The sequence below is a fragment of the Melampsora larici-populina genome (genome assembly GCF_000204055.1).
Source record: "Melampsora larici-populina 98AG31 unplaced genomic scaffold MELLAscaffold_23, whole genome shotgun sequence".
NCBI lineage: Eukaryota > Fungi > Basidiomycota > Pucciniomycetes > Pucciniales > Melampsoraceae > Melampsora > Melampsora laricis-populina.
In genome coordinates, this window is record NW_006768787.1 from 575,262 (window position 1) to 646,403 (window position 71,142).

The window sequence follows — 71,142 nt, forward strand, 5'->3', positions numbered from 1 at the left end:
TTCTAACCTGCATGTATCCAAGACAAAGGCATCAAAAAATCCGAAAAAAACACCACACATCACAAAGGGGATTTCTGATCTCTTCTGATTTTTCCGGATTTTTTGGACTTCTTTGAGAGGGAAAAAGCTGGTAAAAACATTAAAAATTGCTTGCTGGGTTCATGCTGAGTATGAGGCTTTGAGCAACGTCAAAAATACGTTGCAGGACAAAGAGTGTTGTATTTCTCTCCAGATCTTTTTCCAAGCGTTTTGGGCCACAACTGGGCCCACAATTCCAGGTACAATTTTTTGTCAATCATTTTTCCAAAAATGCAATCATTTTTCACTAGGGAGAAACACATTCTTTTCACAGTGTCATCTTCATCAATGATTTCAATCTGATCAAGTTACTCAACTATTTAAGCACGTTCCATTACATCAATCTGAATCATTTTAACATGTTCCATCACATTCATCAAATCAAACTCAAACTCAATCATTGAATCCTTTTCATAACTCAACTCAGTTAACTGAACATCATTCACTCTCAACTCTTCCCTCACCTTAAATTCAACTTTATCTTCTTTACTGGATCCTCATCTTCAAATCCAACTTTATTACCACATATTATTTTTTCATGTAGATGAGAGAAGGTACAGAAAAGGTTTTTTGTGATGGTATTCCATTTTCATTCATCCTACACACACTCCATCTTTATTCAATCCAAACATATCTCCTACCTTGTAACATCACGAGATATTTGGAACTTGTAACTCAAGTTTAAAGTGATACAAGATTTTGAAGACAAAAATATACATTATTCATCAACACATGCTAAATTTGAAAATGCCTTTCAAAGATACAAACAAACTCACCAAAACCACAATGATGAGATATAGAATTGATATCATAAACATTGGTATGATGATTATATCATTATACAAAATCTTGACTATGATGAAAACAAAAAAACCTTGGGACCAAAATAACCTTCATCCAAACATAAAACAATCCCTGTAAATGTACACACTTTGAGCTGTGGTGAGAGTTGATGTGTCTTTTGTTGATATATAGTGTTTCTTGGTCACAAATCACCTACATCACTCATACTACATTCATTACTCATGGGATTAAGTAGTCTCAAGCACCCTTTCCTTGAACATTCCCTTCTGGTTTATCAATTATGATGGATCTTATGCTACCATGACCTTACTTCACTCATTGGTTCATATGAGTTATTCTGAAACTTCTATACCTTATGCTGCACAAATGCTTAAAACTAATTTTGAAATCCCCTAATCTCCTTGTGAATTGAGTATATGGTCACAGTTGTATTGTATTGAGCTTTTGATGGAGGTTACACGGTTTGTATTTTGACACACAATAATGCAATAAGTCAAGCATGGAGCATATATCCCAATTGCTTATCCTATTTTATATCTTTGTTCTCCTTCCTGACTTAAGCCTCCAGCCATCTGGACCATAAGGATCAACTTGCTACTTATTGATTGTAGAGGCAGGCAAGCCTGCCTAAGCTCTAGTTGTATATGTATATTAAAAAAGATTGAAGATATCCAAGAGCCAAGTTTTGATTATAGTACCAAAATATTGTTTTTTATCCGTGATTTTGTCTCAAACCTCAATAACTCAGTCAATTGATATGGTAAAGGTTAATGAAATATATCCTCTTGATCTGTGAATACAGGAGCAGGTGGTCATATATCTATTTTGACATATGAGTGCATTGGAATCTTGGTGGTATGACAGGTGGATGACCCCCGCAGGGATATCATGTTAAAATCCGGTCAAAGTCCTTGTGAACTCAGTGGTAGTGGCTGGCATGCCAGTGACTGGTATCTGGGGGCTGTGATTGGAAACTAGGGCACCCAAAGGGATCAAAGATCATGTTAGCTGTATCTTTCTCAACATGTTTATGATGGGGATCCTTATAGTTGGAATCCTGCAAAGATATGAGGGATTGTAGAATTGAAATCACCCCCTTGTCACCCATTAGCCAAATTCCAATATCTGTTACAGGTTGTGATCTGGTGAGCCCAGAGGTTTTTTGTTAGTACAATCAACAAGTTTAACACTAAAAATACAAAAAAAAGACTCATGTTGAAGGTCTCAACCAGGGGAAAAATATGCATTTCTTTTTGTATTTTTCTCTCTCTTCCTAGCTGCTCAATATTTTTGTGTGTCAGTATTTATATTTTCTGCCCAGAAAATATTATGTTATGTGCAGTGACAATTACTCTAACTGATCATGTATCTCTGCCAAATAATCTTTCATCAGGAATTAAACTGCAGCTTTGAAGGTGATGCAAAGAGTATACAATGATACCAGTTGTTTGGAAAAAGAAACAAATCAGTTTTCATGATGAATCTTTACCTGTACAAACCAGATTGTTGAATTCACTTAAACTTTGGTCATTTTGAGTGGATTTAGAAGAATTGAATCTACACAAAAAATGTATGATTTGATTCTTGAATTAAAAATTGCTAATGCTAAGTAAGTCGACTGCTTTCAAATCTCTAGATCATGACGGAAATGGATTGATCAAGTATACTTTTGAATTTTTTTCTTGATAGATTGGTATTAATTATATGAACATTGGGAAGAATAATTTAAAGTATATGAAAGAGGAATTGAATTATCTTCATTTCCAATTGTATTTGAATTTTGGAATACATATTCATTATAAACAAGGTAACAAGATTGAAGGAGCAAGAGATTTATTTGAACAAGCCTTAGAGAATTGTCCAGAAAAGTTTATTAAACCAATCTTTTTACTTTGGGCTGAACTTCATGAGAATGCTAAAAGAGCTATGAGTGTACTTGAAAGAGCTACTACTAACTGAAAGATTTGATGTAAGCTTTTTCACAATCTTATTCTATCTTCTGACTGTGCCACCGGTCTTGCTATGGTAGAGATTGTTAATTGTATTGATATATATTCATCTCATATCATGAAAGATATGGATGTTTAGGATGATATATTTCCCTAGTTACCATAATTGTGTTCATCTAAAACTATGAGACAAAAAATACATATTGCAGTATTCAATAATTTTGTTATATAAAAATTTCTCTGTGATGATAGCAGCAATATCATGGTAGATAACAATAACATTATCAATCTCAAAAACAATACTACCACCATTTCCAATGATATCAACAAGATTCTTACAAACTAAAATGATTCTGGGGGTAGAAAGAATACTGCCATGGCCCATTTTTGTACACAAGTTGTGTCCATATATCATTATGAGGAAGCCAACTTTCTCTATCATTTCTCTGCAGTTGCTCGAGCGGCCATTGCACTGAAGTTGTTTTATTTTCTGGAGATCTCAGGAAGACTCTGCCAATTGTTAGAAGGTCAAATCTCATGGATCAAGCAGCAGCAAGTTTGAAAGTGTTGTTTCTTTTGGACACACTGAATTTAAAAAGTCTGTAGACAGCATATTGTCCAAATCGTTAGCAAAGAATATCTCTTCAATTGGCCTTCAAGTGCATGGCACCTTTTCCATCTAAAGGATTATCCTCACACAACAAAAGACGTGGTGAAGGTTATCTTGCAATCACCAGAACTTTCAGATGTGCTTTGAACTCGAAGACCCAAGAAACCAGCTGTCATGCTTCACCATCTTTTGGCATTATACCATGGTCTAGACAACTTGTCACCAAAGGAATTAGCAATTCTAGATTGTGTACTAGTTGCATTTGTGGGAATGGACATATTATCAGAGTTCAAGTATGACAAGCCAAGAGGCTCACCAGCATGGATTAATTTGGTGCTAGCTAGTAATGCTATCCGCCCTGCTCAAGGGTTGTCTCATAAATACATTAGTATGAGGAACAAAGACTGCAAAACCAGGCTTTCACCAACAAATTTTTCTCAACACACAATCTAATTGTCTATGCCCAGTTCAAGCTATTGTGAGGCAACTATCATCATGCAAAGACAACAACAATGCTTTATTTGGCTACCAAGACATCAACAGCAGTAGAATTAGAAGCAATCTAACAAGGTTTTCAGTTTTTTCAAGGTGCAAGCAGATATGACACTCTCATGGATGGGATAAGATATCAGGACACACTGCTTTAGGTGTTTCACATGATGCTTCTAGAATTAGGATCTGGTGATTTGCAGAAAGACTTTGCTGAGGAAGTATGTTTAGGCCGTTGCTATTTGACGCACCAACGCAAACAATGTATGTGTAGGTTTTTTGTACGCCTACATGGGTTTTCCCACAATTCTACACCTACATTGAGTATGTAGGTGCCGAAATCCTTGATGATACCCCTACATTCTCTGTAGGCGTACTGAAATGGCACCTACATTCAAAATTTCAAATATAGGTGTCATTTCCCTACGCCTACATGATGTGGACACTGTAAAAATGACGCCTACATGTAAAAATTTCAAAATTAGGTGTCCTTTCAGTACACCTACATTTTGAAATCCCAATGTAGGCGTCATTTTTGCACACCTACATTTTGATTCTGAGATGTAGGCGTATGAAAATGACGCCTGCATTTGAATTTTGACATGTAGGCATAAGAAAATGACACCTACATTTGAAATTTCAGATGTACGGATCAATTCCTTACGCCTACAAGGGATTTGGCACCCATACATAACACCATTTCACCTACCACAAGCACGTTTTTGACCTGCAAAGAGGATATCGGAAGACGGGAAACCCATTTCAAGATGCAAAGAGGATATCAGAGGACAGAAAACCCATTTCAAGATGTGAGGAGGTCTGAGGACAGAAAACCCATTTTGAGATGTGAAGCGGATATCAGAGGATGGGAAACACATTTCAATATGCAAACAGGATACTGGAGGACAGGAAACACATTTCAAGATGCAAAGGGGATATTGTAGGATGGGAAACACATTTCCAGATGCAAAGAGGGTATTGGAGGATGGGAAGCACATTTTGAGATGCAAAGAGGATATTGGAGGACAGAAAGCCCATTCATTGATGCAAATAAGATATTGGAGGACAGGAAACACATTTTGAGATATGAAATGGTTACCAGGGGATGGGAAAGGTGTGATTGATGATTTGATTTGGCCTGAGCTTTGGGTTTTCCATTTGTGAGATGTGTCATTTTTCTCCATTTAATGTGAGTGATGAGAGGTATTACAATGCAAAATATCTGCCGAAACCATTACAACAATTCTCCCGTCCTCCAATATCCCCTTTGCATCTTGAAATGGGTTTCCCATCCTCCAATATCCTCTTTGCATCTCAAAATGTGTTTCCTGTCCTCTGATATCCTCTTAACATCTCAGAATGGGTTTCCCATCCTTCAATATCTTCTTTGCATCTTGAAATGTGTTTCCCGTCCTCCAATATCCTCTTTGCCTCTTGAAATGGGTTTCCCGTCCTCCGATATCCTCTTCACAATCTTGAAATGGGTTTCCCGTCCTCCAATATCCTATTTGCAGGTCAAAAACACTCTTTTAGTAGGTGGATGGTGTTATGTGTGGGTGCCAAATCCTTTCAGGCGCGTATTTGACCAGGTTGACAATGTATGTGTACAAATTTTATGCCTACAAGAGGATATAGGTGTACAAGGATTACACCTACATCCTGTTTTTAGAATGTGGGTGCATTTTTGTACGCCTGCATGGAAACTCCAAATGTAGGCGTACAAAAACAAAGCCTACATTCAAGATTTCCAAATGTCGGTGTTGTTTCTGCACACCTACATTCTGAAACAAGGATGTAGGTGTATTTTTCGGTTCACCTACATGGTTTGGATGGGTGCATCAAATAGCAATGACCTATGTTCGATGTATTGCAATGTTACAATCTTCCAGCCTCCCCTGTTGATGCAAATATTAGCCAAGGTCAGCTTCCTTTGAATATTTCCAAGCTCCCCAATGGAATGAGACTTAGTTGCCTTTTTCTCTGCATAATACATCATTTTTCACTGGTCACCCCAACAGGAAGGCATATGGCTGGGGCATTAGAAAAGATATTGCAAAGCTCTTCCCTCAGGAGGGCCCTGAAAACAATCAATGTGTAAGAGTAAGAGTGATGATCATTGGTTGAAAGCGTAAAAGTTCCAATCTTACTTCTAGAAGATGAGGGGCAATTTGATTGATAGGCCAGGACATTGATGAAGACAAATCTGTCTTTCAAAGGCAACATCAGCTGAGAATTTCTATGGAGAAGAATGGCTACGCACAGGATGTTCTTGCAGATATGGCCATATTGAAAATCTTTGCATGTACACTCTGGAAATTTGCCAGCAGAAACCTTGTAGACCTATTGGATTGGAGCAAAAGAAGGTAAGCTAAAGATCAAAGCGCGTTGAAATGGAGGAGAAAGATGTACCTTGAAAGTATTGCCACATATCACAAATCTTTTTTCCAAAGTGCCAATGATGGTAGGAGAGCCTAGAAGAAAAATGCTTTCTTGCTTGACCCTTGCAAGCCGCTCTTGAACTGCCTGTGGATGGTCAAGGAGGTCATCAGAAAGCATATTTATTCAAGAATTGTGGAAATTGAGATATGACTAACAAAGGGACAAGAGGATCTTCATCTTTCTGCTCTTTTCTCATCTGCTGCCTTGGGAGATTTGAAGGTTTTGCCTTCAAGGTGGGGGTTGTATCTTTTGTTTGTGGAAGCATGATGAGACATGTGGTTTGAAAAATCAAGATGTGAGATGTGTTTATTTTTAATTTCTCTTTACTTTGCCTTTTACCTCTGCCTTTTACTCACAACATCATTGTTTTACTTCTTCCTGACTTTCTTGATCCCTGTTGACCGCAACTCACTCTAGCATTTTTCTGACCATTCTCTATTTCACCATAAATTTCAATACTTCAATATCCTCTTCACTGAACTCTAGCTGCTCATCAATCCATTCTTTTGAAATCTAGCTGCCAATTGGTCTATTCTTTTCTAGCAGCATAGCCTGATCCCTTCCTGAACTCTAGCTGCCAATTGATCTCATCTTTCCAATCCATCTCATCTCTTTCAATTGCTCTCTTCACTGCAACCTACCTCCTTTCATAACCTGAGTGAGTTAAGCAAGCCTTTACTGCCTTCTTTGCTCCAATGAACTGTGACTAACTTTCTTTAAACCACGCAGCCATCATGCCATACAGGCTTGCGGCAATAGTTGAGCGTGGCATAATCAGTGTTCCAGTGGAGTTAGTACCCACCTACAACAGCCCTACTGCTTCATCAACACAAAAAGCCCGAAAGGATGATTTTGATTACTTCAAAGCTATTCAAGCACAAACCTACAAAGACCTGGACAAAAAAGCTTTCTTGGCTAAAGTGCCCACTCTCTTAGAGCTTCAGACTTGTATTCACAGCCCCCAAGTACTTGGATCTGGCAGGCCAGAGCCTCCCACTGACTCCATACAAGATACATGAAAGATTCAGAAGGATTTCAAAATGACTTCAACATAATATCATGTGGGGCCATTTGCCTGTCCAACCATCAAAAGTCCAATGTCATCATATGACATCAAATCTGTACACACCTGCACCTTTATTCACAGAACAATGATATATAGTCTATTAAACTTTATCATGTAAATTGACTGAGTAATTGAGGTTTGAAAAAAAATCACAGATAAAAAATACTATCTTTGTACTATACATACAATTGGGATGTTGAATATCTTCAATCTTTGTCAACATACATAGATATTAAATTTGATAATATTTTCCGCACTATGTTTCTCCACATTTCTGTTCCCTACAGCGTTTGTCAATGGGTAGTATTTTTATATGTAATTGCAGAGTATATACAGAAGTTGGATTTTCTGAAGTTCTTTGACCTTGAGGGAAATTTTGATGGAATGTCGGGCAAAAGTTAGGCACAAATAGACTGATATGAATGTAGATAATGATTTCCAAAAGTTTTGGCCATCAATTTATTCATATCCTTCCTAGAATCAACAAATCAAGGAAAGATTGGACTGCTCATGTAGAATTCACAATTACATATAGAAATATGCCTTTTGGACAAAGGCTGCCAAAATAAGAAATGTAGAGAAGTGTATTGTACGGTGGAATATGAAATTGATTTTATATGTATATTGATAAAGATATAAGATATCCAAGATCTCAGTCTTATGTATAGTATAAAATAGTATTTTTTATCCATGACTCTGTTTCAAACCTCAATACCTCAGTCAATTTACATGATAAAGTTTAATAGACTAAATCTTCTTGATCTGTGAATACAGGAGCAGGTGTGTATGGATTTATGATGTCATATGATGACATTGGAATTTTGGTGGTCAGACAGGCAAATGGAAGTAATTTGAAATCTTTCCAAATCTTTCATGAAGGTGTGGTAGTCTCTGGCCTGCCAGAGCCTAGTAGCTGAGGGATGTGATTGCCAATATGGCTGGCATGACAATCTTTGCTGGATTTATGCAACCAAGGATTCAGAGAAAGGGCAAGATTTCTTTTGCTACCATTGTTGGTTACATGAAGTTGATTAGAGAATGGATCACTCTCAACTTTCACAATGTGAAACCCAATGCATGTGACAAGGCAAGCTACAGGACAACTTTAAGAATGACACTTTTCTTGGGTCTTTCCCTGCTGAAGTTATTTCTATGATTGTCAGGCCCTGGGCTATCAAACAGTCACTCACATCCACAACTTCCTTCTCTTCCACCTTCACCAAAGAGGGGCAACGAACTGGAATGTACCCATCTCTCAACTCTTGACCATCAACCTTGCAGTGGCAACCGGTTGCCACGTTGGGGGGGTCACCTTAAGCCACCAGTATTTCAAAAATGAATGTCTTTTACATGAAGACATCATAATTACAGTCCAACCAACTACGCTCTCTATGGCTTGTTGTCACCAATATTCCTCAAAAGATATTTTAGCTTGTGTTATTCATGTGAAGTATGACAAGGGGTATAAAGAAGTGAACAATCCTGAAAATAAAAACACTGTCATGTTGAAAACCCTGGCGTTTGTCCAATTGTTTGGTTGCTGACTCATACCCTGCGACATGGACTGGTGGTTGGGTGGAATACAAAACACAATGTCTTGAACCATGCAGCCCTTTTGCAGGATGGACACGTCAAGTGGAAGTCACCTTCTTATCCAGCCATATTTGTGATGGACCATACACCTTATGGGTTAAAAATTGGAACTGCTGCAAGGATCAATCAAGCCTTGGAATCAATTCAACTGCTTCACAATATCTCTGGCTTGCTTCACTGCCTCACGTTTCATGGACTTTGTTGTGGGTTTGCCAAGGACAACACAAATCTGCCAGAACATCTGAAACACAACTTCAATCCCGAAGCCGTGCGTCTTGGCCTAAATCATTCTTGACAGGCTTTCAATAAGGGCACAACTGACCTCTACACAGGATCTTCCAAATTTGACAACACTTTGGCTAGAAATATCTATGCAAAGGTCAATCCGCTGGAGCTTGGGATATTCCACCGTCAAGGGGAATCATTGGAATCCTGCTTCCCCAACCAGAAGCCAGATTTAGCCACCACACCCAGATTCTATGGAGATAATCCATATGGCACAAGCATTGGCTGCTCAAGTGGATGAGAATTGTGAGTGCCCAGTCAACTCTCCCTTTTTGAAATGACCTTGCTGACATCCTGCCCATTGCCAGACGTAATTGCACAGGCAGATCTTAATTATGAGAAGTAGATGGAAAATCTGAGGTAAATATGTTGGCAGTGAGGCAACTCAGAAGGATTGGTTTCAAAAAAGGCTACAAAGGCCCCAAAGCTTACAGAGGCATCATCTTATACAGCCAAGGGATGCCCAAAGGCAGAATGTAGATACCAAACCTTTATGTTTCTTTCCTTGCCCGCCATTTTCTAAGAGAACATCAACCCCCAGACTTGACCCCACAGCAGCAAGAGCAAGCAAGGACGGACAAGGCCCCACATTATCACTAATCTCACTTGAATTGATGTATCTCTCCTCATTCTTAATGCTTTCTACATTATCAGGTACTGAAGGCTTGATCTTTTATCATCATTCATCAGTTTATCCAATGGATTTTACTAATCCAAAATATTATCGGAGTCATATTGGCCCTTTTCCAGCAACTCATAAAATCCATTAATGATCCCATGTGTATGGCTTTGACACATTTGACCCCAAAAGCACTCAATCTTTTGATTGTTAACGAATTTAGTGTAATTGTGCCGTTTGAACTTCTTCTAGACTGCCAAATACACAAACAAGAGTAGCATGGCTGGCTGCCATCTTGCCAGTCTTAGTGCCACAATCAGTGTCAAGATGTTGTGGGATACCACCATGGCGTTTCACCACATCAAAATAATATATATTGTTGTGCCAAGGGTTGCTATTTGTGACATGTACATATAGACCAAGCATCAATGAATCCGTATATTTGAATTACCCAGCTTTCACTACGCCAAATTGCAAATTTGCCACTAAGTTTAGAAAATTGAAAAGACGTAGAAAATTATTGAGAAGCTGGTAAGGGTCAGAAAAAATATGAAAAAATAATGGTTAGGCCCTTTGGTGCATTCCAATTGTCCGGCCCAACTTTTCATATTTTTAAAACCACAATCCATCAAACACTACACAAAATATAATATTTTCTGTGCAGAATATATGAGGAAAATATAAAACCTGACACACATAGATATTGAGCAGTCAGGAAGAGAGAGATAAATACAAAGAAATATGCATGTTGTTCCTATGGATGAGACCTGAGATTTGAGTATATTTTTGTATTTTGAGTGTGAAAACCATTGATTGTACCAACAAAAAACCTCCAGGATCATCAGATTACAACCTGTAACAGAGATTGGAATTTGGCTAATGGGTGACAAGGGCACAATTTGAATTCAACAATCCCTTATATATTTATCAATTTTCAGTCAACCCACTCAATTTGTAGTTCATTGGAAAGCCAAACTCTGTGACTATATCTTTCATTGAGACAGAAAATCTGTATCCAACTCCAAAGAGTATCTATGTGGCTATATAGGAGATAGTCTCAAAGACAAATAACTGTTTTTGTAGCAGAGCTACAGAGTTGATGCATTATCATAACATTTAAATGAAGTCCATGGCTTTCTGATGAGATAATTATCAAGTTTTTTGACCCAGAAGTGCAAAAGATATCCATTAGCCAAATTCCATTTGGCATGATACATCCAACTGACCATATATTGACTGATGGAGTATAATGACAAGCCCTAAGTTACAGATCTGGTGATTGGTACCAAATCGTCACAACCACTTTTTTGAACAAGTAGTGTGGTTGGAGAGGTGAGTATAAGCTACTTGCAAGACCCACATCACCTGAGTATAACAGTTGAAATCACTCTTAGCCAGAAGTGCAAAGTGAGGAAATCCTACTGATTCCAGGAATTACATTGCCTTTTGCTGGTTTTTTTGGAACACTTTGGCAGACCTTGTCCAGCAGGGATGTCTGGCAGAGGAAACCCTGAAAAAGCATTGCCTGCTTCAAAGAGTGACCTGCTTTCACAAAAGTTGACAAGGTCCCTTTCAATGGTGACAGCCAGTTCTACTTTAGACAAATCTTGATGATGCCAGTCACCATCACAGTTGCCAGAATTAACCGCTTCCCTTGCTGCTTCAAAACCTTGAGGCAAAGACATGGCTTCAATTGTATCTAGAATCAGATTTTGGGTATTGTTCCAGACAGGTTCTTCAATGGGCTGTTGAGTGTGAATGTGGTCTACTAGGGCAAAGAAGTGAGCAAGCTTCACAATGCCAAATCTTTTCACGTCATTGGGGTAAACCAGCAGCCCCTTGATCCCGTACACCAGGGAAGCAACAAGTGGGCCAAGAATATTCAATGCAAGGGTGCCAGTACCTAAATTGCTTGTGAGCTTCTCAAATTGAGTAATCAGCTGATCCTGTGAGCTTGTAGGTGTTTGGGAGACATTCTGGGCATGTTAGAAGCGGGCTTGAAGACTGGCAATGGTGTCAAAAATTGCGTAGAGACAACTGTTCATACGGGACATCACCTCCGTACACATATCAAGTGTTGCAGTTTGATCATTGTCCTCTTGAAGTGTGTGAAAGTGATGGGCAGCTTTGAGGCTGTTTTGAATCAAGGGATTTGGGAAGGTAGCAGCAGGCATGGTGTACAATACAGGTATGTGCTGGTTATCCATCCTGGCGTAGGTGATGGCAGCAACAATGATACGTACATCCTGATCCACCCAGTAAGTGGTGGGAGCGTAGAAAATAGTGAGCACATTTTGTACACAGGTGGTGCAGTATACCTCTTTGGCTTTAGCATCAGGCAAAACATTATTCAGAAGGGTGATATTGAACACATCTGGCTGTTTCCAGGGGGCTTCCGTATCACTCTCAATGAGCATCTTATCTGAAAAGAGTGAAATGTGAAATCAGCATGATTATAGGTACTTCATGACACTTACTTGGCTGTGTCTGAAGCCATGAAACAACTTGCAGTTCTGGCGGAACAATGAAGGGGTCTTCTTGCACACGTTTGAATGCACAGTCATTGCACATGTACCCTGAGTGCACCACCTCAGTTATTTTGGCTATCCTTGGCCCCTTGATGGTTTTGATTAATGTGCCTAACTTCACAATTCACTGTACATGCCATCCCTTCCATGACACCTATAAAGACAACTGTCTTGTTGAACACCCCCACATACCACCATCAACATCATATCACTGCATGATGCCCCACCCCAAACCCCAACATTGACCTCCTTCCCCGGCCCTTCAAGTTCTTGCCTCATGTTTTTTGTTGTGAGCAATTTCACTGTTGTGCCACCCTATCATGACATTGAAATTTTGTCTTGCAGTCTCTACACAAAGTACACCATCACCTAGCCTTTTGTGTGTCAATGAACACATATAGCATTTTTAGTATTATATGTCTCTCTGCACGTACTACCCTCACTTATTGTGTAACTTCACGGACTCTATCTTTGCAGTTCCCATTATATCCAGTCTTGTTGCCAGGCTGATGCACATCCCTGGTTTCACTGTTGTGGTGATCAGGATCAATCTGTACACACCCCATTATATTTTTCATTTTTATTTTTTATTTTTATTTTTTATTTTTTATTTTTTATTTTTTATTTTTTATTTTTTATTTTTTATTTTTTATTTTTTACTTTTTATTTTTTATTTTGTATTATTATTTGATTGAATTTTTCTATTTATATTTATACTGTATTTACTAATTATTACATACATATGATTATTAAATAGGGGCTTTCAAGTTCATATGTTTTTTGTGTACCTTTTTGAAATTTGGGCAAGTCTTTTGTAAAAGAAATCTGTGCAAAATCGATGTATTGTTAACGCATAACACCTAAAAAGGTGAACGCAAATTTTACAACAATTTGTAGCGCAAAAATACATCAAACATTTCAACTTGAAACCCCCTATCATGATTATTAATATTCTTCTTTAATTTATGTAACTTTTTTCTATTTTCATTGTTTGCTGTACTTTTCATTTATTTATTTATTATTTTATTATTATTTTATTTATTTTTTATTTTTTATTTTGAAATTATTTTTATTTCTATTTGAGTTCTTTTTTATGTTTTATTAATTTTTTGTTTTTTGTTTATTTTTCATTTTTTCATTTTTTTATCTTTTAATTCTTTTATCTCTTGTTTCTTTTTTACTTTTATGGTGTAGGAGTTATGTGTAGCTTAGGGGGTGTATGGGATATGTGGAGTACAGGCGATAAGTTTAAATTTTGAAATCATATGTTATATATGGATTTATTAAGGTGTACAGGAAAACATATGGGTCTTACTTATGGGTTTAAAGGTCAAATTTCGAAAATCCAACAACTCTACAATTGGGGGTGGTGATAAACTGGGGTGGTCAACTAGGACAACCCATATTTTGGATTTTTTGTGCATTTTTCAATCACAATTTACACTACCAACCATCAAAGTTAGAGTTCAGCTTGAACAAGCAAAGTTGTATAGCATCAAATTCTCTTTGTTTCTATCTCTTCAGAATTTTTGTATGTTTCCTAAATCTCATTATGTTTCAGCTTGAAGGGTAAATTGGCATCAATTTGAGTTTTTAAGGTAAACAGCTGAGTTTTAGTGCTGATTTTGAGCTTTACATTCTGTACATTGTTCATCCGTGTGAGCTGACTCTGTCAATTTTCTTCTGGGGGTTGATTGGGAGCTACTGTGTGAAAGAACTGTTTGAAAGGGGTTTTTTGTCCCACTTTCTCCCCTTGTGTGCTTTTGAATTTTTTATATGCAAGTGTATCTTTCACTACCTTTGGTAGTGTTTGAGTTAGCAAAAATCATCATTTGAATCAAGAATAAAGCTTAGTATCTTTTGATCATTAATTCAGGTAAACAACTAATGAGAATTGGAATTTTATCATAATAGACCCTTCATTTACTTCCAGTTAATTTCTTGTTGAGTTAATAACTCATTTACTCGTCGGGCATGTGCATGTGTCCTCCTAGATAGTCTTTCTTTGAATTATTATCCTCTTTTAGCCTGGCTCTTATCAATCCAAAGACTTGTAGGTCTTAAACTTAATTCATTGATAGTCATAGTCCCCGTTTAAGAAGTTGATTTCTTCTTTTTGTTTTAAGTCCTTCCATTCACCATTTCAAGACTTATTCATCTTGTGTGTGTGTTCTTTTCATCTTTCTTCCTCCCCTTCTTGGCTCTTTCAGCTGTGTTCTGAGAGAGTTATAAAACACTATAATCCTTATGATCTGCTTGAAAAGTAATTTGTTGGTCATAATTCAAAGTGAATGATTGATTGCTGACAGAAAGATTTTAACCAGAGTAGTGTTCCGTGATATTGGAGTAGCTTTGATACAATCCTTCATGAATGAATACCAAGTTGAGAAGAACACCAAAAAAAACCAACACAACCGCAATTTAGCTCTCCCAACAAGCTGCTGTCCCAATGTATTGTATTATAATCCGGCTCAGTTGGACAGGGAGCAAGGGATGACCCAAATCCCTTCTGCTGATGTGGACAAAATAATCAAACACTGATTCCCAGATCTAGAGAAAATGCTGTGTATATCACAAACAATCATGGACAACCACATCCAAGAAGCTGCCAATCAAATGCAAATAAAGACCAAAAGAGCCAATCTGATCATCACCCGGTGGGGCTGCAATACACCTATTGTAGCAGAGTCGTGTTGTCTATACCCAGACCTCTATGTGTTTGTAAATCTTGACACACTATGAAATGTGTGAAAGGGGCTATGGTGGTTTTTTCCAAAAGTTGTCTCAGTCTCAAAACGAGAGTTGACGTGTGTGAAGATAAGTCCCCAAAAATTCAATGGGAAATTCTTGTTTGTATTGATCTTACTTTCTCTCTCTCTCATGGTGTTTACCAAAAAAAATACTCAAATATTGTTGTGAAGGATTGGAAATCCATCGAGGGGTCAAATACTCTTCTTGAGGCAATTCATTTATGTTCATTCTTGCTTTTTGATGTGTATTGAATCTGTGAATCCTTTGGTTTAAACGGGTTTGATGAGATCATTTTTGACAGGTCACTCAATGAAGTACCTGACATGGCCATTTGAGTACATAGCTTGACATCATGATTTGAAATAAGATTTCCCTCAGACATATTAACAGCCCTTTGGTGATCATAATGTATTTTGAAGAATACCCTTCAAAACATATTATGAACACTATCAAAACAAAGCCTTTTAAGAGGTTCCATAAGTGGATTCACTCAAGTCTTAAGGGTGCTGTGCTGAGGAGGCTGCGTAGGATTTCGACAACATTCCCCAAAAGTCTACAACCCCCAAAACCAAAGTCAAAGTGCATATTGAACACAGGACAATTCCAATAATGTTGTAAACTTTAAAAATAAAATGATTAAAGTCAGTCAACATAGATATAAACCTAGTTATCTGCAGCAAGTATCATGGATGGTATTAATGATGAACAATGTCAATAAACAACTTATACGTCTGTATAAGTGATCCCAATAAATGCATGTGCTTTCTCTTAAAAGCATAATCAGAACTGGATGATTTTCAGTAAAAAAAAGCTTGAAGCATCCAACACTTTCAAGCAAAAAGCATCATAAGCACTTCATGCTTTTAAGTCAAAATTATCAAAAGAACTTGATGCTTTTGATGGGAAGCATATGAAAGGCATATCAATCCAAAGAATATAAACAGGGGTGCCTGAGACTGCCCTTGCCAATTATCCTTGTCACACATCTTTGTTAGAACCGCAGTGTGCCCAATAATAATACTGAGGTGTTCACTTCAGCATGGTTGGAAGGTAGTGTACCAAAATCAATAAACTCTACGTCATATCTCCTTGTTTAATGGCAGTGTGCCAATGATAATAATGTATGTGTACTTGTGGGGCGGCAGATAAGGTGCTTGAGTACCTCTGTGTGTTAATTTCTAAAGACCTCATTTCTGTCTGGGGTTTACACAGGAAACAAGAACAGGGAAGCAGATATCTTATCCAAACAAAAGGACAAACAATCCTCAGGAACCCTCGGCATCAGGTAACAAGGCAACACATGTACAACAAAACTGTATTCCTTTTCATTTTTGGTAGAGGGACTGCTGATTTGTGTGGATCAGACATTTCCCCAATACAAACCATCACCATGAGGAGCGTGCAGCACATTAGCAGCTTACATAGGGCTGGCTTCCAAACTCCCCAACCATGTTGCTGTCCACTTGGGTCTGTATCCATCTTGTTTGACTGGCAAAAAACCCAAGTCCAAACATGATGACAAACATTCATGTAAGTTCAAAAAGGACAAAACACCTTTTCCCCTTGAATTTTCAGCTGACCACCAAGCCCTGAAAGGAAAACATGTAAAAAAAGTGAGCAACCATCTTTGATCCAATGGAAATCTGGGGATTAACATACTTGCAATCCACCATCTGGCAGTGAGACCGCATATGTCCTTCTGCAGAAGTTTCACCTGGGAACACTTCACCTTGGTACATAATGAATATCCAGTGAGACCAAGCTTGAAGGGTCTGGGAGAGTAAATCACTATCCTCCAAGCTGAATTTCAATTTCTAGCCAACATATTTCTTTGGTGAAACCTTTTGGAATTTCTTCACTGCCCATGGTAATCAGCATATGGGGATGTTCAAAACTTCTCAGATATCATGAAGCAACAGAAAACTTAAAAGCCTCCAAGACATTGGATTTCTGCAATGTTGGAAGCATGTAACAATGAAAAGCCATACTCACCTTCCCAGAATGACCCGCTACAAATTCTTGAAAGTCATAAGTAGTTTCCGTGCTTGACAATTCATCTGTAGCTCCTCTAGATAGTTCAAAAGTGAGTGATTCTCCATGTTTGCTAAGACATTGAACAAGGATCCCTCAAAAATGGTTTGCTGCCAAATTCTTCGGACACACTTGACCGGTGTGGTTTGCTCAATTCAGAATTAAAGCTTACTCACCATGTTTGACTGATATGCCAGTCTGTCGGATTGTGTGGAACAACAGATCACTTTGCAAATGTGATGTCTTGCTGAGGGGACCTATCTCTGGAATGTTTGCTACACATGAATTGCAAGAAGGACAACATTCTTCCAAATGGGGGCACAGCTGGAATTGGCGCAGGTATATGGAGATGGGCACAGCCACTCCCAAACTCGGAGATCCGGAAGATTTTTTTCGGAGGATTTAAATCCAGTAGTAGAATGCATATGTCAACGAATTCAATCATCAAAGACTTCAAAATATTGAAGCAGACCAGAGCCTAAGATGTCAGACAGCATGTTGATGTTGCCAACTATGTGGTGGCTGATATCAACACTATCTGATTCTAGGGGTCCAGAGGTCCCGGTATTGGCTCTAAACAGTGGGTGGCTCTCATTGGCTTGGATGAAACCACCAGGCATGAGGGCCCTGACCCTTTTGAAGAGGATCCTGAGATAAAGACACCAAAAGGCTACATATCTATACCCACAGTAGGTTGTGTTGTTACTCTTGTAGAGTAAGACTCATTGAAATTGCAGTCAACCAGTCATATTTGTCTTGAGGGACAGTCTGCAAGTACACCCCTGGGGTGAAAATCAAGCTGATGTTGTTTTTGGTGAAGGGCCCTGTGAGGACTTTTTTTGGGCCTTTGCGTCCACATGAATTTGAATTTGATCATATGTCATGTGGTATTTTGCTACACCCAGTCTGAAAAATTCATTGGAAGAGGGAATATGTCCATGGATACATTGAAGGATACATTTAACACAGGTTCTTGGAGAAAAACTTCAAGCCATTGTTGCAAAAGGAAATGATGTTGTCCCATGCATCTCTAGCAAAAGATACTGGCCAATCAGGTGCCTGAGTGTTGATAACTCTGGAGTATGCTTTGACCCATGGTCTGTGGTAACTGATTTGGGTGTCCCAGCAATGATAGGTTGAGTAGTCATATTGACAGCACAAGACACTGGACCTAAAATTCCTATAAGTGGAATTCAAGCACCCTCCAAAGTGTTGGCGGCACCAAATTTCTTTGATTCTTCACTTTCCATCTGTCTCTTTTGGCCCCATATATTTGATTCATCTCTACTAGCAAGATTGCCCTGTTGTGTGCTGAAAGGACCCAAGTTTGTGAAACAGGAATAGTTTGATGAGGTGGGGTTCATCTTTGGGGGTTGTATATAGGTTGATTAGATCCAAGGATAGATCCAGGTGATGATAGATATTCTGCATTGCATCCGGGAGTTTCAACAGGCAAGCTTGTGAGACCCTCAAAAGGCATACACCACCAATGCAACAGCGGGTAAGCAGCGCTACATTGCGCTGCAATGTAAACACAGTGACATTTTACTACTCACTGGCAGGCCAGTGAGTACGTCCAGCTCAATTCAATCTCAATGTTTGGCCTAGAGGGGCAGACAAACAATCTTCCAAAATGAACTGAAATAAAGTTTGGTTGCATGTCCACACATGAAGACTTGAGAATGTTTGGAAGGTATGAGTGATTCTCAGGTAAGCCACAACCAAATATCCTTCTGAGCCCCTTCCAAAGCTTCTACAGCAAAACATAAGTTGACAGATATTGAGAATATTACTCATTGACCAAATCAAGAGCTCCTTGAGCAACACCTCACCAAAGATCACATGAATCAATATGTTTAGGGTTACAAAATCCTTTTGGGTTATCAGTCCCCAACTCTTTCAACTACCAAGGACAAGCGACATGATGAATCTGGGACAGTTTGAAGCAGGTTTTAAACCTGAGGATTGCTACACCAAAGCTGTCTGTTGATTGAATTACAAAGAAACATGAGTTAATAAATTCAATCTCTCTCTTTTAACCAAGTCTGACTAATGTGCTATCAAAGTTATTGCCTGGTTGACTGAGGTGATTCACTTGAGTCACAAAATCTGACATTCAGTCAGATTTCATCAGTCATCTCAATCATCCAAGTAAACAAGGGTCAATAAATTTGATAGCACGTTGGTTCAACTAATTGAATTACAAAGAAGCATGAGTTAATAAATACAATCTCTCTCTTTCAACTAAGTTGAACTAACGTGCAATCAAAGTTATTGCCTTGTTGACTTGGATGATTGAGATGACTGATGAAATCTGACTGAATGTCAGATTTTGTGACTCAAGTGAATCACCTCAGTCAACAAGGGTCGATAACTCTGATCGCACGTTAGTTCAACTTGGTTCACAGAGAAAGATTGGATTGACTATATACACATACACACATCTGGTGAAGATAATGTTGAAATATTCTAGCAAGCAATATCACCCTACAACTAAACTACCACAATGTCTAGACTTCCGCATAATCTAGAGGGAGAGACTTGACTGGATGGTTGACTAATAATCATGAATTTGGTCAGTGTAGAGATCAAATCCAGCCTAATGGGATGTGAACAAGGTGTTGTTTAAGTGCACAGATCTGGTGGTTATCTTGTGGAATGGAAACACTGATGAGAGACTGAAGGAGGACAGAGGATGTGATATTTGGGTGCACAGATACAGATGGTCATCCAGAGGAATGGCAACAGTGATGAGAGACTGACACTGCGAGGAAAGAGGATTTCTCCAAGGTGAGAAACGATCGAGTTGAGACCCAAAATAATTGAAAAATGTAATGGTTTTTCACTGGTGAATATGTGCTTGAGAAATAATTGATTGGCTTTCAATGTCAAAAAGGCACATACCAAGGTCAGGAAAGACATCACTGATCACAAGTCAATTTCTGGGATTGTATCTCATTTTGCAGGGACCCCACTCTCAAAAGCTAGGAGTTATGTTGGTCTTGTCACAATGCTGAAATCTATATAATCCAGCCTTTTCTCTGTATTGTGAAGTCTTGTATTTCATTTCATCTTTGTATTCTGCCATGTAATATAATCTGATTAAAGGGGCCATTTTTGATATGAAAAATTTGTATTACATAGCATAAAAGCTGGAAGGCGTGTGTGAAAGATATAAAAAAGTGTAGAATAGAGCTTTATAAGACACAATTCAAATAGAGTTGAATTGCTCACATATCAGTTGCTTTTAATCCAAGCACATCCCTTACTACGCATCCACGGATCCCAAGTAGTCTACGTGCATTCACTGATTTGAGGCTGTGTTCAAAAGTGGGACAGCGATTAGTGTCAAACAGATTACACAAGAGAATGAACTGTACCACATACCTGGAATATGATTGTCAAGGTCATCGATCCAAGGAAACCAACGCAATAGTTTCCATGTCCAGTTGGTGAGTTACTTCACTAGCTCCATACGAAAGCCAACCACAGTGCGCAACGATCTCATCAATATGAATGAGGAAAGGCGGTTGGGGGATATTGAGACGCAAGCAGGCTTGTACATCTTACATCTGGCTTCGCCAGTGTTCTAAAAGGATTCGGTTTTGACGCAGGGACGGGGGGGAAAAACTGAATAGAAATCCAAGTGTCGGTAATCAAGGGTCCGTCTAACACTGGGACTCGTCGATGATGAAAAATTGACTCTATCTGACCAAAGGTTATGATGCCGCCTCGGAGTGATTTAGTAATTACTACACTGTTGTTCGGATTGTCAGATTTGGTGGAAAAGATGATCCCGTCCCGAGTTATACGTGGTACGTGTCTTGCCAAGGTAATAAACGGAGAATAACGAGCTGAAGCTTCTTTTGACAGGAGGCACCACTCTGTCGACGGGATCCATCTGCAATTGTCAAATTTTTCGAAGTTCAGGCGCTGGACCAATTGTTGGAAGATTCCATTTTCAATCGGTGAGCGTGAGTCAGAGCTTTTGGAGGACTTGGCAACGAATGTTTCGGGTTCGATGATGCGCAAGAGCTGGGTGCGATAAGGAACGATTGCATCGGGAAGTCTTCCATCTCTGAGTATAGCTGCAAGATTTCCAGCCCGACAGAAGCTTTTGAGAAAAGTCATTTCAAGTTCACCTGAAATGAGAACGGATTTGATCAGGAACACAAAAAAGAAAAAAGTGGATGCCATCATATGAGATTCCTCACCCAGGTGGTTGTTGTGACAGGCCTTCAGGACTCGTCCCATCAATCGTTCAAAAGGGAACAACCACCAAGCTCGGACGGGGCCAAATTTTTCAAGGCAGTTGGCGAGGTGGAACGCCATATGGTGATTGGGTGCGGGTTTACAATGCGGGAAAAGTAAATGAGCTCCCTTCATGTAAGAGTGAAGGTGGGTACGATAGCGAGAGATTCGTTCTGCCGACATCGAACGCTTGAGAGCGAGATTCACTGATGATACCAGATGGGCGAAGTTCTGTAGCAAGGACAGGTGGCCCTGATCGCCATCGCTCCAAATCGGGACAAGGATCAGGGGGAGTTGGGCAGTGAATAGATTCCTCCATTCATCAGCCTTGAGCTTCCCGTAGCTTTTCTTACCCAAGGTCGGACAGGGTCGCTGAATCCACGTTGGAAGATGAACTCGAGGAAGCAGTGCATTTATTCGAGAGAGCATCTTTTTGTCGAATACAATACAGTCCTCGTGGGGTTCAACCCACACACCATTCCAACCTGTGTTCTCAAAGTCTGGATCTGTGGATGAATTATCTGTACTGCAGGCCAGGTCATTAAAATGCACGCCAGATGCTGATGTTGGAAGGTCGCCGGGTACCGAATCAAAAGGTTCTTCAGAGTGTTCGGAAGCCATATCATTAAGTAAATCTTGAATCTCAGGTACAGTTGCTGGTCGTGGCTCTGGTTCGTCCTCCTCGTCATCTTGCATAGCCCAAAAACGACGGCAATGCCAGTTGAGTAACCCTAATAAGAGGTTGTGCATTGAATCAACGACCTGAAAGTCGATTAAATTCCAGTAGTCTAGCTCGAGGAGGACGGAATAGCGCACGCCGTGATTCTCGAAAATCTTTTGACGTTCTGAAGGACTGGCCGCGTTCTTGGAAGCGTAGGCATGTTTTTTGTGCTCATCAAAATTCCGACAACGCCAAGTGGTGTAATCGATGTTGTGAATTTCAGAAAGCGGAAGGCCGCAAAAAGAGCAAAAGTTCGTAGAGGTTATGCTAGCTAATCCAAGTGTACGACGGATCGCCGGAAGGTCGGCAACGAACGTAAGGAGAGCCGCGCGAATTAAGCGACCTTGAGGATGCTGTGGAGTCTTGGATAGGAAAATCCCTGTTGACCAAAGCCGTTTAAGCTGGATAACAACTGGAGAGAGGATCCAGTTTGTTTGTTCAAGAGACGGTTCACTAGGACCGGGGGCGATTCCAACAATGAAGATATTTTCGGGGGAATATCTGATCTTGAAAGGCAATGTTAAACATATAAGGACGATGAATGTGATCGATACTTTGCGACCACTCTGTTTGTTGCCATACGGGTTGATGCCGTCAACAAACATGGAAAATGAAAGGTTTCCGCTTCGAGAAGTGAACTGGGATCCGTCAGGAGCTTTGAAATTCTTCCACGCAAAGGATTGGTGGATGTCGTGAATTTCTTGCTTCGATGAATAAGGTTGACAAGAATCAATCAGGGATTCATCCAGTGATTCTTCGACACCTGGCCGACAAATGAACCGTGCAAGCCATGCCTCGAGGTCCTGGAATCCAGTTTGACGGATGGGACGACGGTCCTTGAACAGCGGTCGAGAACAAGTGACAGCGCCTTCTTGGACCACGTGGACATCTGGAATTTCGAGCGAAGGTGGAAGGAATGCCGATTCAAATAACCCAGGGACGGTGTTCACGGGGAAGTTACATAGCTCTGGAGTGTGACCGATCCGGTATAAAGCAAAGCACGATGGGCAAGTGTTGAGGACTGCAAGGCAAGGGTTGAGATTGAGTGCAACAAAAACTGTTGAAATGTCAACAGGTAGTTCTTCAAGTTCTCTTTGTTGAGTATATAATAATTTCGTGCGGGCCTCAGTAGACGTCGATCCAGCCTCTTTGACTAATTGGATGTAATCACGTTGGGACCTCAAAACCCAATTCAAGTTGAGGGATGATAAATTCGCAAACACCGCAAGTGACGCAGCGAACAAAAGAGGATACAGCTGGACCGGATCAATGCCATATACTTTATGTGACATGTATAACGCTGGCAAAAGAGTAAGTCAGCTGGTCTTCACACAGAACGGGTAATTGATTCACTTACTTGTATCAAAAGAGGCCTGATTTTGAGATTCAGTTCCATGAGCTCGTGGTGGATCATTACTACCGCCAGCTTCGGGAGACGCATGACGAGCCTCATGGCTGCTCCGAGAAGATGAGCTGTGCGTTGGTGTACCCGGTTGCGAATCTTGGGAGGAAGAGGACTGCGAATTGGTGGGTATGTGAGGGCGCGGGGTTGGAAACAAGTCTTGAGGAGCGTGGACAGACAAGTGGCGAAACTGGTCTGCCAGTTGATGGGCCTTCATTGTCGCAACACTGACACAATTGCCATTCTGATCTTCTCCATTGGCATCGATGTATAGCTGCTGACCGCAACAATGAGTGATACATCGACAGACAGCAAGCCGGTAAGTAGAACGCGGAGGCATCGTTGATGCAGAAGCCCTTCAATTGAATCTATATATAAGTGCGGAGATGGGTTGAAAATCCAAAAATTGGATAAGCCGTATATGAATGAATTGAGTGATATGAATGACCGAGAGAATCTGAAAGAAAGAGTTTGCTTGCGGTAAATATATGAAAAATCATACGATGAAACAATGGCGATGTATTCAGAGGGTATCTAAGCGGTTGAAACTGAAAGATCGAGCTGGTTACTTGAGCAACAAAGCGGAAGCATCAGTCTGAGTGTTGTGAAAAAGGTAGCCGAAATCATGTGCGCGCATATTGTCAAACTCGCAAGGGTTGAATCACAACAGTCGTTGTTTGCTGATAGCAAATGGGGTTAATGGTCGGTGAAAGCAAAAACGGTGATAACGTGGTCCATATTGTTCGGTCTTGTTTGGTATGAGGAGGGTACATATGTATGTGGGTCCGTGGGGAAACAGGTGAAATAATGTTTGGTCAGTACGTACATAATCTTTCTTTGAAAGGCGAGAAGTTGTCTGTGCAGGCGGGGACTAACCCTGACTGGCCTACCACCGGTGTACCCTGCACCCCCTTGCAAGTCATGATACGGTGGGTTTCTTCATAAGAACTTTGAATTTGTTCCAAACTACCTTGACAGTTGACTTGAAAAAACAACATTTCGGCCATTTCGCACCCGATTCCCCCAATCTATAAGTGCACCTGGTGCTTCCTTACCTCGATTCATATATGCTTAGCTGATTTTATTGTTGAGGTATCAGAAAGTGATAATGCTCCCACCTTTTCTACTGGATGACGACCGCGGCCTCATGCCCGAGTTGCAAAACTTAGCTGTTCACGATCGAAGGCCACTTTCATTACTGTCGAGGGCTAATCCGGATGACCGTGCCAGCGATTTCAACATTTCCGTTAGAGGTTCCCTCACGCGTTACCACATCTTCGAAGTCAAGGATGCCGTTGCGACCCACGTAGAAAAATACAACTTTCTAAGCACCTTGGAGCTTGACGCAATAGAAAGCACGGCTTACATGGTAGAGGATCACCTTATAAACATCGTCGCCAAGGTCCACGACACTGAAAAGGTGATGTCGTACTGCAAGATGTTGTTGCGTTCGACGGACCCCGATGTGATTCGTCACCGTAAGCTATACAAGAGGCAAATCAAAGAGTCACTCGAACAGCACAAACTGATGAAGAAAACATCGAAACGTTTCTACAAAGATGCCGCGTACCTTTGGGCCCTATTATCAGAGGAGACGTGAGTTTTTGACGTGATAACATCGAAAGGGGTGAAAGTTCATGAGATGTGCTAACTTACAAAGAATATACCTTCCTATCTTCGCCTATTCAAACCCAGTAAACGCACTTGTGACTACGAGGATGCGGTTGCCGCTGGGCACGTGCCAGAACCCGCCGAAAACTAACCTGATTCATCTTGACAGGCAAAACGGTGATAGTGGAGAGTCGAGACGTGAGTATCTGACCTGATAACATCTGAAAGGGATGAATGTTTAAGAGACTGACTTACATATTTCCCTTCTTATATTAGCCGTATCGTGAGTGGCAAGAAAGTGAATGGCTTGGTTTTGGTTATCCTCTCGCCTCAAACTCTTCTCTTTCGCTGAATGTAATGTATAAGGAAAGCTAGTTAGATTTTGTGATTGGTGGTAGATATGTACAATCCATATGTAGTTAGGATCTCAAGGCTCTGGCAGTGGGATTCAAATGGAATTCATCAACAAGCCCAGCTTATGTATTGAAACTGTCTCTTTTAGTTGTATTCGAGTCACGCGCAATCATCACGGACTAGAATGCTATTGTATGGACCGCAAAGTTCGGTTACTTTGTCTTTATATTATTATTGAATGAAGACTGGAAAAAAAATACACATAACTCGAACAACATGAAAAAATTAAAATATCCCATGTCTTCCCAACATTCAATTGATAAACTTTCCCAAGAGCTATTTTCCGTCTTACAAAGAGAGCGAAAGACTGCCAAGATAGAGTGTACACCGGTCTTGTTCAGATTTAATTTAGGCCGCATCTGTTGTATATGTACATACAAGAACTATCTGGGTCCAAAGGAGAAGTATGAGGAATCATGATCATTGTCCGTTCCGATTGTTGTGGCGGTGTCGAGGGCTTGTCCGCAGTTCCTGTGTTTTTATGTTGTTACTAAAAGGTTCGAGAGAAAAAAGACATCTGAAAACATACCTGAAGATGCAAGGATTCATCGAAACGCACAAGCGGGTCCGCCTTCATTGCTCCGAAGTTACAGGGGTATCTGAGGTACAGTTTAATTGCTTATAAGTAGCTTGATCGAAAGGAAACATCATAGTATACTGGATACTTACCTGGAGCCGCGTGGACCATGTCCTCAAAATACACAAGTAAGTCTTCTTCAGGACGCCAGATAGAACAAGCCAGGATGCAAGGGAGCACCAAGTCTTTGAAGCGTTCAATGGAGGCTTCTCTGGTGAGTGGACCAACGGGTCTCGTGATGACAGTGTTGGGAAAGAAAATTTGAAAAATCTCTTCGAGCTCTTCGGCTGAAGCAAGGTTATAATCATAGCCACGCGGGATAATAAACTTATGAAGAGGGCGTGGAATTGTGAACTTGAAGACATTCGTCATCTTGTAAAACGGTCCGGTGGGTGGTTTCAGAAGTGATGGGTGAATCATGATTACTAGTAGTATATAATAGGCAGAATAGAGGATATCAGCGTTGGACGTAGGGCAGTGCGACTGATTAAAAAGCGTCGAACTGGATATTGTCAGTGAGAGGGGTAGACTTTAATTGTTGGCAAAGTGCAAAGAAGGCCTGGTTTTATTCTCAAGATAAGTATTAGAATCGTTTTCGTTCCTCTCTTCTGGGTTCCCTTTTGACAAAGAAAGGGAACCTCTGTGCAATCCTGTTGTAAGTGTGGCACATCAGTTGCCTTTCTCCAGGCTTAAGTGCGCTGTGCTGACCAGTGGATCTGCGTTCAGGGTGATTCCTGGTTTAGTTGTGAAAGAGTATGAGTATCACATATTGCCTATGAAGGAGAGCTGAGTGTGAAAGTTATCAAAGTCAGCAGCGGGAGGGGGACTTTGAATACTCTGCTGAGTATTTGAACAAGTATATATAGGGCGAAAAAAGACAGCCTTTCGCAAACTTACCAGATACTATCTTATCATCACCCCTCATACGTAATTATCAACTCCGCTTCAATTACTGCTCCTTTTGGTGATAATAATCGTAACACCATGACAAGCCAACCTGCCAAAACTCCGCTTCAGAAGACCATTACAGGCCCGACTGCCGACCATCAGCTTCAAGAATTCATACCATTAATGATCCAGCACCCTTATTCCGCCATCCTTAATACGGTCCCAAATGAGTTACAATATTTGCTGAAACATCCTGATGTTGATTACAACTCTCGTAAAACTACTATTGGTAATTTGCGATCAATGATGGTGTGGTTCAACTTCAAAGTCGAACTTCCTTCACATGCACGCAAAGCCAAGATCGTGGATTATTACCTAAAACAATTCCTACCCGAGCTTCTCAAGGTTCTTCCCCCCGTTCAGGACAGACCATCGAACGCTGCTACCAACGATGACCGTGCAACTGCCGGAGGCGATACTAGAATGGGAGATGCTACGGCTACGTACATCAACCCGAATGCAAAGACTTCCACCAAGAGCGTCCTTTTCGACTTGATACTCCCACGCATGAAACCCCAAATGATTCTACCAACGTTTTGTAGACCGGATATGATCAAACTATTTTATAAGTTTGTTGACACAACATTAAACAAGCCAGCGCCTACTTCAAACCCAGAATTTGTACGTCGACCCCGTGTGGAGAAACTCGAGGACTTGGTGGGGTCAGATTGCGACATGATTCGACACGCGATACAGTGTTATGCTCCGAATGTTTTCATCCCGATGGGAATGTGCGACGTCCCTATCCTGTTAAAACTCTACGCGTTATTTGTCCAAGGCAACGACAATGCGGCCAACGATCTGTGTGAAGGTGTCCATTACCATGTAATTGATCCTAATCAGCTTAAGCCTTTCGAGGACACTGTAGCTTACTGATCAGTAAGTTACCTTTGGGCCTTTGTACCGTTCAGATCGATTTTTGCTCACCTTTTTTTTTATCTTTGGTCAGTTGTCAGCTATATCGACATATGTTGTTATTGAGCGGTCTATTTAAGGAAGAATTCCACCGAGAGGCTCATGATGTTCTCACCTATTTTTCAGTTTTGTACATAATCTCATATTTTTTGTTACTTTGGAATGAAGAGGACTTGACTCAAATCATGTTGAATTTTGTGCAAAACCCTTCAAATCCTATTTGGATATGTGAGTCAATCACTCTACTGACTCTCTTTATCTTCAAATCCACTGGAGGCGCAAGATCATATTACAGATTTAGAGAAGGTAAGAAAGATCATGAGGGCCGCGGGAATTGGAAGCCCAACCAGCGGCTCATTGTTTGTTTCGCGATATCCACAGTGTATTATTATTGACGGAATTAAGGGTAACAGAAAAATGGGAATATATACATCAGAAAATTGTGAAAGTAGTAAGACAATTTTTTGGAATAGTATTTCTAAATTTGAGGACATATAGATTAGAAAATCATGAAAGTACTAAGAAAAATTATATGATGATAGAAACCCATTACAATTAATCACAACCCCAAGATTCTGGCTTGTTTTTGTAGGGGCTTCAATTTTGGTACAGGGTCAATCTCCAGCAATTCAATCTCGCTGGCATCCAGAGTGGAAAGCCACTCTTCAGAGTAACAATCAATACTTAGTCCGGCTGGAGCAGGTATCATACTTTCCTTCCTATCCTCTCCCTTTTCACGTATCCTGACTCGAGGTTTTGCTCCGGATACCCCCTTGGGACTTTCTTTTTTCTTTCGCTCTTGGTATTGATCTAATTGCACTAAAAGTTTTTCTAGAGCCGCACTTCGCCAGGGGAGCCGCAAGACCCTGCAGCGCTTCTTTGCTTCGGTAGAAAAATCCTCCTCATCGTCGGTCTCATCGTCACTCGAAGCTGCCTTGATGAGCGGACATAACGACCACATATTGGTCAAAGATGTAGCAGTGTTACATCTTCGCTTCTTCCACTATAAATGACAAAGTATTTATGACGTCAGCTGGAGTTTATCAGCGTTAAATGTTTGAAATAACAAGGACAACTCACAACATTCAGTCTACCTCTCCGCACTCCAAGCTTTTCACGGGCTTGCAGTTCAGCACCTGACATGGTGGTGTATTCACGAAAGCTATCGAAGCATAGAAAATTCAGGCCCGACAAATCTCAGAGTCGGTTACCTAGTTTTCAGTTCACATACGGAACACAAACCAAATTGATAAAGCAACCACTTACACGCGTTGAATTCTTTGCCTGGCGTGCAATGTGATAGCATTGTAAACTACAGAAGACTTCGCTTCTGACTTCGTAACGTCATCGTATTCGCCGCATTGTACCAATCGAATAAATATGGCGGTAGCTAGTTGCCACAAGAACTTGTTCTCCGGAGAGCTCATTTGATTCTCCCAGATCGGTCGGAATGATTGTACCCCTACGCTTCTCATCATCTTCCACATGATAAGCAAGACTTGAGGATTAGCGTCTGCGCCGCCAGGTCCGCCTCGGTAGGGATAATGTGGATCCCTCTCGCCTCCCTCAAGGTTTTCCGCTTCGCCAACGTCATCCAAATCCAATCTACAATCGACGAAGTCCTTTGGTAATCTTTGCTTCCATTGCGATCTCTCACGCTCGCTTGCGCTAGGAGGTACCCGGCCGTCTTTTTTTACTCCCATAAGTGTCCAGATATGTGATCGAATGCGACGCTACGCACGAGTTATCAGCAAATCAAATTGAATTGTTTTATCTGAAGAGATAGCTTACTAAGAAGTCTCCCCCTCACGGTTTTTTTGCCTTCTTTCCATCCCGAGTCCCTCCAGTGGAACCTTTATTAGCCTCCATCTTCTTCATAACTCTGGCGATGTTGCGGACAACGTGGCCTATCTGAGAAACATTCTGGTTCGTTTTTCTGATTGCGTTCTTCATCTGCTTCATGTTCCTGTTACAGTCGTGGCAATCTGGGTGATCAGACATCTCATTGTCATCGTTGAAAGGGTCAGGATCTATATCAGATATGCCAATATCTTCCATGATATCGTCAATTTCTCCGGACACCTTCTTGCTCGCGACAGAATCAGCTTGTGATGTGGGAGACTCAGGGCCACGTGAGTCTCTGTCAGTATCCATTTGCTCGAAATTCTCGTCCTCAGAACGATCCTCAAATTCGTTTTCTTGAGGATCGAACTCGCTTCCAGAATCCGTAACCGCTCGTTGCTTTCCTTTGTCTTTGGCCGTCAGGTCAGTAGGTCTGGGGCGCGGCAAGGCTGTGCCTCTTTCACGACTCGGAAATTCGACAGGAGGATATAAATTACGCCGGGCCACGCTCCCAGCCACAGGTATGACAGGGTTAGGAGGTATCCCAGTCCCTCTAGCGTTATTTGGAACATGTGAGCAAGAATCTATAACCAAAACATAACTTATCAATGACACATAGACACTATTTGATATCTACCGAAATGAAAATCACCCGATGCGGATTCCTCGTCATCTTCAGAATCAACGATCCTCCGGACGCATCTCTTCTTGGATTTATTCGCAGGCTGTACGACGCTAACTCGACCTGCAAAGACACAGAGCTGTCAGTCTGGAAAGTGCGAAGTGGACCTGTAGGCAGGAAACAGATGGCAAGTTACTCCGATTTGGTGAAGGTCCGCATTCAGGGCTTGAAGATGACCTTGAGCGCCGCGAAAGAGTCCTCTGAGTGCCATTGATAGCATCGTCAGAGCGATCCGAGCAACTACCAGGTTCCGTGGGACGGGTGACTGTTGCGGGAATTACCCAATGGTCAATTGGGTCTAGAGATTAGTCGTGGTCATCATCGCTCACCTTGCACAACAGATTTATCAGGCCGTTGTGGTAGATTTGCGACCCGCCGAGCGGTGTCAGTCTCTGATTCCAAGGATAACAAACAAAATATTGCTCAAGCGTCAGTTCCTGTTCCCAAAGATGCATGGGCACACTATAGACTGCTTATGTGGACAAAATAGCTGGCAGAGCTGCAATAGTTCGGCTCGCTGCATTCTACTAGATCCTACGATTTTGAAGGGCTTCATCTTTTTACGAAGGTCTTGAAGGGACATATCCTCATCATTATCACCGGCCGCACCTGTCCCGTCTGCTCGTCCCTCGTGTTCTGATTGAAGTTGGTCATGGGGTGAAGCTGCAAGTTCCAGATTCTCCGTACTTTGAATCCTGGTGGCTGTGATGGCTCCGCTTTTTCTAACCCAAACTTTTGCCTTTACGACCGCACGATCTATAGAGAAGAGCTCATATCAGTACAATTGCTCTTCTGGCGGAAGGACAGCAATCTACAAAATACCTTTTTCGCCCTCAGCTGACTCGGATGCTCGTCGTTTTCTGAGATTCCAAGTGGAAGGTGGTACTTTTGGGTCTTGAGACTTCATTGTTTGTCGAGTGGTAGCGCAAGTTGATATGCCGAAAGTTCAACAGAAGTATGTAAAAATTGAAATATGTAAAGAATGGATTCAAGAATACACTATCACAGAAAAGAACTGAGTAAAAAAGACACCGGTTTCACGGAAGCCGGGTCGTAGTATGCACTAAAGGTGGAAAGGAAGTCGATTTCGCGGATGCCGGCCGCTGGAACGAAAAGACGCTATCACAGAAACAAGGTGAGTGAGAAAGAAACCGGTATCACGGAAACTGGCTTGTAGTATAAACAAAAGGTGGAAAGAAAAAAATCGCGGAAGCCAGCTGCTAGAATGGAAATGAAGAAAGTAAAGACGACCAGGTATGTATCACGGAAGGGCTGAAAGAATGCAGTCAAGTGAAGATGAGAATTAATGATGTGTTTGAGGCAGACCCGGGAGGAGAAAGAAGAGCACACGTATCTAAATCGTCCAATGGCCTAAATCTCGATTCCCCTCGCTGTTGAAGGCCCTTTCATCTCGAATTTCTCCAAGCTGTGAACACTGTATCGATACCTACACTTGTAAGGTGATCGTACGCTATCCCTTCAGACTTCATGTTTGAATTCGCCTTTGTAAGCATTGAACGGCAAACGGACAGTCTTTCATCTGATTTTTTAAAAACAAAGAAGGAAATAATTAGCGCTCGATCTACATGTTTTGGGTCGGTTCCGAAACAAACAACAAAAGACTTACTGGTGCACCCTCATAGTATTTGGATTGACCGGCCACCACCCAACAGTTGGAGATGTTGACATAAGGTAAAAAGTGGTGAGATAGTAAGGACCAAACCGAATTCGCGTGAGTGGTCAGTAAAAATAATCTACATAATGCGGGGTTATAGGGGTTATCCACTGTTATCTATCTTCGAAAACCTAGTATGTATCACAGATCCTTTATGTATTGAGAAGAAGGCTCCGTTTTTTTGTACCAGTGGTTCACGCACGATCATAGTACGGTGGCCGTGAAAGGAATAACGTCCAGCATCAGCAGAGCATCAACCGTCCAGCATCAGCAGAGTGTCAAGAAGTCTGACTCCTGTGCTTATAAACGTCACCAAGCTTCTGATTTCCCTTCCTCGTATTCCATTATTTTTTACCTCCAATCAATCCACATTTCAACCTTTACATCCAAATTCCAGCCTTCACTCTGTTTCGCTCGCCTTGTATAAACTTTCAAAGTTCTTAACGTCACTTTCAAACATGCGGCCATTCAACCCGTTCAGTCTCAAAGTCACCGCCGACGAGATAAGGAATTTCATGCGATTTGAGTTTCCATACGTACCGGAGGCTGAATCTGGCGCGACAAAAAAGGAACTTCAAAAATTGGCGCAGAAGTGGATCAAGTTTCGTAAGTATTTGGCAAACATCAAAACACATTTGCACTTCATGATTTCACTATCTCTCCACACGCAGATGAACAAGCGGAATCTTCGAAACACGGTCAAAGAAGCAGCAAAGAACCGATCGACACCAAGCCTGTTCTTAAGACCAAGTGTACCAGTGGGTTTTGACAGAATACGACACATTTGCTCGCACCAATACTGATCCAATGTGCCATGACTAACACTATATAGATACTGACAACGTGCCGATGCAGTCCAGCTCCAAGCAAGGCATCCAGAAACCCTCGCGATCACAACCAACCACAAGTGCAGGTGTCCCAGCCTCTCCGCCTCCTTCGACTGCTCCCAAAGGAACTTTGCTTAAAAATGAGGTAAAGAGAGGGATTCTCCCAAAATCCACTTGAACCGTATCCATGATCACCAAGCCGAACGTGGGTAAGGGTCTTTCGGAAAGACGCAGCTTATCCAGTGAGTTCTGACTCGCCTGAGAAGCACATGAATTATTTCGCCTGATCTATGGGGTTACTTGCCTGTTTCTAGATGAGAATATCAAGCACTCGAAGCAATCTCAAGTACAGCCACCCTTGGCTAGCTCAACTACAAGTCACAAAAAGAAGCCGGCCGCCCGCAAACTCAGCACCCGAAAATCAGAACCTATTGTAGCTGCCCAATCTTTGGACCCATCTCCCAAAAACACCAGCGTCCCCAAATGTTCTGTCAAAACAGAGTCTGCTCCCAGTCCCAGCTCATCTGCATCCTCCTGCAAACGCGATATGGATGAAGCTTTTGGAGATACACACAAAAATACTCGTGAGCTTTCATTTGAATGACCTCTACAGCAGCTAGCTGATGCGCTGTATGACAATGAAGATACAGCCGAGGCTTTCAAGAAGGAGAATGCCAGCTCCTCTAACAAGAGGCCGAAAGCAGTCTTGGCGCAGGCAAGGTCACCGATACAAAAGAAGTCCCGGGCTACGACTTCTGCGACCAAAGACCCAATCGTTCAAAAACCAAAACAACGCCGACAAATAGATTTCTCTGATAGCAGCTCACTGACTTCGTTAGATACACTTGAGGGTTCTTCTGCTCCGGAACAGGATCCCAAAAAGCAAACCCTGAAGGCTGAGAATGTTTCCATCTCCAAAGCAAAAAAAACGCCCGTTGCCGCCAAGTCTAACCCCGCCGCAACCACCGCGCCCAAAACTACGGCTAACAACGCAGAATCTTCCAAACAAAAGAACTCCGTTGGTGTGTAGTGTTCTTAGATAAACTACAACGGCTGGCCTTGTAACTGATGTGACATTCTTAGTTTATGTAGATGAAGGTCGGACATCACCACTGCTGGAGCCGTTAGCAGAAAGCGCGACAGCTTGTAATTGTGATTGTCGCAAGCACATGACTGAGTTGAGCAATCGAGTCGGATTTTTGGAAGCTTTCCTTCTCTAGTTGATGTCCACTATGAATGGCTTGTGGTAAGCTTTCTTCTCTCATATGAATTCTGATTTGACACTGATTTACATTGCGATCTGAAACCAAGGCAATATTTATACATCACTTTCTCTTCCTTGTCTAGACACAAATCACCAAAACCTTCTTATGCTTATGCTTTTATATGTGGAATCTCGGAAACACTTGTCTGTAAATTGATAGTGTTGTATGCTCCTGTATGAAACGAATGTAGTCAAACTTTTTTTATGTCTTTGATTTTTTATGTAAATGAATACAAAGTTCCACACCAGAATCACTCTTAGTATTTACACACAAAATCACACGTTACAAAAAACAAACTCAGAGTGACATTAAAAACCTGCCCATTCAAAAGAGTTCATTCCACACCTCAGAGGTGCCTATTCTTGAGATCGAAAGATAATTAATTGTTTTGCAAAGATTATTCTCAAAGTGAAGAAGTATTACATTTTTCAATTATTTTGGATCTCACCTCGATCATTTCTCACCTTGGAGAAATCCTCTTTCCTCGCAGTGTGAAGGAGAACAGTGATGAGAAACTGAACACACTGTGCTTCTCAGATACTTCAGCTTCTTGACTTTTTATACCAAGCTCCTCTTCCAACATGTAACATGTAGCATACACATGATGTAACATGCAAGTGTAAGAATCACTCCAAGGCTGTTACATGTCAATACTGAGGGTTAGGGTTATCCAAACTGCTCAGTCCTCATATTCACCAAGGAACAAGTGGTGTGGTTTCTATTGATCACAAGTGATTGAACAAAACACAAATGTCAAATTGATGAATATTGGTCTTCATGGGACAGAGCTCTGAGTGGTGAGGCTTCCTCTGCGTTCAAGATGGTTTATGAACCCTTGAAAGCTGGTCTGAAGCAGATTTTAAAATGCTCACAAATAATAGAGTCTCAACTGTGAAATGGCTTTTGAAAACAGGGGCAAAGTAGAGCACGAGTAATGACACATGACTTTTTCCAAAAAAAGGTAGAATAGATTATTTGCAGAAACATTGCATTTCTTCTGGGTTTTGTAAGCTGTACCCATTGGGGTGTTATAGATGCAGTTCTACATAATCATATTCCATCCTGACTACTGGGTGAATCAAGTTCACTTCAGGCAACTTCATTTAACTTATATTTCTAAGTGGGAGAAATCAATTTACAACATTTTAGCAATAGCCTGCAGTGCATCATCAAGATTTGAAGTGTTGTTCGTAACCCCCAATCTCAATTTTTCAAGGTCACCACATTCCCTCAAGAACCCACTATCATAGCAATTTTCTGGAAGATTACCACATACTTTGGCCAATGGATTGATCTTGTTGCCTGCTTCATGTCAAGTATCAAATCTCCTGGCTGCTTCAGTCCTCAACTTCACGGTGGCTTGATGATTGTATGAAAGTACATCTATCTTATGAAGCCACTCTCCATACTTGGCACTGCGCCATTCAGGCTGAATTGAGCGCTGTTGACCAAGAGCATCATCCTCAGTATCAGAGCAACATGCTGCTTCTGGCAGGAGATCTATAAAGTCTTTGAGGAATCGTTTGACGGTGGTTTGACGGTATATAAAGAGCTGTAGACTGTTTCAGTATGGCTATCACAACTTGATAGGTTGCCAAATGGGCTAGGAGGCTTACATCTTGTCGCGTCCTACTGCGCTCCCGCTGTGCAATCTTTTCCAGAGAGTCAAACTCATTCTTCCAGTCTTCAATTTGCCCAATGACCCATCGGGTAACAATACCAATATAGATAACTTCCTTCTCCCATTCGACATCCAATCCAAACTTTTGAAATGCGGATGCCCTCCTGGCAAACATCCAATGCTTTACGGTAAAAAAAATCATCACTTGATTCCAAGCAGCGTCTTCACCTCCCTGAGCTTCCCAATCAAAAGTAAAAGGTCCTAAGATTTGTTTGTTGGCCATATCAGTGTCCAGAAGATCCTTGAAAACACTCCAGTCCAATGGATTCGGGTGATTGTCGGAGCTGTAGTTAGGGCGCGTTCACTTAAGGAATTTCTGACCAGAAATCACATTCTGTAAAATTTTTAATGCAAAAATGAAACATACACCACCAAATAGACACTTTAAATTTTGCAGAATGTGATTTCTCACCAGAAATTGCTTAAGTGAACGCGCCCTTAATGGAGACTGAGGTGTCAGTCAGGATGTCTTCCTTTGTTAGAGGTGTGAGTGACATCAGCTGATCATCAGTTGGCGGGTTGGGGAAATGTGGGTGATTCCTGGTGTGGCCAAGCAGGTAACGTGTGAACTCGGCAAAAGATTTACAGGTGGGGGAATTTGACTTTGGGAGTATCTTGGCAAATGAGCGGTTTTTGGCCTTTCGACCCTTCGGTGCAGCACCATTGGGCCAAGCTGGGGCTGATTTTTGCAAGGTGGATGCTGAGTAGAATGGAACCTTGTTAATTTGAGTGGGTGAGGAGATGAGGGGTGGGAAAATGCATACTCATGGTTCTATTTGAATGATCTCAGTTGTGAACTTATTTTGGTTGAAACTCTAGTTGTCTGATTGAGACTGGCAACTTTGAAAGTCCCAATGTATGTTGAGAGTTGGTTGAGTGGAATGCGGTCAAGTTTGGGCTTGAGTGATGTGAACAGGGGCAGATTTGATTCTCCGCAAAGTAACTCCTTAAATGGGAATGTTACATGCATGGCTGTCACAGATTGTGAAATCTTACTTTCACAACACAGGTGGCACAAGGAACAGAACCTCAGGTCATACTGGAGAAAACTATCCTAATTTCAATGGTAACAAAAACAACAACAAATTGGAAATGGTGAGAGCAGCTGTTCAGGAGGAAGAAACCACCATGGAGTTGCTTTTCCCAAGCTTCTTCTTCATAATCTCAATGGCTGAGTTAAGATCAACTATGGTGTTTGACAACTCCAAACTATCAATTGTAATCTCATCTATCCCTTCAGTGAGTATTTCCGGCTTAATGAGGCATTTGGGAAGAGTCTTGGGAGCAAGTTGATCTTCAGGATCAGGAATGTTTGGCGAATATTCCCCTCTGGACTGGGAAAATTCTTTCAGTCTATCCTTTTGTTTTTTGGTGCTCTCCCTTTTGGGAGCTGCATCATCAGCCAGTTTGATCAATTCATCAAGCTGGGGGGTCCGCCAGTTGAGCTTGACCTTCCTAAAGTTCCCAGGCTTCTCTGGGTCCATCTCAGTCTCAGAATGAACCTCTTGAGAGTAGAGCAGGACTTTAAGTGGACCTGTGAAGTGACAAAAGTAGGGCTCTACTGCTGCAGCCCGTTTGTCACGAAGCTGCACATGCACAAGTCAATATGGATGCTTATGGAGAGTTGTGTTGGTCTGAATCAAAACCAAAAACATAAATCTTTATATAAGTAAAAGAGAAACACGAAGAATCTTGTAGAAAGATTTTGTTTAAGATCACTGCCAGCATATTAACCTCGGATTGGGAAATCCAAGGCGTTCTCGGATCTGAAACCTCGGACAGAAGCTATCCGAGGTTTTGATCCGAGGTAATTTTGGGCGCATAATGATACCTCGGACAGAAACCTCGGATAAGATCTGTCCGAGGATTTGCATCCGACGATACCTCGGATCTCCCAATCCGAGGCATCTATGTTGGTGGTGGATACAGTCAGATGAGAAAAGAAAAAGAGAAACATCAGACTGTGATTTGAGACTCAGGTTATATATGAAAACAAGAAGAATTTCTTAATTAAATGACATCATTGATTAAGTGACGTAACATTCCACATTGAGAAGTATGATGTAATTTAATGATGAAGAGAAATACATTTATACATAATACATTTATGTAAACAAGACTTTTGAAACACACACACTCCAACACCCCCCCATGCTGAAAACGTCCGTAAAAAAATTTTTAAGAAAGAGAAAAGAGAATAAAATTGAATCATTTTGATAAGTTGTTGAATTTTAATTGATTTCTAAGATTAATAAATGCAGGTCTAGGAAGAGCTTTAGTTAGGAAATCAGCTAATTGAAAAGTAGTGTTTACTTGTTTCAATTCAATGTTCTTGTCTTTTATTAATTGTTGAATAAAATGATAACGTAAATCTATGTGTTTACTTCTAGAATGATGCACAGGATTGTTCGCCAGCGCTGCTGATCCCGTGTTATCGTAATGAATAGTTGTTGGTACATTATTAATAAAACAAATTTCTTGAAGTAATTGTCTCAACCACATGGCCTCTCTCCCCGCATCACTCAATGCCATGTATTCTGCCTCTGTACTCGACAGTGCTGTAGTCTTCTGTTTTCTAGACTTCCATGAAATAAACCCATCACCTAATCTAAACAAGTAACCAGAAGTAGACAAACAATCATGTAGATTCTCTGCCCAGTCAGAATCCGTAAAGCCTTGAAGTTGATTGTCATAACCTCCTAAAGTGAGACCAAGATCACGAGTATGATAAACATAAGCTAATACTCGTAAAGCTGCTTTCCAATGCCCTTCATTGTTCTTCTTCAAAAACTGGGAAAGTCGATTGACGGCAAAGGTGATATCCGGTCTGGTACATTGAGCAAGCCATAACAATGCCCCAATAATTGAACCGTAGTTTGGATTTGAAGTGGAAACATCATCTGCTGGGATCAAAGACCAAAAGCCTGCTATGTATGGTGTTGGAACTTGTTGAAGTTCAGTAGAGAAAAACTGTTTTGTTATTTTGACGATATAAGATTTTTGATGAAGAGTGAAATAACGTAACTTTTTAGATCTTTCAATAGAAATGGATAGATGATGCGACAAATCTGACTCCGCTGAGATAGGGAAAGACAAACGAAGTGATGAAGATAGAGAATGAAGGAAATGATCTTCACTGGTTGCCGAAATGTCATCTATATGTACAGTTACTAAATCAACCAGCACATTGTTCTCAAGTTTAAAAAATAAAGTAGGATCGTGAGCCGATTGTCGAAGACCCACATCAATCAGGGATGCCGTGAATCGATCATTCCAATTTCTTGTGGCTTGATGTAACCCATATAAAGGTAAAATTAGTTGACACACCTAAGTAGGAAAATTTTGATCACGAAAACCCTCGGGTTGCTCCATAAAAACCTCTTCTTCTAAACGTTTTCCATGTAAGAAAGCCGCTGTAATATCGTAGCCTTTGACTTTCCATGATTTTACCCCAGCAACCGTAAGCAAACTCGATTAGATTCCTGTCTAGATGCCGGTGAGAAAACATCACCAAAATCAACACCAGCAATTTGTCCATTCCCCAGAACGACTAGTCTTCCTTTATATTTATCAATTTCTCCTGAGGGCAATAGTTTTCTTTTAAAGACCCACATTGACCTTAGCACCTTTCGATTAGTAGGTCTTGGCACAAGTTTCTAAGTACCTAGTTTGAGAAGAGTATTGATTTCAGTCTTTGCAGCTTTCGACCATTCTAACGATTCTTCGGTATCCATGGCTTTTTGGTAAGATTTTGGTTCTGGAGATGAAGTGTCAAGTACGAAAGCTGATGGTGTGAAACGTTCTGGTTCACGTGTGACCCAAGAACTTCTTTGTACTGCAATTGGTGCTGAAGGTCGAACGACTGGAGGAGGTGAAAGTGGAATAGGTTCTGGTAGAGAAGGTGTAGGATGTGGTGGAGAAAGTGGCATCAAATCTTCAATTTCAATCGAGGTATCATGAGGTATGTATGGTGAAGATGGAGTAGAAGGTTGAGAAGAAGGAACAGGAGATGTTACGGTGGTCTTTGAGCGAGTAATAACGCCATAAGGTTGTATTGGTTCTTCAAGCACCGGCAGGTCAGACCAAGGTAATGGCAAAGACTCGGTTGGGTGTTTGTTGGGATTCAAGAGAAAAGGAAATTTTTGAATAAAAAATTTAAAAGATGAAGTCTTTACAATAAGGTGTCTAGCTCTGTCATATGCTACAACATACTTTCCATCCGGAACCAAGTGTAGAAAGACCGCCTCTTGGGATACTGGTGACAGTTTTGAGCATAGAGTTGGAGGTAGGAGATACTCGAGCGCGCATCCAAACGGAGCAAAAAGAGTGATATCATCATTTGGTTGTTTTAAAGCTGATAAAGGCGAGCATAAACCGATGTTGGTTTTAGTAGGGAAGTTATTAAAACATAGTACGATTTGTTGTAGACATTCAGGCCAAAAAAATAAAGGTACTCCTGACGAAGAAAATAAAGTACGTAATCGTTCAGCAGCGGTACGGTTCCAACGCTCAGCAACACCATTGGACTCCGGGGTGTAAGGGGCTCCACACAAAGACGTAATCCCTTCTTGAAGACAAAAATCAATCATGTTTTTATTGACATATTCAGAACCGTTATCAGAACGCAAACAGAGGACAGATGAATTGAATTTTGTTTTAACCAAATTAACAAACTTCTTGAAATAAAGGTGTACTTGATCTTTTGTCTTCATTGAATAACAAACAGTAAATTTTGAGAAATCATCTATAAAGGAGACAAAATAGGGATATCCTGCCTTGGATTTTAAAGGTAGGAACGCCACATCAGAATGAACAACACTAAAAGGTGTCTTGGAGCGATAGGCTGATCTAGAACGAAAAGTTTTCTTGTGGAGTTTTCCTCTGCAACAATGAATGCAGTTTTTAACTTCTTCAACATCGTGCTTAGGCAGAGGTACAGAAATATTCAGATGAGATAGAGCTTGTTTGGTTCCGACTTCTCCTATATGACCAAGGAGACAATGCCATTGATAGAATGAAGTGTTAGGCGTAGATTGAGCATTTGAGTTAAGGCAAAAATTGCTAACATCATTTAATACCGGTAAACCTCCACGATAAGAACCTCTCGCAACAACAGCTCCATCAGAAGATAAGATTTCGACTCGATCTTGCAAAAACGCAGTTGAGTAACCGAGTGATCGTAGCTGTGAAATTGATAATAAGCTGTGTTGTAAACCTGGAACTTCGATAACTTCAAAATCCAAGCCAGTAGTTGACCATGGAAGTGGTAAAAGTCGTTGTTGAGTCACCTTCAGACCAATACCGTTAGCTACACGAATATTTTGAATGTGAGGAGTTGAGGAAATCTTTGAGAGAAGTAATTCCCCAGATGTAAAAGAAGGAATACAAGTTTGTGTACATCCAGAATCTAAAATCCAAACACGTTTATCTTCATTCGTCGATAAAGCACACAAATCGACAGTCACTAAAAAGCTGGAACCTTCAGGTTGATGGATGAAGGTGTCAGGTGCGGGGCTCCAAGCAGATAAAGGAATAGGTTCACCCGATGATTGAGAAGATGGTTGAACTAGGTTGGCTTCTGGATGACGTTGAGGGACAGATAAGTTAGGCTGGTTCTCTAGCATTTGTTTAAAGAATTGATTAGCTAGTTTGTGACAAGTTTGCCAACTGTGCCCTCGCATGCTGCAGTGATTGCACGTCACGTCGCTAGAAACGTTAGACGGAGGTTGAGAAACATTAGATCTTTTCTTCCCTCGAGACAAACTCGGAGTAGATTGGACATGAACCTGTGCCGCCATGTTTGGTAAAGTGACAGGCATAGATCAAAGTAGAGCTTGGTTACGATCATTACGATCAATAGTAACTGACAGAATTAAAGACGAGGATGCTTGATCCCGTCGTCGAATACCTTCTCGTCTTAAAGATGAAATCAGAGAGGCTGCAGATACTGATTGTTGATTCATCAGACTGCTGATAGCGGCATTCCAATCACTCGGTAACGATGCACTGATCGCGGCACAAACAATGTCATCCATGCTGAGTTTAGATTTCGCAACGAGTTCACTCGGTAACGATGCACTGATCGCGGCACAAACAATGTCATCCATGCTGAGTTTAGATTTCGCAACGAGATAAGCCGTCGCAGAACGAGCATCTTGGATCCCATCGAAGCATTGTTATGGGAATCGGACAAAGCTTGCCACATCGCAGCTGTGGCAGAACGAGCATCTTGGATCCCATCGAAGCATTGTTATGGGAATCGGACAAAGCTTGCCACATCGCAGCTGTGTTACCCATATGAGGTCTCATAACAGCATAATTGTTAGGATGAGCATGACGTAACAGTACTGAACAAATCACATTATTCTGTTGTGTCAAATGAAAATTAGGTTGTTCAACATCTCGTAACTTAGGATTCAAAACGTGACCCATTCCAGCTCCTAAAATCGAACCATTCATGGCGAGCTCCCAATTACTGTAGTTAGAATTATCACCAGGTGGCTCAAGAAGAGTCAGACCGACAACCGATGACGTAGGTAATGCCAACAGTCCCCATTTCGAACCAACAGAAAACAGATCGTCGAAATTAGTGGGAGGAGTCAACGGTTCCTTCGGTCTTGTCCCAGTGGAAGGAGGTGGTGGTGGTCGATCAGGAGCTTTTCCACTATTGGTAGCTGATGTCAATGCCATGGAAAAAGTTGATTAGGAAATGGAGTTGGAATATCGAGAAAGAGATGGATTTCGAGATTGTCTTTAAGGGCTCATAACCTGTTGGTCTGAATCAAAACCAAAAACATAAATCTTTATATAAGTAAAAGAGAAACATGAAGAATCTTGTAGAAAGATTTTGTTTAAGATACAGTCAGATGAGAAAAGAAAAAGAGAAACATCAGACTGTGATTTGAGACTCAGGTTATATATGAAAACAAAAAGAATTTCTTACTTAAATGACATCATTGATTCAGTGACGTAACATTCCACATTGAGAAGTATGATGTAATTTAATGATGAAGAGAAATACATTTATACATAATACATTTATGTAAACAAGACTTTTGAAACACACACACTCCAACAAGTTGCAACAGGGAAATGAGATAAAATATTTACCTTCTTCCTAATGGCTTTCAAAGCTGTTTTCTCCCTCTCTGTAAGTTTTTGGCGGACTAGTTTGTCACTTCCTCCTTCTGTAGACAACAACTTCTTTTCCTTTTCCTCATCTCGGAAGACTCTGCGCTTATTTGAGACCCAGCGGGAAAGGATTTCTCTAGTTTCAAGGGGAATATTGAGGCTTGTGTTGATTGGGAATCCAGAAGGTACACCTCGAGCGTTGTAACAATACAACCAGCTAGTAATTAAGTTGTCTAACATAGCCATGTTCCAAGGGGTTTTAGGAGGACTGGTCCATTGGAATGTGATCCGAGAGAAGCCACAGCCATAGAATTTAGCTTCAGCACATCCTAAGCGAGTAGCATCGTAGGTGGTAATCGAGGCAGTAGCATGGGCGACTCGGGAGATAAATTTGGGTGGGGGGAAAGCGTTGCGAAACATGAGAGCAGCTTCTTTTGACACTACAATCCTCATTTGATGCTTGACAGATTCGTTTGCTGAGGGGTTATTTTTGAGTCGCTCGTCCATCTTTTGTTGGATGTTGACATCTAAATATTTTGTCCTTTGGTCACAATAATTGGCCCACTGTTCAACCTCTTCAGCAGTCGGTTCGTCAGGAAGGTGGCGTGCAAGAAGTACCGCAGCAGACATGGTGGGAGATGAGCGGGTGCTGGATTGACAAGGAAGACCAAGCAAGGCCGTAGCCCACTCTTGAATAGCAGAGGTCAGGCCTACAAGCTTGAGACTATCTGTAGGCTCTTTCCGGGCAGTTCCTCAGCATCAGTTTTGCGCTGGTGTTGTTGACGCTTGGCTTCCCTCTCCTTGGCAATTCTCAAAGCAACAGCTTGCTCAAAGTTGAGTCCAGGCTCTTCCTCTGGATTGTCTACGAGGGGTGGATGTGATTGAACGGGAACTGTCAGTTTCATCCTCAGTCTTACTGGCAACAGAGAATGTCTGGACTTACTATCAAGTTGCTCCATGATAGGATCCCTTTCAGGCACTGCAGGCCCACTGTTGGTCCCCCCACTGTCCGTACCTGGGTCAGCAGGATGATATGGATCAAGTTAGTTCATGCACAAAGCCGATGTGCAGGGTTCAGATGCATGAAGATACCTGAGGTTCCTTCCATTCCTTTGCGTTTGGGAATTTTGGTAAGGTTTTGTGAAAAATGTATTCAAGTCGGATAATCAGACTCAGAAGATGAAATTGTGAAGATGAGGAGTTATTGATCAAATTTGGGTTGAGAAAGTGAATATCAGAAATTGAAATTCAGGTAGAAAAGTTGAATGTTGATGGGGGGGGAGAAGGATTGAGTGGGAGCAACCATCAACTGGTTTTATTTACACATCTCTCAGGTGGTCTGACGTGACAATGGCGGGCCCTTTGGGACAGCGTGCCCAACATGGTGGCAAGACAATCACCGCTTGACCGAATGCAGGCCAGCGCCGATCTTCCAATCGCGAAACCTCCATGATCTCTTTATCTTTGGACGATGGCGAAGAAGATGGCGATGAGGACGAGGACAAGGACGAGGCCGAGGAGGAGGAGGAGGAGGAGGACAAGGAGGAGGCTGAGGACAAGGAGTCCGAGGATGATGACATCGTGCAGGAGGACAAAAAACGTATGTGTCAATGTCCTCACTTGTGCATCAGTCTTTCCGAACGCCCGAGCTGATGCCTGTCATATAGCGATTTTGACCAGTACCCAGGCCACCCTCCTGAACGGAACAAGATGTTACCTCGACCTTGCCTCATTTCAATCCACTTTGGTTCAGCAAAGGGATTGGATTGCATCTCAATTGTCGGAACAGCAAACCACTAGCGACATCTTTGAGTCACTAAGATCAACCGGATATTAAATCGAGGCTACACTTGAAAGTGAGTATTGTGGCCAAAAAGCTTGTTAAATTTGGAACTGACCACCTCGCCATGTTTGAATCTGCAGGTATCAGGAATGGCACCTTCCGCAACAAGCGGAATTCATCGGTACAAGTCCATGGTGTGGCGACGGAGGCTGAGCCATTGCAGCCTCTCTTTTGTCCGGAGTCTGAGGTGGAGCAGCCAGCAAAGTCTGACAACGGGGAACCCTCCCGACCCCCCTCTCCACAGCTGGAACAGCCCCCGCTGAAAAGACGCGCTTCTCAGCGCATCGGCACAGCCAACCTCACGGGCAATCAACCAACCGAGGTTTCTCGACCAACGCCTGTACAGATTCTCCCTACCCCTACGTCTCATAATCTAGACAAACACACCAAAGCCAGCACACCCAAGACACCGACGCCGAAAGCCCAGCCGTCCACTGGTGGCAAATTTCCCAAGGAACCCCAGTCTCAAACCCGTTTGAACCCTGGTCGATTGGCTAAGCAGAAGGCAATGCAGCAGGCTGCCGCCACGCCTCCGGCCGTCGAAAAGCCCGTACGACCTAATAAAAGGAGGAGGCCTTCCAAACCTAGCGAGCCGCCGACTCGGGCTCCGTCTCCCTCCCACCCAAAAATTTTGCAATGGAACGTGCTGATGCTGGATTCCGCCGAATCAGCGACGACATCCTGGATTATGCCCAAAGGGCCTCTTGGTATCCCACCATGTCACGCACTCCTTCAGACCCTTTCTTTGTTCTATTCTCCACGCCATTCGAGTTGCCTCCCACTCAAAACCCCCACCTTCCCTTATCACATTGGTTCAAGTCAGTTTGGGACCAATCCTTACACCAATCGATGCTTTCCCAAAACTTGCGAAGCGGACTGGATGCGTATCAACTTATGTTTTCATGGCTTCGAGGCGTCCGGAGTACGCCAGGTTGGGACGCAAAAGATACGCTCGACATGTATGACCGATTGAACCCGCTCCTCACTGCTTTGAAGAAGGGTGAGAGACGTATTGGGCAGACAGGACCACCTCCAGGTATCCCTCCCTCCGCCTCTACTCCCACCGCCCCTACGCCAGCCTCACCTTCTTGTCTCACTACCAATGGCGCTCAAGGGCCAGCCACTTATAGCGGCGTTGAAGGGCGCGTCACCTCTCCCGCGCCTCAACCTCAAACTGAGACGTCCCCTCCCCCTGCGGACACTGAATGCCTTCTACCCACTGACATAGTCAAAGGGATCACCGCCATCAAAGAAGTCTTACAATCCCCATCCCGTATTCCGATTGGCAGCGCCAGCGATGATTTTGCCATGTTTTTCAATCACCCACTATGGTTACCCCCTGCTGAAGATGAGGACGGACCTTGGAAGTGTTTCGTCAACACTATGGACCTCCATCTGGGGAAAGATGAGATCCCCAGAAGATTTTGACTCGGGGAACACGGTTTCCAGGGCCTCTTTCGGCGATGGGTCCAGACATCTTGCGTCACGTCTTTTTGGTCACTACCAAGTTCCGATATCATCCTGCAGACAAAGTTGGAATCCCTCCTGGCTTACGTTGAGACTCAGAGAGTCAGCCAACCCCTATCAAAACCTTCCCCGGAACTCCCGTGTCTTGAGGTCCCCATACCAACGAGGCCAACCGCTCCGGCTAATACTCCACCTCAACCTCAGGAAGGCCTTGTAGTCACCGACGATCTTCGCAATCAGCCTGAGGACACACCCAGAGCTTCAAGTGAAGCAACCCCCATCCAAACAGGGCCAACACCAATCCCCAACACTCCACTTCTTGGAGCCCCCACAGTCAACGACACGCCTTGCGAGCAGCCTGAGGACGTACCCGCGACCCAAACTCAGGCAAGTCCTTTTCGAGGGGGGCAAATGACTCCCCCTACAGAAGCCGCCACAGTTCCTGACACGCTTTGCAAACAGCATGGCAGCAACACTGTAGATGCTAGCAGCAGCACCTCCCTCATCGCCCAAAGGATCCAACCACCGAAGGCACCACTACTCCCCGAATGCACGCGGGAAACTGCAGCAGCTATTCAGGTGCTGCCTGAGACCAATGGCCTACACACCAGCAATACCCCGCCCCCTGCCGAGCTCTGTCGCTCAACTTCAACCGCCGCTCCTTCTGGAGTGCCAACCGCGCCACGGGGTGGTATTCCTGCTGGAGGAATACCAATTCCTGTGAACCCTGATGTTCACGTGGTCGGCCCTAAGGGTACAATCTGGGCAGTCTCTGACCACGCAAAGTTTGCGTTCATGCACAAATCCGTGCAGAAGAAGACTCTCGACAATGTTGATGTCCCCGATGTCTATCGTGCGGCTTTGAGTTTGATGTGTTTGAGGATGGAAGGTACGGATCACAAAGCCCTGAAACTTGACGCGACCCCCACCCCATCATTCAACATCCTCCCAAAAAGCCAACTCCGAGTCCATACATGGCTCAAGAAAGAACCAAGTAGGTTCTCCCTACTATGCTCTTGTGATGATGACACCTCACTAACCCGTGACATGGTACATCACCTTTCAGATAAACTTTTCTTCCAATGCACCAGCGAAGCGCCTTGGCATTGTCCCGATATATTCCACCTCAACAATGCCGAGCTCACCAAAACGAGACCTCCCAACGAGGATACTCACACGCAGTATTTGCGTGAGGTCATGGCCATATTTTCTCACAGCTCAACCCCTAAGATTGACCAGGGAGTCAAATTTGTTCTTGCTGCTGTGGCGTACTGCAAGATGGAGACTGTCGAAATACCTCCTTCATCAGAGGTGAATTCGACCGTGTGTGCCAACCGCAAAATTGAGAATGGACTCAAAGCTGCGTATCATTATCACCAACTCCAAATTAGTACTGGTAGCCCTGTAGTGAGAGAGTGCGTTATTGCTATGTGGGACTTGGTTAACCGTATTTATGGAATGCTTGAGGCAATGGCAAGTCTTTGTGCGCGATTCCGCCATGTAGAACTGTTATTCGAAGCGCCTCAATTGAAACAAGGACAACTTGATGATGAATACGAAGAACTCACCAATCGTGTCGGTGCAGGTCAGATACCGCCAGTGTCTTTCGGTCTGCTGGTTGCCTTTCTTACATCCGGCGTGAAGGGCTTGTTGATTTACCCTCACGATCCAAAGCGCTTCACGCTTTCCAAGCTTGCCCAATTTCTCGTGTTAGTCAGCCGGCTGCAAGAGGAAAAGGCCATAGAAGAGCCTTTCTGGAAACACACTCAGGCATTTATCCTTGGTTTGATCCGTGAAGCTCTATTTCCGGGAGGGTTTGACCTGGCACGTGCGACTTTGGACTTGGATACCCCATCCAACAAGGACGAATGGCAACCCAAGGAGTGTTCCAAAATACTCTTGGCTCAAGCCATACAGAGAGACCTGGCCGCCTTTTGTCATATCAGGCCCCAACTAACGGGTACACCGTATACTGATCCACCATTTGATCTACCTCACCATCCAGTATGTACAAGTAATCAAACAATGATGAGTCAACAAGCTCTTGAATAAATAAATTAAATTTCGCTTCTCATGTAATACCTTTCTGTTTACTGATAGACACCATGTAGCTACTTGATGTGAGCCAGATATATCAGACTGTTTTGCCAAATTACCTACTTCCACTTACCCTTAGTCATTGAGGGTGAGGGAGGATGATACATTCTATTGATGTCAGGATTGCAATGTACAGTCCCCTCCAAATGATTTGTGTAATCATTGAAGTTCTGTAGCGGTGGGGCCAGGATTTGTCCCAAACCCCATGATTACGAAACCTAGGTGTGGGGATCTGTACAGCCCCAACCCTAACCCTAAATATATACATTCCAACAAAAACTTGCTGTATGGAATATATATCCTTGTGGGGCTCCCCTGCTTCCCACCTCCACTACTACATTATCTCAACCCACACTGCCACAATACCACTTTTTCACAACACACCATGCCCGTCACTCTGGGGCTCCATGCTACTGCCCTAGGATCTCAACACATCATGTGTGCATGTCCTCACTTTGGTTGTGCACAAAAGATAATTGAGTACATGGGCCAAGTCCATCACAGCCAACTGTTCAGTTGGACACAATATCCAAAGCACCTCAAGGAAATCAATGGACTAATGGACATCAACTCTTCTGCACCTCTTCCTCCTAGCTGCAATTCCGCCTTGCAAAGTCAACCACAGACGCAACCACAGATTTTTCCTCAGTCATCTATTTTGCCAGTATGATTGCCCATCTGTCCTCCGTTCAAACTGAGAAACTTTGTGACATGACTTTTTTTTTTGGAAGGCCCTACCTCCCAGTAATCCGGTGGCTTCCACCAGTCGCGCAGTAATGCAACCTGTTCTGCCACCAATTGGCGCTGCCACACCTGTGAGGAGCAACAAACGCGCCAGAGAGACTGAAGATGATGTAGTCGTGTCTGTCCCTCACCACCCAAAAGCCCCACGATTAGATCACGGCGTCACCCAAATCACAAATCCCCCCCCACGCTGATTTCTGCAGGATCCACTATGCATGTGTGAGATGTTCAAAGTTGCCAAGGAACACCTCTTTCATAACGTTGGGGTAAAGGCATGTCAAAAAAGTCTTGCAAAAGCTAGAGAAAGTGTCAAGGAACAAAAGCTCACGCAAGATCCAACAGCCAGCCACAAAGTTTGGAAACAGATCCCTCTAGGCCTTCCAACCCTCTTAAAGACCCTCAAACTTGAACCCTTGGTACAATCGCAAACATGTTGCCCCTTCTGCTGTGCTTTGTCTTCCATTCAAGCACCTTTACCCCTCAATGTGTCACCTGTTCCACTCTGTGATGTCCCACAATTTACCACCAAAGCGTCAACCACTCTTGGTCGAGAACAATGTGAATCTCCTCTCTATGAGAAATGTTCCGGCGCCGTTCAAAAACCAATTCGGCTCTTCTTCTATCAGTCACTACGTTCATGGCTTGGGAAGATGCTCCAGTACCAATACTTTGAAGAAGCCATTGACGCACACTTCAATCGTCAGCAGCCTGCCAACAATTGAATGGATGATATATGGGATGTTACTTTATGGAGAACTTTTCAGAAGGACAGGTACATCTTCACGTCAAAATCTGGTAACCTAGTATTTGGATTATGGTGTGATTGGTTCAATCCTGGTGGAAAGAATGCAGCAACCAAAACATCAGTTGTTGCCATGCTTCTTACCTGTTTCAACCTACCTCCAACAATACAATACAAAAAAGAGAACATCTGCATCTATGGCATCATGCCGGGTCCGTCCGAACCATCACTCTCTGAAATGAATCACTTCCTCAAGCCGCTTGTCAATGAAATGTCAGCTTTCTGGGACGGCATTACCTTTACATCAACATCAAAGCATCCTAAAGGACGCATCCTGCATGTAGCACTCTGGCCAATTCACGGGGACGTTCCAGCAATGACGAAGGTCTCCGGAGGAACTTCACACTCGTCAACGTGTTTTTGCTCTCTCTGGCACATAGATCGTCCTCTGTATCACTCTCAATCGCCAGCACCAAAGGCTGAACTCCAAACTTCTGAGGGAGTCAAGGTGCAAGCTGTGGAATGGGAACAATCCCAAACTGCAAGTGAGCAAGCTAAACTAGCAAGAACAACAGGAGTACGATATAGCATCCTTCATGAGCTGCCATATTGGCAAGCTGTTGAATTCTTTTCAGTGGATATCATGCACAACATCTTCCTTGGTCTATTCAAAGACTTTTCAACACAATATATTCAAGTGCCTGCTGCTGGGAAGGCTCTTGAAGCTGAAAGAGAAAAAATGGAATTCAGCAACCGGCAGTATAATAAGGGGTTTCAAGTTAAGTTTTTTTACGTTTTTTTACGTTACAGAAATTTGGCCGTTGTCGTAAAATGTGCGTAAATTTTTTAAAACGGGAGACCTTTTTACGTCTCCCGTTTTAAAAATACGATGTTTTTACGCAAAAAAAATTTACGAAAAACTTGCCCGAATTCGTAAAAATCACATAAAAATTATACAAACTTGAAACCCCTTAATGTCCAGCTACCTCGGCCGGCATCCCCTAGTCCACCTGGAACTGACGACGCAACTTCCACAAGTGGTATGCCTCCTCCCCAACCACCCTCCCGCCATTCTTATGATACCCGATCAGCCATATCCTCTAATCTGCATCGGGATATGGCATCTTCAGCTGGGTCTGACCATACAATCCGAGGTCGAAAGAAAAATGGCAATGGATCAGACCAATCTCATTCACCCACACCACCACCTCCAGCCATCATTCCCGAGATCACTTCTTATGAGCTTGATTTACTTCAACACTGTATAAAGTATTCCAAAGGCCCTTCATGGCTCACTCGACCTCAGAAGAACTTTGGAATGGCTAGTGCAGGCACTCCCAAAGCTGCTGAATGGCATTCATTATATAAAGTCTTTGTTGTACTAGCTTGGATACCACATTTCAAAGGTGGAGACCCGGCATCAACATCAGCTAAAATTCTAGCTGGCCTTCTTCAGCTCATTCAGATTGGGAATATATGTACACAGCGTTCGTTCCTTCCTGGTGACGGGGAATTGATTACAAGTTTAGTTGAGGACCATCAAGCTACCCTAGGGGAGGGATGGTGGCATAAGAAGAAAAACCCCAACTTACATTTTGCAGAACATATTGGCCACATCTCCACACTTCTTGGGCCTCCAGCTTACACAGCTAGCTGGTCAGGTGAGCGGATCATTGGTGCACTTGTGCAGACCTCAAAGAACGGAAATCAAAGTGTGTTTATTGCGCATTTCTACAAGTCGTATGCAGCAACTGACACCAATTTTTTGAGCAGGAAAAGTGGGTGAGACCCTCCTCAAACAGCATTCATTCCGTGGATTCTTTCAAGCAATGATTCACAACAGTCATCCTACCATTGAGGCTGACCCTATTATCAAAGAATATCTACAAAAAAACCAACAAACCAAGTGGACCACAAAAAAACTCAGTTGTCAAGCATTTGATGCACTTCAGAAACTTGGGATTCACTACTAAACTAGCTGCATGTGTATCTGCCTGAATATGCAGCCCATGCATATCCCCCACTCAAACTGAATTGGAGGTCAATTTGATATTGAACTGACATTTTAATTGAAATTGAATTGAGATTGTTTTGAGGTGAATTGTACTCACTGGCCTGCCAGTGAGTAGTAAAATGTCACTGTGAGAACAACGTTATGTTGCGCTTTCTTTACAAAAGTTGTGTGTTGCTTCTGGCAGCGTAGCGGTATCAAAAAAAGGCAATTTCGAACCCTGTTGTAACGGTTCTCCAAACCAGAAATGCTTCAGCAATGTCACAACGCTGACGCTGCGATCCGCAACAGCCGCGCTACAACACAACATATGCGCGAACAGAAATTATTATGATATTAAAATGACAGGAAGCAATAACAGTATTAAGGAGGGAGTATAGGAAAGAAATGAAATAAATAAGATAAACAACAAACAAAGTATCAAAGGTAACAAAATATTGAAGATTAAGGAGAAAAAATAGTAAAATATTATGAAATCAAATGTGATAGAAACTGAAATACCAGCCTTTCACACTACACAAAATATAATATTTTCTGGGCAGAAAATTAAATTATTGATACACAAAAATATTGTGAGGCCAGGAGAAGGGCAAAAAATGAATAAAAACATGCATCTTGTTCCCTGCGGTGAGAGCTTCACTCTCCATATTTTTCCATATTTTTACAGTCTGTATTGATAAGTGTACTAACAATAAACCTTCATAATCATCCAATTACAACCTGTAACAAGCACTGAAATTTGGCTCATTAGTGTTTAGAGAAACTTTTGATACCTGAAAGCACCTATAAATTTGTCAAATCTGCATCAAAACACTCGATTTTAAGTGCATTAGAAAGCTGAACTCTTCCCCTCGAACTTTCATAAGATCAAGAACTATGTAGCTAGTATGACAATCATTCTATGGATCTGTCTGTACAAATGTATAAAAAAGATGATATCTTTTTTAGCAGACCAGCATGCTGTGTGGTCCTCTTATGAACTATGTGGAGGACAATTCCAGCTTACCAATGCACCCAAAATCGAGCGTTTTGGACCGGAATTGAAAAAGTTATGAGTATTTTCAGAAATCAAAAGTGTCTCTAAACACTAATGAGCCAAATTTCAGTGCTTGTTACAGGTTGTAATTGGATGATTGTGAAGGTTTATTGTTAGTACACTTATCAATATGGACTGTAAAAATACGGAAAAATATGGAGAGTGAAGCTCTCACCGCAGGGAACAAGATGCATATTTTTATTTATTTGTTGCCCTTCTCCTGGCCTCTCAATATTTTTGTGTATCAATAATTTAATTTTCTGCCCAGAAAACATTATATTTCTTGTAGTGTCAATTCATTATAATTCCCAACAACTTCAAAACCCGTGTGAGGTCAGCAAATTCTTCACCCAGGTCTACACCCTCCCTCATCCATAACCTACTGGACACAAGGTGTTCAATGGTCTGAGCAATTAAGGAACCACGGCTGCAGGAGCAGACATCTGAGGCACAGGAGAACATGCGCTCAGGGGCACATGAGGAACCTGATGCGGCAAGATAGTCTCTTGCCATGATAGCTAGGATCCTATAGCCTTTTTCATGAGTCTACGCATAGCATATTAAACGATGTTGAGTCAGTAGGTTTTTCAAAGCAAAAGGAAAAGATGAATATTCAAAAGTAAGAGTCACCTTCCACAATTCGAGCCCGCCTGCAGGAATCTGTAAATCATAGTCCTCAGCTCTCATTTTGTCAACTCACTGTAAATAGCTCTTGATTTGTACATCTTCAGGTTGTTGAACTTCATATTCATCTTTGGAGTCATCGCAAAATATATCGGGTCTTGGTGAGGACGTCTCAGTGCTTTGAGAGGTGTTGTTCTTCCGAGGCATTTGAGCTGATTTTCCATTGACAGGATGCTGCAATGCATACTCAAGGTGAAGTCGACGCAGTGTTGCTTCAGCATTCATGGTCACTGACGAGTCCTCGCCAAACCACTTGATGAAGAACTTCAAGCAGAAGAAGGGATGGAGAACTGTTGCCATAGTAAGAGTCTCACAACCCAGTGCTTCATTCAAGTACTCAATGGTCTTCTCCTTCATCTTGGCAAGCATTGGGTAGAGTGCGTCGGTGGTACTAAGCGGTTTGATTTCCTTTTTGAGCGAGTTGCGGATCTTGACATACTTTGGGATGACCATGCAACCTGTAGGTCCATCCCCTTCCATGGCGAGTGTGGTCTTGAGGAATGGCTTGGGACAATTGACAGGGAATGGTCAATTTTAACTGAGTGCGAAAACAAAGTGATCATAGAATATTAACGCAAAATAAAGAACATACCTCCATCTCAATGTTGATCTTGCGGACTTGAGCCCATTCAGATGTAGTCATTTCAAGCTCATGGAAGTATCCATAGGGCTTTTTGTTCTTGCGCACTGGTCGATTTCTGGTATGGACCAGCTTTAAATCGTTTTGACAAAGCTCATCAATCACCTAGAAAGCAGTAAAACTATGATACGTAAATCATGACAATCATAAAGTAAAGAAACAGAGAAGGCAAATGGTTCTTACCAATCTTGCCAGCCAGGCTTTATGCCGGCTTTGATATTTGATGTTCCATCTAATACCATAGCCAGCAATCAACGAACCTTTGAATTCCTTTTGGGCAGCGACTCGTCTGAACTCGTTACGCCAGGCCGCTGACCGAGTAATACGGCGTGTGATGAAGTCAAGCTGTATATAATTGGCCATGGAGAGAGCACATATTTAAATCAAAAATATTAGTGAATAATACAAAAAGTATTATATGAGGGAGAGAGAAAAACACATACCTTGCGTAAGATGAAATCAAGATTGTTGGCTTGTCGATGGTGGGTTGGTTGGGCTTGAACTTCACTCACTGTTGATAGTTCAGGGTACTTGTCTTCCTCCTCAGCATCGGCTGTGTTCTACTCGGCTTCATCATTTAGATCATGGACAACCTCAACAGTTTCTGGAGCAGTACCATTGGTGTCAAGGTCCTGTGGATCATGCTCAGGATCTTCAGCTTTGGGTGAGTTCTGGTCATCCTCTCCAGCTTCCTTGATGATGGTTCCAATCAAAGGAGATTGTCCTCAACCCGCTTCCTTGGCCATGATGGGAGGAGGCGCTGTAATGCCAAGCGCAGCCACACCTGCGTTGACAATCAAGACCAGTTTGTGGCAAAAACAAAAGATATGCATCTTTTTGGGGGTCCCACGTGTATGACGGATCATTCAGCTTGGAGAATTGATGATTTATCTATTTAGCCATTGTCGTGTTGTTTGAACCTGAATCAGTGGTCTGGCAAAGCAAGTGAAACCCAAAATAAAAGGTGTTAATACATAGAAGAACGATTGAAAAAAATGATATAATGTTCCAAACAAAAACTCATCTTTTGAAAGAGACCACGTTTAACCAAAATATTAACCATTGGTTCAGCTAACCATGGCCCATGGTGGTGCCAGGTCACTACCTTCATAGTAAGATGTCAGACCCAATAGTTCCAGTTGTTGTCAACAAATGTTACTGATGCTCCGATGAAAGTGTGTTGATTTCCATTTGTTGTCCAGCCATTCACTACCAGCATAAAGTAATTTTCCTAAGTAAAAAATGAATACATTTAGAGTAAAAAATGATTGAAAATGCATTTGATCAGCATTAAATCAGCATTGAATCAGCATTATTCAGCATTAAATGAGCATTTTTGATTTAAAATGCATTAAATGTAATCATTTTTTCCTTGGGAAAATTACCTTTTGCTGGGAGTGATTGTGAATCAAGGTAATTTTTGATTTGAGAGCCTATGTTCATAAGAGTATTTAGTATTTGATTAACTCTGTACCTGATAATGTATGATAAAGTAGACATAAAATGAATCAATCACCTTTATTTCAGAAAAGACCAACTCTTTACGAGAGTTATTGACCTGCTTGGCTTCATTGGCAGCCCACCGACAACCGTGGAGATTCACGTTCTGTTGGAGGTAGCGCACCATGCCTTGAAGCAGCGGGTCTTCTAATCGACTCCATGGTTGAGCATGACAAATAAGCCATGCACAAGCCATCTGGTTTAGCGTCAGGTTGTTGAAGGTGACGTGGGTTGTGGCAACAACATAGGAATCCATGGGGCCAGTACCCTTTGCTGCTGCCTTTTGAGTTTTGGCCACAGAGAGTGGGACTTCAAGATTTGGTTCTTCGGCTTTGGCTTGGTTCCGTCCGCTGCACCCTACATCAGAGCGTCCGTCCGCGGTTGATCCGTCTTGGTGAACTCTGAGATTCCCGGTCATGTTAGTGTAGCTAACCCTGACAGGAAAGTCTTTGTTCCTGTGGCAGAAACGACATGGATACGCTAATGCAGGCTTGCTTGGATCCTATTCAAAATAGATGACAGAAAAAACAAACAAAGATAACACACCGAGGACGTGGGACATAGAACAGAAAGAAGAGCAGAAATAAATATAAATAGATGTGAAGCATGAATAATACACGCACGTCGCCGGGTTCATGGAACGGTTTATCGTAATAGCACCTGAGCTGGGTAAGATCACTTGGAGAGTTTTCAACCTTGCGCCTCTTGCCTTTAATAACAGCGTCCTGATTGTCCAAATCTGCTCGCAAGGTAGCTTGAGTGACGTTCTTGGAAACACCCTGGAAGGATAAGATAGTAACAGTGAGTGGAGAATCAGAACCAATTTAACAAAAAACATTGGGCTGACCTTGTTACTCCTTGAGCGATCCACTTGCTTTGTTGATTGTTTTTGCTTACCTTTCTTTTTTGCCGCTTTTGATTTTGAAGGGCGTTAGTCAGGATCAGTCGAGTCTTCTATCTCAATGTGAACTTCGTCACTGCGCTTTGGTTTTCTGGTGATGACGACGGACTCATCATCAGAATTGTCTGTTGATGATTGAGCCTTCCTCTTAGGTGGTTGGAAGGAGGAATCACGGTCGATAGAGACTCGTTGACGGGAATCAGGGGAGGGTGCTATCATCCCGGGGTTGTTTGTTTGTGTGCAAGTCCTTACTGGGCATTCTGAAGTCACAGATGACATGCTGATGATTGATTGAATTGCTAAGGGAGATAGATTTACGCAAGAATGTGAGGTGAAGTAGAAAGTTGGGAAGACAATGAAAAAAATTGAGAACGAGGTAGAAAGTTGGGAAGACAATGAAAAAGATTGGGAACAAGATGGACTGGAATCAATAATGAAATATGAAAGGAATATTTGGGGACAAGAGGGAACAAGAGCAAACTTGAGACACTTACCTGGGTATAAATATATCTGTTGGCGCTTGACCCCCTTCCCTGCATGTCATTGTGTTTGGAGGTGGTACGGTGACTACATTGGATAGTATGTGGTGAATGGTTGGCTGAATTGGGTCATCGAGATGGTGAAGGTAAGTGATCTTCTTGGTGAAAGGGCTTATCCCTGCTTGATTGGGAAATTTAGCCCCGCAACAGCCCCTAATGTTGCTGCCCCGGGTGCTACATCAGCTGTAACGCAGTGGTCCCTGAAAATTGGTAATTCCTGGGGATTGGTTGCGGTACTGTTATGAGAGCAACAAATAGCCGCAACACTTGCAGCGTGGCTGCTCACAAAACCAGCAACGCACCGCTCAGCAACAGCTTTGGGCAGCGTTGCTTACCCGGTGTTGATCAATGGCAGGTTTTCTGGTGAGTTCCGGATCTATAGACTTAAATAAATATTCTTCCCAACCATCTCCTTTCTTCAGCCTTAATTTGCCTATTCCTTACTCTACCAAATACTCTATACCCTATACTAACCTATACTCAGCCCTATACTAAACTATACCCAGCCCTAGACTTACCTCTACCAACTCGTTTGTTGCTTCTCTTCAGCCATAATTTCAATACCTCCACCCTACAGAGTGCGCTACACATTACACTCCCCCATACCCAGCCTGCTACATGCTCTCTTTGAACCTCTTCTTCCTCAATCGTTGCCGCATAGCACGTGCCACCTCTCCCCATCTACAGCCGACACACCGTAGCACACTCTACCTGGCTTGGCTCTCACAAGCAACCCATGGAAGACCTGGTGTACGCCTGGCCAAGTAACCCTGTTCAAATCTCCATTCTGGTCAGGCTACAACTTTTCCCCACGGAAGCGCTCCTACATCCTTACCACATGACCTTACAGCACTTTGTTTCCTAGCCTGGACCTACTAACCTACCCCGCATGATCAGTCTCCTTCTGCCTACACCACAAAATCTGCCGATGATGCACTCTCCTGTTGCAGCTCTCCCTGTATACTTAGACCAGGCGTCCAAGGGTCAATTCTGTCAACTAACCAACACATCGGCCATTTCAATGATAGTCCCTTCTCTAGGCTGAACTCAGATCTGGCAAACGTTGTCAATGCGCTACCGCCTTGGTAACTCCATTCTTTGTTCCTCCTCCAGACCAACCTTGCAGAGCTTCGGTATCAACTGTAAAGGCCATCAACGAACTGACCTAGTACCAATGACTGCTTTCATCCTTCATCTCTATCTGTACTTTCACTATCATATTAATCTGTTTACCGCTTTACATCGATTATCTCTTGGTCTCATCTACCATACACCTATACAAACTCAGCACAATCTCTCAGCATCCCAAGGCCATGTCTACTTCTAACATTCCCCTCAAGCAATCTTACGTCATCACAATCTTAGGTGTTGTCAAAACCGGTGCTCTGGTCAGTATCCTAGCACAATCTTTGTTCATTGTTTACTGACTCCGGCCTACAGCTCCCTCCATCGGACAGCCGTAACTATTCATATCGTGCATGTACCGTTGCTATCACCACAAAGGGGTGGAACTTAGATAATCACAAGGAATATGACAGTAAATGGACAGCTTACTGTTCCCCTCTCAAAGTACCCAACAAAGGCAAGTGCTTTGTTACCAAGGCTCGATTCCTGCCAGTCAAGGACACCGCCGACTTCAACAGGTACTACGAAGCAGATCATAAGATATTCGTTGGAACTAGCGAGACATTCACAGGTGTTCTCCATAACAATACTGCTCTCACCAGTCTTGGTATCATATCCAGTTGCAGAACCATCCGGGCCAATGACGACAGCAAGTCTGTACTTTGCTTTGTCATGAAACATATTGATTATCAGCCTCAGGTGAGCAATGATAATCGTTTTGGCGACCGACCTTCTTTTCCTAACATTATCTTGATTCCAATCTGCAGGCAGGCAAAAACCAATACTTTGAGATCAATTACAGAATCCGTCCAACGCAAAACATGGAACAAAGTCAAAAGCTGGTACAGGATGGAAGGGAAACTTTAATATCTGGCTTCATCATTGATTTTGATTCTGGGGCCAATAGATTCATCATCAAGGTTAGCATAAGCCACATTTGCCTCTTGCCGCCTTGGCTAATGACTCCATCTTCTCCTAGGTCACGTCTGTCAGTCCCTGCACAGGGAACAAAGGTAGTGGTGCCACAAAAACCGCTCCATCCGCCCATGTCACACCAGCAGGGTGTGTGAGGCCCGCAAACTGAGCCCCTCATGCTCTCTCCCTTTCCCTTTGCTGAAGCTTACTGTTCTCCATAGGCATGTTGCGACTCCAGTCACTCCCATGAACGCTGTCGCAGGTCCTTCTTCAGCGCCAGCTGCAACAACGTCCAACAAACGGAAAGCTGCAGCAGCTGAGGAGCCAATTCCCTTGCCACTCGCTGCTGGCCGGCAAACCCGCCCTGCTAAGTATGTCCGTGACTACTTCAACAGCCGCTTCCTACGGAAGCCCTGAGCAAGGGGGGTACGCCACTCCCAAAATCAAATCATCAATCGTAAATTACAGTGGGGTGTCCGCCACTTTACATATACACATAACACAAAACTACACACCTACTTTTGAAAATCATCTCAAACAATCATCACCACTCACTCTTCAAGACCTTCATCATCTCGCCGGATACACAGGACAGGCTTTGTTAAGCATCATTCTTAAAAAAGTAGAAGACTCAATTCGGTGCATTGGATGGACACCATGGACGCGTAAGCCTCCCAATTTCTCCCCTAAATTACCCAAATTCCCTTCGAAAATTGACTTGTATCCCTCATTCTCTAACAGTAGCTTTGTTATACCTCGAACTAGCCATGCCTCTTCCAATCTTTCAAACTGGACCGTGCCCTGGGTGCAGTGCTCTTTTCAAATTTCAAATCAAAGATGTGTGTGATGAATGTACTGATCTGGAGAACACCAAGGAAGGATTGCAAATTCCACGAAAGGATTACTGTGAGGGATGTGGTGATGGATACCGACGTTTGAAGGACAACATCTGTGGTCCTTGCCAAGGGTTATCTTCTAATTTATCGGCAGTTTCATCTCCGCTTTTGAATGTCAGACTTGGCTTGAATTCAAACAATCATCAAAGCCGACAAGCTAGCTCTTCTTGTTCTTCCCGCTCTCTGACAACACCTGATATATTAACCGAAATCGATGAACTTACTCCAAGTTCCTATAGTGAAGCGTCTCAAAGTCAAAAAATTGGTACAAAGATCCCTACTGCTGTCACCATTGGCCAGGAAAAACACAATTGACACAGCCTCATTAAAGCACCAACTAGCCTGACTTTACCAGATTCCCATTGGTCTCACTCATCGACTAGTCGTGGTCCAAGGGGCATCAATCATCCATCAAAGATACAATCAACAAACAATACTAAATCCATACCAATTGATTTTGTCTACCAGATTGATGGCAACCCAATGCCACACAATTTCACTGCTTTCACGGTCTCAGTGGATCTCAGCAATCGATCATGGTATTCGAACTTTGAGAAGGATGCATTTGAGTTCTTCCGTATGAAATCAGTCAATAAATTACCAAGCAAATTTCAATTAGATGATGGGTGTCCTGAGGTCCCAGAATTTGACGAGCAATGGGTATACTTAGGTCAGGTCCGAAATAAGAGGAGTGTTATTTTCTCTTTGGAACAGCATGTTGTCGAGCTGTTGGAGCGTCCACCACAACGGGGTGCTTTATTTTTTGTGATGTTTAACGCCGACGATTCTCTTCATGTCAAGCAATCAGAAAATGCAGCTTCCTACATACCCGACAAGAAGAAAAAGCGGCAATATGGTGGTGACTCAGAGGCATACTTGCCTTCTGATGATCTTTCTGATTCTTTGGCTGGAGAAACAACAAATCATCTTAGCATTCGCAAATCCAAACAATTACAATTACAATCTCCATCAGGAACCTGTGATGAATCACAGCTTCCTTCTCAAGGATCCAATGGTGGTGATCTCCCGGATATTGATGATTATCTTGATGGTGATTCCTCTTTCTCATTACCTATTATAATTACAAAGCTGACTAAACTGCATATTATACAGGTCCAACTGTCACCCCGACACAATTGAAGAGGCCTATCAAGGAGACACATAGTAAGTGAATGAAACTCCAATAGGTTATTGATTCAGCTATGGTATTGATACTTTTGGATATATAGAAGACCAAACACTCCAAGCAGTTACCTCTGAACCAGTCAACATACCCGAGAAACGCACTTGGGTGTCTGAAGTAGGAGGTAAGTCAAATTACATTCCCAGTAGTGTCTATCAGCTCAAGGCTGATTCAATTGCTTTACTTTAGTTTCGGATCCTACATTGAAACCAATACCACTTGCAATTTCAAAATCTTTGGAAGCTGCAGGTTGTTGCCCTGACGACACTTGACCGTGGTATTTAGGAATTGCAAAAACGTTAACTATCCTGCAGGAGTCAGAGGAATCTGATACTGCCTCTGTGGCTGAGGAGTTCAAAATTGGATGGATTTGCCTTGAAGACTTTGTTCAATTTAATGAAACCAAGTCCTCCTATGTGGGTGATGTGATGCTTGGGAGTGATTTATTCACAAACTTCCTCTTGAATCCTTACGGCGGCTCTACATATGGTTCTTCAATCAATTACGATCCAAGTGATCCAAACTATAGGATTTGTTTGAGTGCGGAGGTACAGAGATTGATTGTGAGCTTTCAAAAGAAGGTGATTGATAACTTGGGAATTTCACCTGATATGAGAGAAATGTGTCTTTCACTCCAAGTAAGTCCTAATAGTATATTTTATTGACATACTTCAACTAACTATTTACACCATTTGGTCAATTGCATACAGGTTGCTAAAACTCTCACCTTTACAACCGCTCATGAATGCAAGGAACATCCCAGGCTATTTTCATGTAGGGAACAAGGAGTTGGATAATTGGAATCTTACATGACTCCAACAGACTTTACACTAAAGAAACCGTACAAAAATCTGCACCAAATCATGCATGCTCTGGCCCATTCTAGTCATAATGATGGCAAAGCAATGGTAGTAGTGTTGGAATCTCAGGGAGGCTTAATTACTGATTTTTCAATGCTTAATTTGACATAAGTGCAGGTTTATAGCTAATAAAAACTTGCCGCACAGCAGTATACTGATGCTAAGCTTGGATTTTTTGCTTCAAGTTGGCCGTTGGAGAGTGAAAACCAAGGTGAAGCACGGATTCAAAATTTCAGTGCTAGCCATCACTGTTCACCTCTATGTGGTCTCCTTGGCCTCCATAAATGTGATGTACCATACGGAGAGCAGGGAAGCGTTGATGAGATTTAGCTGCAGTGGTTGGTTTTAATCCTAAACTTCTACAGAGTGTAGATAATGAAATGAAATTGAAAGTCATACTTGACACTTTGTGATCTACATGCAGTTGAGAGAAGTGGAGTGATTCTTGCTACATAACAAATGATTTGAGAAGCAAAACAAATGAAGGTAACAAATAAAATCAGATGAAAAGAAATTGAGATGAAAAAGAACTAGCTGCAGATCAGAGCCACTTCAGCCACTTCAAAACTGGTTGAGCCAGGCGCGCACATCTATGCCTTGGTCTTTGCTTTCCTGACATCAGACTGGCACCATTTTCCAGTTTTAACAAGACTGAGTACATGTCATTCTCCCTTTTCAAGAACGGTCTGCATTGCACAAATAAAGAAGCAGTCATTCTTTTTCTAGCTCAGTCTAATGATCAATATACATGAAATAAAGAAGCATTCATTTTTTTCAATCTCAGTCTAAAGATCCACATACAAAAAATTATTACTATGGCTTCCACTTCCTATTAGGAAGTTCCAATATATCATGGATAACTAATATATTTCACATTCCACAACACAAGTAATTTCATTTAAAAAGATAAAAGTAAGAAGAGGTCCTAGCAAACCAAATGAAAATCAAAGCAGGCAAAACACAATTGATCCTATTCAAACTGATTGAAGATAAAGTAAGAGTTCCTAGTGAACCAAAAAAAACATATGAAGGCAAAAGGTCCCAAGTGTGTAAAACCGTTCAATTTCTTTCTTGGAACCAATCTAAATCAATCTCATCTGAGTTCATTTTTTCATTTTTTATTCAATCAATCTAAATCACAAATTCTTATGTCTTTTTTTGCTTATCTGAGTTCTTTTTTTTCTTTTTTTCTACTTCATCCTCATATGATTTTACATGCATCTGGCAATATTTTAACCACTCTTTCTCTCCCATGGTTTCCTTTTTCTCAGAAAGGAACTGGATATGTTGTACCAAAGACTCCGAAATCTGACAGGAGGAACCATACCTGGTCACCTGACACAATTTGTGTTTTGTCACACTTCCATCCGGCTTGAAAGACTGCGACTCCGTGGTATAATGGAGAATCTATGGTTATCAAAAAGTTAGATTTGCCAACAAAAAACAACTCTCTTCACTCAGCTGGGTGAATAAAACTCACAGTCGTGTCCCAAATCATTTCTACCACTCCCTCACATAGGTAAAAAGGGACACATATTCCAAATTCCTCAACACAAAACGTAGAACCCTTTGAATTACCCAGATTCTTTTCTTTTGCCTTTTCATGAGGTCGGCCTGTCTTCCGATTTGCAAGGCAAAACATACCAAAACTATACCTTGTACGATCATGATCCAAATCAGCTTTGTTGTAGAATCCGTCGCAGGTGACTACTAGGTTTGATGCAAAGACCTTCCCATTTTGAGTATACTGCCATTTGACATCGTGAAATCCGGGGACATCGGCTTTGGAAGCCAAGTCCAGATTTGTTTGAAAGACAAACATCAAGAGTGAGCCAAAGCGCTCGGCCCAGAAGTCGCAAATCCGATGAAATTGTTCCATACACTCTTGATCACTTTGAATTCGCTCATCAGTGGCGGATCCGAAAGAGCTGATACTGTAAACACCTGAAGATATTCAGCAAGAATAAGCATCTGAGTGACTCGAGCAGATCCTAGAGAGAGAAACAATCACACCTGCTGATTTACATTTTTCACAACCTCCTCTCAACCCACAGCACCCCGTAAAACCAGTGTAACTTTCATCATCCTTGATACCTTGAATTGAATTATGCAATTCACAATTTTTGCGGGCACAGGCATGAAGGTTAGTAGTTGATATTGAGTGAGCAAACTTCTCTTTCAACTCATCCTCCATTACAGCAAATGGGTTACATCAGACAATTACTACATTTAGGGTCTTCTTATCCACAACAACCACAGTTCCTTCTTTGATGTGGATTGGTTTGTAAGGTCCAAGATCTGGTCAATCCTTCAAGCTATACCGGAAAATAAAGACAGTGTCGGAAGGAAGCCCTAGCTCCCTAGCAAGTTTAGATTTGAGAGTGGTTGTATTGATGTGTTTACACGGGAGAGGACGTCCAATATGTAACTCCTTTCTATACCTAGCCTTCCCTTCAATATAGCATTTTGATGTTTTAGATTTCCGATTTGGTACTTTAATACCGGCTGCTTTTTTTGCGCTTTCAGATCTTGCACGTGCCATTCTGAGGATTACAAGTGATATTATTGTTAGAGAATAATATCACTTGAGCATCAAGGGATATACTTACCTAGAAAGTGACTCCAATAGACTGAGTCCAAAAGCAAAGAAAGTTCCACGAGAACCAAGAGCGAGGACCGCAAGATCCTAAAGAAGTAAAGATCACAAAACAATTGTAAGCAAGCTTGATAATTAAACAGAGCAAATCAACACAAAGAGCAGTGAGAAAAACTTACAATTGATAAAGTAACTTCTAACACAACCAATTAAACCAAACAAGCAAAAACTTCCCAGCAGAGAACAAGACGCCGAAGCGTAGAACAGAGTCAAACAAACAGGGTCAAGCAAAGCAACTGGGACGCGATTGAAAAGAATGATTGATATGTAAAAGAGGGTTGTGGTTCGAGTAGGAACACACAAAAACTTCCCAGCAGAACGCGAGACCCCGAATCGTAGAACGGAGTCAAACAAACAGGGTCAAGCAAAGCAACTGGGAAGGGATTGAATCGATTGGTTGAAACATAAAAGAGGGCGTGGTTCCAGTAGATATCAATTGATCAAGTCGATCAAGTCAATTGAATGGGTTGTGATCTACAGTGACATATTGTAAGAAAAATCTATAATCAATTAGAAGGAAGCTTCTGATATAACACAAGTTAGACAACATAGTTACCAATTGATTGATCGATTAGAATTAGTGGGTTGTGATTGAGCAGATCGAGACAATAAATCAAAAGCAGGTTTTTAAGATGTAAAGCGCAAGTTAGATCGAGTGTTTGATCAGATTGAGAGGGTTGTGATAGAGCAATTCGAGAAAATCAATCAAAAGGAGGTGATCAATTAGAATGATAGGGTTGTGATTGAGCAAATCGAGAGTAGTTACCAATTGATTGATTGATTAGAATCATAGGGTTGTGTTTGAGCAAATTGAGAGTAGTTACCGAGAGATTGATCGATTAGAATGAGTGGGTTGTGATTGAGAAAATCAAGAAAATCAATCAAAAGGAGCTTTTTAAGATGTAAAACGCAAGGTGGACAATATGTGATTGATACCCGAGATGACCCTGACAATGTATCTCGCTTTGTACGTAATCAAATAGATCCTGAGAGGTATAAATCTAGCTACAAGAGATAGATCATCGCAATAAGTAATCCGGCGTGAATTCTTAAAAGCAGAAAGCTGTAAGACTTACATCACTCAATCTAGATTGCTTGAGGAAAACCAATGTGGCTGATGAGTTGAGCAGTGGTTATTTAAAGATCAGTACAAATGTGTGAAGATTAAAAAACTTTGCTGAAGTGGAACAAGAATGTTTGAGACAATCAGCAGAATAGCAAGTAGGGCAAGATGGGCATTGAGGGCAGACCAAAATCAAGCGTTCCCAAGGTTAGGTTTGGTTGGGGCTGCTTAGGTCTGATTAATGGTTAAGGCACCTAGCTGCAGGTCAGGGTAAGGGGGTCTGTATAAGTATCACGGTGTCAAGAGAAGCCACGATGAGTGCTCCAGGAGAGATAAAATAATGAAGATGGGGTATATTGGAATTCTTTTTATAATGAACCATGTGCGCCTTGCAAAACTGCATATAACTCACTATACAACCTTGGACAAAAGATGGCATCTTTGAGTTGGTTGGGACAGATTTGCACTTGAGCAGGCAACATAGGTTCAAATGCACACAATGGAAAACACATCACTCAAACTATTGGTCTTATAAGTTTTGAGACAACTGAGTATTATTGATTGAGTTGGATCTTCTACTGATTGGACTAAACTAATTTTCCATTTGTTAAACACTTAGGATATTGGACCGTATAAATGTATAAATGAAATTGACAAAAAGCCCTTTCTCCATCAGTTCTCGCATTATTCCACACCATCATCATCACTTTTGTCTATAAATTTGTATTCACTTTTGAGCAAAGTTTCCAATTCTTCATCTTCTTCATCTTCAATTTCTTCAATTTCTTCATTGTCTTCATCTTCATATTTGTGATTTTGAGAATTGTTTGCTGATTTTAAATCATCAAGGTTCAGGTCCTGCTCTTTCAAAATTTGATGCATTGCTTCGAGGAGATCCCACACAGAGTTGATATTGAGTGTGTCTACATTCCAACCTAGTTGAGATATCAAATTGTTGAACAGAGTACTGAGTGGTTCGGCTGTTACCACAGACAGTTCATCCCTGTCAGGATAGTACTTATCAAGCATTGCCTGTACAACATTGGCCGGAACAGGGGTAATGCCTTCTTCTCCATTGTAATCTTCAGGGACAAAATAGCATACATCGGGTGCTACACCATTCGGAAGGGCAGAGTTACGGTTCTTGTGTGTCCGGTGAGAATTCTTTTCTTCAACATACTCATCCATCATACACTGGACTAGTGGGATGAATAAATGTAGAAAAGTTGACCTGTCAGAGAATTAAGGTTAACTGATAGTGGAGAGGGAGATACTCATATAGAAAGTGAAATGACTTACTCTTGAAGTGGATCACTTGGGTTGTAGCGCCCTTCATCTACTGCCTTTTTGATATTTTTACGAATTGAGATGTTTTTTGCACGCATCAATTGTGACCAGAGTGATTCAATCTTTTGATTAAATGTTGATTTAGTAAAGATGTGTCTTTTTCTAGCTTCATCTGCATCATCTTGGTGGAAAACTCTAGCAAACGTCATTTGATGAGTGGCCATATTTAATGTTTCAGTCTCATGGTCGGTGGATGTTTGTTTTGGAAAGCCTCCACATGCTGCAACAGTTTCAAGAAATTGAACCCCAATGCGTTGAGGATTGTTGTTGTTCTTACCAATCTTCAAGCTAAGCATTCGACAAGACCAGGTGTCAATGATACCATACATAGTAATCCCGTAACGTTTAAGTTTGTCATGTCCATCGGATGCCCATATGTGATTGGGGTGACGCACACGGTAGACTCGTCGCTTCAATCGATGCCTTTTACGCAAAGCCACCCCATCAGCATCAACAACAGAAAGGAGTTTGGCCACAGTGTTTTGATTGGGCCGGACGGATTCAGCGGTTGCCATGATGTGAGCCATACGACGTGATCCTGCATTTTCATCGCCAGCTTGTTTCCTTTCAATCATCTTTCTTGCTGCTTCCTCAGCTGTAATAAGACCCAGCTCTATATCATCTTTACGCCAATGCAATCCTATTTGTTTTGATAATGATTTGAGCATTGTCATTGTAAATAAAGGAAACTTGTGACGGTTTTGTATAACTTGAACCACTTCTTTTTGTTGCCATCGTTTGGTATGATATTCCTTCATGAGAGTGGCACACTGATCTTTGTCGGCTTGACTGAGGCTAGGTTGAGCAGTACTCAGCTTAAGTCGCTGGAGATGTCTTTGAAGGCTACAAAGAGACAGATTTTCGTAAGTAGATTGCTGACAAAGGAGGTCTAGTAGTTGTTTCTGGGTGAGTTTGTGTTGAGAGTGTTTGATCAAGAGTTCATCGAGTCCTGGGTCCAAGGGCATACTGATGATGAAGAATCTACTGGCGGTTGTAATGATCAAATCAGTTTGTAGCATTCATCAAGAGATGTGGAATGAGAACTTACTTGTATATATACACGCAGTTGTGTGTAAGGGGGTTGGTGTTGAAGGGGGATGGTATACCGTACACTGACGAAAGTGTAATCTTGAGACTGACAAAATTGATCTTGATGCCAATGAAAGGGCTCAGTGGGTGTTGATGATTGTTTGAGTTGATTTTCAAAAGTAGGTGTGTAGTTTTGTGTTATGTGTATATGTAAAGTGGCGGACACCCCACTGTAATTTATGATTGATAATTTGATTTTGGGAGTGGCGGACCCCCCCCACGCTCAGGGCTTCCGTAGCTTCCACCTACTGACACATCTTTCCAGGCATCTACCGAAACCACCTCCAACAACTCCCAAAATTTCACGCACGCAAGGCAAGGGCAAAGCCAAAGAGTTTGCCCCCGTTGATCTCCCCCTTGACTTGCCTTCGCCAGATGCTGACCTGTCCGACCCGGAAACAACCATTGCCCAAACGGCAACGGTTGTCAAGCAAACGCCAGCCAAGGAGGCACCGGTGGTCAAAGCCAAAAAGAGCAAGGCATTGACTAAGGCGGTCATTGTTCCAGACGAGCTTGAACAAGAAGATGAAGACATTGCCGAGGAAGATAGTGATTGGGAGATGGAAGATTGACTTATGCATTGCTTTGTACTTGGATCGTGACCGTAGACTTCAATGCCTTTTCCTTTCTTCTTTTGTTCATAGAGTGCATAGTGTATATACCCATTGATGAGTTTGTATCAAATGTCTATAGACTGTTAATAATCCACCTCCATGTGATCCCGTGCCAATGCGTCTTTAGGTAGCCATACAATAAACAAGTCCCATTCAAAATTAATAATTCACTACCTTATCCTGTGACAAGGCCCGTGAGGTAGACAAAGTGTAGCCACACTCAATTCAAAACTGGCCTGTAAGAATTGTTCCTAGCGTCATTTCTCCTTGAGCTGAGCCTCTTGCCATCCCTTGCCATTGGCAATCTTTTTATACACTTAATATATCCCTCTCCAGGCCCCTCTGTTGCTTTGTTCTCCCTTTTCACATTCTATACTCTGTTTGACAACATCATTTGTCTTTGCAAACAGGAACACCCACAACTTTACATCTTACTTACGCCAACTTCGCCTAATAAATTCACCCGCTCCATGTCTGCACATCACCACCTCGCTGTCACTTCTACCGTAATCCTCCCTATTATCCTCAGCATCAACATTATCCCATTCAAGACTCGACCTGTGAAAGTACCCCTGTGTCATTAAACTTTCAGTCTTCATGGTTAATCACCATCCCGCCGTGCGCAATGCAGAAGAGAACACTGAGGCAGCCATCAAGGCGTGGTTTGGAGCAGAATTGCCCTACAACATCGGCACCTGCGACGACCCGTGCTCCTACTGCGGTGCACTCCACTGGAAATTGGAACGCCAAAGCGGCACTCTCACAGCTGAAACAACACAATACGCCGCCTGCTGCCAGGAGGGTACGGTCAAGCTGCCCAGTACTACCCATGAGAATGAACTCACACCCAAATTTTTAAAGTGCCTTCTCTCTGACCAGGACCGAGGTAAGAACTTTGCTTCTCTAAATTTGCCCTTTGCTGACTTACCCCTCCAGCGTCCAAGAACTTTAGAAAGGAAATTTGCCGCTATAACAACGCCCTCTCCTTTGCCTCTACAGGTACCAAGCAAGACGTTTCTGTAGCTGGTAATGGTGGCTCCTGGACTTACAAGATCACCGGTCGCCTCACGCACAAAATTGGTTCCCTTTTGCCGACCCTGGGTGTGCCAAAGAAGTTTGCACAAATCTTCATGTATGGTGATCAAGGCGAAGATGAAGCAATGGACCAAAACGCCCGGGCTGGAGGTGGCCTCGAGCCAGGGATCATCAAACTTTTCCAAGACTTTCTTTATCACCACAACTCATTTGCCAAATTGTACAAGTCTGCTGAGCAAATCCTTGATGGAGCTGCTATTAAGACAATCAAGATCAAATCAATGGCATTGAATGGTCAGGACCCAAATTGCTACAACTTCCCAACATGCAATGAGGCCACAGCTGTCATTGAAGGCAATGGTAAGATAGAATCAAAAGACCACAATATCATTCTACTACGCCACAATGGCTCATTACGACGGATTTGCAAGCTGAACACCAACTATTTCTCCCTGAGGTATCCCATCTTCTGCATGTTTGGGTCACACGGGTGGGACGAGCATTACCGGCACATGAATAACAAACGTACACCTTTACATATGCAATCTTAGGGCGCACTGTGCTGACATTGAGCTTAACAGGCGAGAGCGGAAAAGTGTCCAATCTTGAATGGGCCGCCTACACCCTCTGCACCCAAACTGGTGTCTTCTCACCCATCTTACGAGGTGGTCGCCTGTTGCAAGAGTACATTGTAGACATGTATGTAAGTGTCGAAAACACTTGGATGAAGTACTTCAAGATGAACCAGACACGAATTTGTGCTGAGCTTTACAAAGGTGCAACCAAAGCTCTGACCAACAACAATATGACCGTTGGCAAACACATTATACTACCCTCACAGTGACATTTTACTAGGCACTGGCAGGCCAGTGAGTACAACCAGTTCAATCCAATTTCAATCCAATTAAGATTCAATTCAAGTTCAATTCCAGTTTGATATCAATCCAATCTCAATGTATGAGCTGGAGGAA

At 42.2% G+C, this 71,142-nt stretch overlaps 12 protein-coding genes across 12 annotated transcripts; 6 read left to right on the plus strand and 6 right to left on the minus strand.

Moving 5' to 3' along the window:
• Positions 1-2,586: 2,586 nt before the first annotated feature.
• Positions 2,587-2,841, plus strand: MELLADRAFT_87848 (uncharacterized protein; the record flags this gene model as incomplete). The annotated part of the gene is made up of 1 exon (XM_007411004.1): positions 2,587-2,841. One exon carries the CDS (start codon positions 2,587-2,589, stop codon positions 2,839-2,841), a length of 255 nt encoding a protein of 84 aa, XP_007411066.1.
• Positions 2,842-11,350: 8,509 nt separating this feature from the next.
• Positions 11,351-12,739, minus strand: MELLADRAFT_63975 (uncharacterized protein; the record flags this gene model as incomplete). The annotated part of the gene is made up of 4 exons (XM_007411123.1): positions 11,351-11,878; positions 11,990-12,354; positions 12,410-12,548; positions 12,653-12,739. The coding sequence occupies 4 exons, from the start codon at positions 12,737-12,739 to the stop codon at positions 11,351-11,353; spliced, it is 1,119 nt and encodes a 372-aa protein (XP_007411185.1).
• A 7,480-nt stretch (positions 12,740-20,219) lies between these two features.
• MELLADRAFT_107407 (uncharacterized protein) lies at positions 20,220-23,956 on the minus strand (the record flags this gene model as incomplete). The annotated part of the gene is made up of 6 exons (XM_007411122.1): positions 20,220-20,340; positions 20,477-20,560; positions 20,946-21,126; positions 21,970-22,346; positions 22,995-23,514; positions 23,572-23,956. 6 exons carry the CDS (start codon positions 23,954-23,956, stop codon positions 20,220-20,222), a joined length of 1,668 nt encoding a protein of 555 aa, XP_007411184.1.
• An 807-nt stretch (positions 23,957-24,763) lies between these two features.
• On the plus strand, positions 24,764-25,819 carry MELLADRAFT_107408 (uncharacterized protein; the record flags this gene model as incomplete). The annotated part of the gene is made up of 5 exons (XM_007411005.1): positions 24,764-25,064; positions 25,100-25,212; positions 25,412-25,425; positions 25,504-25,510; positions 25,730-25,819. 5 exons carry the CDS (start codon positions 24,764-24,766, stop codon positions 25,817-25,819), a joined length of 525 nt encoding a protein of 174 aa, XP_007411067.1.
• Positions 25,820-25,989: 170 nt separating this feature from the next.
• Positions 25,990-26,590, minus strand: MELLADRAFT_63978 (uncharacterized protein; the record flags this gene model as incomplete). The annotated part of the gene is given in 3 exon segments (XM_007411121.1): positions 25,990-26,000; positions 26,020-26,112; positions 26,311-26,590. The coding sequence occupies 3 exon segments, from the start codon at positions 26,588-26,590 to the stop codon at positions 25,990-25,992; spliced, it is 384 nt and encodes a 127-aa protein (XP_007411183.1).
• A 612-nt stretch (positions 26,591-27,202) lies between these two features.
• On the plus strand, positions 27,203-28,042 carry MELLADRAFT_87850 (uncharacterized protein; the record flags this gene model as incomplete). Its single annotated transcript, XM_007411006.1, has 1 exon — positions 27,203-28,042. One exon carries the CDS (start codon positions 27,203-27,205, stop codon positions 28,040-28,042), a length of 840 nt encoding a protein of 279 aa, XP_007411068.1.
• Positions 28,043-28,640: 598 nt separating this feature from the next.
• On the minus strand, positions 28,641-31,512 carry MELLADRAFT_107410 (uncharacterized protein; the record flags this gene model as incomplete). The annotated part of the gene is made up of 8 exons (XM_007411120.1): positions 28,641-29,084; positions 29,162-29,243; positions 29,348-29,686; positions 29,892-30,507; positions 30,561-30,668; positions 30,935-30,997; positions 31,134-31,361; positions 31,428-31,512. 8 exons carry the CDS (start codon positions 31,510-31,512, stop codon positions 28,641-28,643), a joined length of 1,965 nt encoding a protein of 654 aa, XP_007411182.1.
• Positions 31,513-32,738: 1,226 nt separating this feature from the next.
• MELLADRAFT_63981 (uncharacterized protein) lies at positions 32,739-34,137 on the plus strand (the record flags this gene model as incomplete). Its single annotated transcript, XM_007411007.1, has 6 exons — positions 32,739-32,886; positions 32,952-33,038; positions 33,113-33,252; positions 33,307-33,349; positions 33,422-33,691; positions 33,728-34,137. The coding sequence occupies 6 exons, from the start codon at positions 32,739-32,741 to the stop codon at positions 34,135-34,137; spliced, it is 1,098 nt and encodes a 365-aa protein (XP_007411069.1).
• A 9,082-nt stretch (positions 34,138-43,219) lies between these two features.
• MELLADRAFT_87852 (uncharacterized protein) lies at positions 43,220-44,292 on the minus strand (the record flags this gene model as incomplete). The annotated part of the gene is made up of 5 exons (XM_007411119.1): positions 43,220-43,320; positions 43,376-43,833; positions 43,899-44,076; positions 44,128-44,199; positions 44,277-44,292. The coding sequence occupies 5 exons, from the start codon at positions 44,290-44,292 to the stop codon at positions 43,220-43,222; spliced, it is 825 nt and encodes a 274-aa protein (XP_007411181.1).
• Positions 44,293-58,124: 13,832 nt separating this feature from the next.
• On the plus strand, positions 58,125-62,304 carry MELLADRAFT_87854 (uncharacterized protein; the record flags this gene model as incomplete). Its single annotated transcript, XM_007411008.1, has 14 exons — positions 58,125-58,178; positions 58,286-58,473; positions 58,677-58,776; positions 58,829-59,212; positions 59,281-59,433; positions 59,493-59,575; positions 59,650-59,799; positions 59,840-60,093; positions 60,170-60,395; positions 60,645-61,375; positions 61,438-61,488; positions 61,554-61,631; positions 61,793-62,145; positions 62,218-62,304. 14 exons carry the CDS (start codon positions 58,125-58,127, stop codon positions 62,302-62,304), a joined length of 2,892 nt encoding a protein of 963 aa, XP_007411070.1.
• Positions 62,305-66,770: 4,466 nt separating this feature from the next.
• MELLADRAFT_107416 (uncharacterized protein) lies at positions 66,771-68,398 on the minus strand (the record flags this gene model as incomplete). Its single annotated transcript, XM_007411118.1, has 2 exons — positions 66,771-67,118; positions 67,892-68,398. 2 exons carry the CDS (start codon positions 68,396-68,398, stop codon positions 66,771-66,773), a joined length of 855 nt encoding a protein of 284 aa, XP_007411180.1.
• A 303-nt stretch (positions 68,399-68,701) lies between these two features.
• On the plus strand, positions 68,702-69,094 carry MELLADRAFT_107417 (uncharacterized protein; the record flags this gene model as incomplete). Its single annotated transcript, XM_007411009.1, has 1 exon — positions 68,702-69,094. One exon carries the CDS (start codon positions 68,702-68,704, stop codon positions 69,092-69,094), a length of 393 nt encoding a protein of 130 aa, XP_007411071.1.
• Between the last annotated feature and the right edge of the window lie 2,048 nt (positions 69,095-71,142).